Raw genomic sequence first — 71,911 nt, 5'->3', positions numbered from 1 at the left:
GTGTGACGAGGAGGGAGCAGGGGAGTGCACAGCTACATAGAAATGGCGCTCTGCTCCCCTCTCCGTAGCGCCAGCACAGATTGTAGCCACCGTGCGCCATGCACACACCTTTACGCCATAGGTTTTGTACTGGAAGAGTGCCCTTCCAGGACACACTACTATGCTTAGACACTTTAAAGCTTTTCCTACTTCCATAACGCATGCAAAGTCGGAAAATAAAGGAGAACTGGAAAAGCGTCTCCCTTTAATGCCTCCTTTAGAATGGCGTTAACTTTTGGATCTAAACCCTGTCTACTATTGTTTGTAGATCTGGTTTGTGTCAAAACACATGGGTGGTTGCTTGGAAGCGCCCATGAACCACCCATGCAAGGCCCTCTTAGCACTAAGTAACGCAAAGTAGTGCTTCGTGTTACTTCTAGGGTATTTTCTAGCGTAAAATACGTTTTGCATTGGAAAGTAAATTAGGAAAAAATATTTTGTGCTGCTTAGTGTCACTTTTGTGACGTAAACAAAGCGCAAAATGTTTGTAAATCTACCCCGAGGTCTCTAACATTTGACAACACTAAATAAGTGCTTAATTTGTAAATAAAAAGGTGCCGGAGCCCAAAGCCCTCCTCTTAAACTCGCGGCTGCAGCAATTAAATGTTTGAACACGGAATACTGAGGCGGCGTAATCCTGAAGCCATCTCGGGCCTCTTCAATCCTTATAAAGGCCCTCCCTGCCCCTTAATCTCACTTTTGCAGCTTTCTATGTTCTCAATTTGTGACGCTTTTTCGTTTTCTCTTCCTCCGTCTTTCCCATATGTGTCTTTTGCTCGCAGCAAGTGCTTGAGGCAGAAGAATAAGCGCCGGCCCTCAAAAATAAGTGCCGGTGCTCAGCACCGGAAACAACAAGCACAAATTAAGCACTGCACTAAATAGAATTTAAATTAGATTTCAGGTGGATTTTTGAGGTTTCTTCCCTAAGGATGTGCAGATAGTGTGTTTTCCCGCTGACCTCTCAAACCCAGAATGTGCGGTGGGGTTGCATGAAACGTGCGGTTTTCAGTAGGCACGTCGAGCAAGAGGATAATTATAGAACAGATATGTTCGACGGGACATTCCAGCTGTAATGGGCCGCGCCTGGGATGAAAGATGCTTTAATGATAGAAGAAGGCAGAGCACCGCCGAGGAGTCCTTCACATGAAAGGTAAGTGCCAGGTTTTTAGGATGAAACAAAGTGCACGCAGAGGGCCCTCGAAGCCTTTCATCTTCCATCTGCCGATGCCCACGCCTCACTTGTGTTGCACTTGGCCCCGGGAGGAGTGGGGGTGACGACGCTGTGCCTACTGCCTGCTTCAGCTTCAGCAGCCCAGGGGCTAGAACTGGGGAGCAGCTGAGGGGTGAGGGTAGACCTACCTTCATCAGCACGTCAGGGCGCGGAGAAGTGTCCCCGGCCTCAGGGGCCAAGTCACAAAGCCATCTGTGCGCGTATGTCCAGCTTAGATGTGTAACTGGAAGCCAGGTGCCTCGAGGCTGCATCAGAAGGCGCCTCTAGTGGGGTGATTGGAGGGGGGGGTGCTGTCTGTCTCCTGCCCCCTTGGGCGCTAAGCACCGGGCAGGTGGGTGCCTGAAGTTTCTCAGGTTTCTGGGTGCACCCCATTTGTGGACATCCTTTCAGTGTCCAGGCCTTGGTCTTGCACCCCATGATAAGAAGAAGACTGAAACCAACCACTGCGCACTGTCTGGGGTCCCTCTGCCTATGGACTAAGAATAGAAGTAACCCCTGGGAATACCTTTGTCCTGGTGGGTGACTCCCAGGAAGCCCCTCGTGTGGTTTTCTCTCTTATGCCCTGGGTCAAAGATTGTTGAGGAAAAATAAGTGCTGGTGCACAGTAATGAGTAACGGTGTGTAACACCTGCAACCACCGGCTCAAATTAAGCTCTGCTACCAGGAGACGCGAAGCAGGGGGTCTTCACCCTAGCATTTGAAACATGTTCTAGGTATGGAGCTTCAGATGTATACATTTTGTCACAAGTTCCCTGACAGTTTGAGAGGGGGGCACTTGTTACATGTTATTTTGCGGCACACGGACAACATATTGCACTAGAAGACCAACCCTCCATCATCTTTCAAGCAGTGTCTCAGCCCATAAAGTATCTGGCGTGGTTTTAGGACTGCCACTAAACATGGCATGAGTGGAGGGGTGAGGAGAATAGAACAAAGAGAAGAGAAGAGAAAAAGGTCCCAGGCTGGTGATAAGGGACATTGTAGGAAGCTGGCCTGGTGCGTGGTGGGTACCTAAGGGTACTTACACCTTATTCCAGGTATCCCCTCCTAGCAAAGTGTAGGCAGTGTCTAGAAGCCAGGCTCTCTAGAGGTAGCTGTGGATGAGCAGCTAAGGCTTATCTAGGAGGCACGCAGAGCTCATGCAATGCCACTGTAGTCACACAGCACTCACACACGTGAAAGAAAACACTCAGTTGCACAAAAATAAAGGTACTTTATTTTTGGCACCAAATACCACAAAATACTAGCGAGGCAACCCTCCAACAGGAGGTAAGTAATACACTAAATATATACACTAGTAATCAGAAATAGGCACAGAAAAAGGTTAGAAAACAGTGCAAATAGCAATAAGCAATAGTGACCCTAGGGGGAGCCCAAACCATATACTAAAAACATGGAATGCGAACACAGGACTCTCACCTAGGTAAGTGAAATGTGTAGAGGGGAGCTGGGAGTACTAGAAAACCACAAAGGTAAATACCACAGTGCCCCAAAACCACCCAAAAGGAAGGAAAAGAAGAAATTGCAACACCCAGACAAGACTGCAAGAAACCAGCAGAGGGTTCCTGAAGAGGAAGACCTGTGGAAGAAGGGGACCAAGTGCAGAAGTCACAGAAGAGGGTAGGGGGAGCAGGAGCTACTACCCACCCAGCTGTGGTTGCAGGAGTTTGTTCGACGGTAGGACGAAGGCGGTCAGGAATGCAGCCTGGAGCAGGTGAAGAGTTCCTGGAGGATGCAGTTGACGTCCCACGCCGGGTGGATTATTGCAGTCGGTCAATGATGTGGAAAACCCACCAACAAGCCTTGACAAAGGCAGAAGTCACGGTGAAGCAAAAGTGGAGCTGCCAGGGACCAGCAAGGTCCAGGAGGACTCAACCCTTGGGGGAAGTCTTAGGGAGACCATCAGCAAGGCAGAGGGTCCACAGAAGAAGAGGCAGCCCCCACAGGAGACCCACTGGAAGAGGAACAAGGAAGTCCACAGTGGAGTCCACGCAGCACAACTGGAGAAGGGTCCCACCCTGCAGGAGAAGCATGCAGAGGGCTGCGCGTCGCTGGAAGGAGTGCTGTGGTCTAGGGCTACACGGAGCCTGAAATTCCCTTAGAGGAGATGCCAACAAGCCTTGGTAGCTGCAGGAGACGCAGTGCACGTGGGTACTGTCCTGCTTGGGAAGGCAAGGGCTTACCTCCACCAAAGTTGGACAGCTGGCAGAGAGGACCAAGAGGACTACTCCGGACGCAGCCGGTCGTTTTTGCAGTTGGTGCCTGCAGATGCAGGGGAGAGACTCCTTCACTCCAAGGGATATTTCTTCTTCCTTCTCGTGCCGACTGAAGACTTGCCACCCTCAGACAATGCACAGCTGGGGAAATGTTGCAGAAGCTGGAAGGAGCTGTGGAAACAGAGTTGCAAGCAGAGTCTTTGTCGTGAATGCATATTGTCGGTTCCTGGAGGGTCCAGTCGTGGTTTAAGTGGCTAGAAGTCGAAGTAGGGGTTGCAGAGGAGTCCTGCTGGAATCTTGCAAGCTGAATCTGAGGACCCACCCAAGAGAGAAGATCCTAAATAACTCTGAGAGGGGGATTGTTCACCTAGCCAGGTGACCACCTATCAGGAGGGGACTCTGACGTCACCTGCCTGACCTGGCCACTCAGATGATCCCAGGGGTGGTTCCTGCAAGCCTTGGATTCAAGATGGCAGAACCCAGGGACCCTCTGGAGGAGCTCTGGGCACCACCCCTGGGGAGGTGATGGACAGGGGAATGGTCACTGCCCTTTCTATTGTCCAGTTTTGCGCCAGAGCAGGGACATGGGGTCCCTGAACCGGTGTAGACTGGTTTATGCACGAAGAGCACTAAATGTGCCCTTCAAAGCATTTCCAGTGGCTTGGGGAGGCTACCCCTCCCAAGCCATGTAACACCTATTTCCAAAGGGAGAGGGTGTTACCCCACTCTCCTAAAGAGAATCCTTTGTTCTGCCTTCCTGGGCTTCAGCTGTTCAAGCTGCAGGAGGGCAGAAACCTGCATGAGGGGTGGCAGCAGCTTGGGCTGCCCGGAAAAGCCCAGAAGGCTGGTAGGAGCACTGCTGGGGGTCCTCTAAGGAGCCCCCAGAGTGCATGAAATCATACCTCAAAAACTGGCAACAGTATTGGGGTATGATTCTGACATGTTTGATACCAAACATGCCTAGATTCGTAGTTACCAATATGTAGCAGGACATAGGTAGTGACCTAGGTGTAGTACACACATAAAATGGCGTCCCTGCACTCTCAAAGTCCAGGAAAATGGGCCTGGAGTTCATGGGGGCACCTCTTTTAGTGCAGGGGTGCTCTCACACACAGTTACTTGCACCCTGCCCTCTGGGCTAGGAGGGCCTACCATAGGGGTGACTTACAGTGACCTGGTGCAGTGACCTGTAGTGAAAAGGGTGCATGTATGGCAGGCCTGCAGATGCACTTTGCATGGGCTCCCCATGGGTGGCATAATACATGCTGCAGCCCATGGGGATCCACTGGTACCCCAATGTCCTGGGTTCCATATACTAGGGACTTACATGGGGGCACCAGTATGCCAAATGTGGGGTGTAAGTAACCAAGTTACCAAGTTTGAATGGAGAGAGCATAATCACTGGGGTCCTGGTTAGCAGGATCCCAGCGAACACAGTCAAACACACTGACAACAGGCAGAAAATGGGATTACCCATGCCAAGAAAGAGGGGACGTTCCTACAGACATTCAGTAGGGCAGGAGAAGGGGGCGTGCGGAGGGGAGAGGAAGGACAGAAGAGAAGGGGAGAAAAAAGAAGAACGAGAAAAGAAAGGGAAGGAGGGGGAGAAGAACAACGAGTGCTTCAGTAGAGGAGGCAGAGAATAAGATAGGTGGAGAGAGAAGTAAAAGAAAAGGAGAGATGACAGGGAGAGTATTGGGGGAAGAAGGGAGGGGATGGGGTTGGGGTTGGGGTGTGTGTAGAAAGGAAGTGAGGTACCAACATCCAACTGATGCTGCTCTTCGGTTCAGTGATACGAGCTGCTGGATATTCTAGAAGTCTTCCTGAAGGAAAGACATCCATGTCTGCAGGAATGCTGCTGACTGATCTTGTAGATTGTAGATTACATGTTCATGGGCTGCCGTCTGCACCATTGCCACGTCCAGTCCTCTGGCGAGGGTGGGGATTCGCTAATGACGACGAATACTAATTTTGGTGGTTGCAAGGGCAGTGTGCAGGAGGCAGTGTTATGGGCAGGATAGATCCATGGAGTCTCACCCGTCAAGTTAGGAGAACTAGAGAGTGGGGAAGGAGCATCCTAAATGTCATGGAGGCCCCCTGGGAGGTCCTGACTGCCATTCAGAAGGGCTGGATCAAGTGGCATTCACAGAAGATGTGTGTGAGGTTGCAGCGGGTGGCCAGGCATCGCCAGCAATTTGCATGAGACAGTAAGCCCGCCCTGTGCAGCTTCACTGGGGACTAGTGCCATTCCTAGAGTGTCTACAAGAGGCAGAATTTCAGACGGGCTTCCCACGTACCCCTGTCCAGAGCCTCCATGATACCTGTCCAGTCCTCCTCTTCAATTTCTATCTGCTGTGGCGATTGCCACTTAATGCGGAGTTTGTTGAGGAGAGGCTGCGAGAAAAGGTGGCGTGTAATGACTTTGTAGAGACCCGAGATGACACCCATTAATCTACCCCAGTTTCTAAGATAGAACAGCATGGGCGAGGTCTGAGGGTTCCACGGCCACGCAGCACCGCAGGCAATGCTTCAGCTGTCGGTGCTGCCACGCCTGCTGGGGCAGGAGGCCGAATACCTCTCACAGTTGCCCGAATGACTTCCGGTCATCGTCATCCAGGACCTGATCCAGGCTGGGGATACCCGCTGCACGCCACTGTTCCCAGTTGAGGGTCTCCCCACCAATGCACAGGCAGTCGCTGCCCATAAGGGGGCCTGCGTGTGGAGCCAGGGGTCCACACCAAGAAGGCGATGTGCCCTGAGCCAGGCTTTGTGCATGGCCTGGAGCATCAGGTTATCACGGCTAGGCTGGAGGGGGCTTCCCTTGTACAGAGGGTTGTGGCCATACTGGCTGTATGTTCAGGAATGACCCATTGTGGTTGGTTCAGTGCATCGGGGAGCATGTACACCAGTTGCAGGAGGAGGAGGTCCAAGGCATAGTGTTCCGATGGGAGTCCCAAGCCACCAAACGAACGGTGTGCCATGAGCTTAGCAGATGTCAGACAGGGCAGGAGGAGCCCCACACAAAGGAGGATAGTCAAGGGCACCAGGATGGGAGCGTGATCAGCACATATGTAAACTATGGCAGTACGACCTTCCTCACTGCCTGCACCCTGCCCCATGGATAGCCCCAAATGCGACCATTCTCAAAGCCCAGTTTCATGCGAGCAATAAGGGGGGGGTCTTAGTTGTCCACCGCCATTCAATCTAGGCCCCGATTGACGTGAATACCCAGATACTTGAGGCGGGACGGCATCCAGCAGAATGAGTAGCCATGAATGGCCGCTTGCATGGTGATGGTTGATCGGGGCAAGGCGTCGCTCTTGTCCCAATTCCTCCGATACCCGAGAGAGTCAGAAAATCGCTGATGAACTCCAATGAAGCCGGAAGGGAGCGGCGCAGGTCCGTCAGGGTAAGCCGGGTATTGTTCACACACAAGTAAAGATTGGACTGCCCTACCCCAACATCCACACTACCTTCAGAGGGACATCCCAGTGAGAAGAGATGATTGGCAGATGGTGGGTGCCAGGGGTTCCATCGCCGGTAGGAACAAAAGTGGCGAGAGCGGGCAGCCCTTCCGCGAACCCCCTCGTATCAGGAGAGGATCAGGCAATCATAAAACAAGCGAACCTTTCCAATGAATTGGTTTCCCAGTCAACCTCTGCAAGGCTGCAAAGAGGTACCTCCATTCAATGCGATCAGACGCCTTTTCGGCCTTGAGAGTTTGAGCCAAAGCCTCGTCCTGCATGTCCCTGGCCCCGCAGAGGGTGTGGAACAGAGTGTGGAGATGGTTTCTGGAGGTGCGTCCTGGTACGAATCCCACCTGGGTATGGTGTATCAGGGATGGGATGACCTTGTGGAGACGTGTTACTAGGACACTTGCGAGGATTTTGACTTCCCCGCTCAGATGGGATATGGGTCTGTAGCTGCCACACAGTAGGGGATCCGTCCCCGGTTTAGGTAGGAACTATCACTTCTCTGTTGGAGATAGAGCCCAGGGAGCCGGCCTGGCCAGCCTCCTGAAAGGCAGCGTGTAGCTAGTCCACAACATCCTCCCCAGCCCACTTTTAAAATTCCACGGGGAAACAATCTTCCCCGGAGGCTTTATGATAATGGAACTTGGAGCCTGTGCCACCTGGGACTTTCAGATCTCACCGTCTAATAGGGCCTGGCCCTAACCTGACAGACGAGGGAGTCATACGCCGTCCAGAAAGGCCTCCACCTGATAGGCACTGGCCACCGATTCTGGGGTGTATAGCTCTCAGTAAAATGCCACATACCTGTTAATATCTTGTGGACGGGTGAGGACCTCGTTGCTCGAGGAATCAATGGGAGGGAAAGCTTGCGCTGTCTTCAGCTGGCGCAGTTGAGCCGCCAAGAGCCATCCAGCCTTCTCCCCCTGTTCGTAATGACATCCTTCGGCTGCTGCAGAACATATTCAGTCTTGGACGTGTACAGTTTCTTGAGAGCCATTCAGGCTTGTTCCAGATGCCATTGCACGGGAAATGAGGGACGGACGGTGTAATGGTGGATCAGAGATGCAGTGTCATCCTCCAGTTCTTTCTGGCGAGCCACCTTCTGTTTGTTAGTGGCGCATCCCGCATCAGTTGTCCCCCAGATGGTTGCTTTCACTGCTTCTCATAGTACCCTATGGCATGTCATTGAGCCCTTGTTGTTCGTTAAATATATGTAGACGTGTGCCGTCAGTTGAGATTTACCCTGGGGGGTGCATTAGCGTTCCAAGGTCTGGCTCCAGGATCTGCGGCCCGGAGAGGCAAGGCCCATGTCCACAGATATCAGGACTGGAGCATGGTCAGAGAGCGTAGCTTCCAGAATCCGAGAATCCTAGATCCAGACCAACCCAAACACCTCCTTACATGGTACCCTCATCTACAGGCCACCCGGACCCCGACCTGAGTTCTGCGAAGACATCGCCAACCTCGTCGCCCCCCAAGCACTCACCTCCTCTGACTACATCCTACTTGGGACCTCAATTTCCACCTTGATACCCTCAAGGACCCCAACACCTCAAACTTCCTGGACAGCCTCACAACTCTCGGCCTCAAACAACTTGTCAACATCCCCACAGACAGAGACAGACACATTCTCGGCCCTGTTTTTTCAGCAGGGGACAACATCACCATTTACCACCACACCTCCGAACACCATTGGACCAACCACAAGTGCATCCACTTTACCTACACAAAGAACACCACACGCCACCACACCGCCCGTTCCATAGGCAGACGCTGGGGCAAAGTCACATATGCACAGCTCACCTGCGCTCTCAACCACTCCCTCCCACTGCAACCTGCATCGCTGGCTCTCAAACTGTGCTGACAATGTAGCCCCCCCACCCCCAAGGAAATCAGTAGGGAATCAACTAAGCAAAACACCCAAGTGGTTTACACCAGACCTAAAGGAATCTAAGCTCACCTGCAGATGATTGGAACATAAACGAAAGTTCAGCAAATCCACCAAAGACCGCACCGCCTACAAAAATGCAGTCACCATGCTCCACCAGAACATCAGAGCAGCCAAAAAAGCTGCCTTTCAAGCATGCCTCATCACTAGCATTCACAGCAGCAAAGAGCTCTTTGCTATCGTCAAAGAGTTCTCAAACTCCGAGGCGGACACCTCATTCATCCCTCCCTCCGAAGATCTCTGCAACGACCTTGCCACCTTCTTTCACCGCAAGATTCAGGAAATCTACAAAGACTTCAGGAACCAAAACCCGCCAGCACTGTCCACCGCACTCCACCAGATACTGAACTCCTGGACCCCCATCACCATAAAGGACACCCAAAGACTGATGAACTCCATCCTCTCAGGAGCATCCTTGGATCCATGCCATCTTCAAGTATTCAACCTGGCCAGCGCCACCATAGCTCCAGAACCATCAACCTGTCCTTCAAGTCGGCCACATTCCCCTCAGACTGGAAACACCCCGAAAATAGCCCGCTACTCAAGAAACCCAATGCCGACCCAAGGGAGCTGAAGAAATACAGACCCATCGCTCTGCTCCCTTTCCCAGCCAAGGTAACAAAGAAAGCCATCAACTAGCAACTCACTGAGTTCCCTGAGACACACCATATCCTAGACCCTTCCCAGTCCGAATTCAGAAGCAACCACAGCACGGAAACCCTGCTCTTAGCAGCCACCTACGACATATGCATCATACTGGACCGCAGAGGCGTGGCTGCATTTATCCTCCTCGACCCCTCCGCCGCATTTGACACCATCACTCCGCCATCTGCGACAGACTACACGACGCCGGCATCCGAGACAAAGCCCTGAACTGGATCAGGTCCTTCCTCACCGGAAGAACACAGATGGTCAGACTACCACTGTTCACATCAGAACATAAAGACACTTATTGCGGAGTGCCTCAAGGATCGTCACTCAGCCCTACGCTTTTCAATGTCTACATGGCCCGCTCGCTAAGATCACCAACAAACATGAGCTAAACATAGTCTCCTATGCCGATGATACCCAACTGATCCTCTCCCTGCCTGAGGACTCTGTACAAGCCTAGAGGAATTTCCACAACGGTATGCGAGCAGTTGCCCCCTGGATGGAGACCAGCTGCCTCAGCTTAACGCGGACAAGACCGATCCTCATGATCGGTTCCCTCCCATCTACCTGGAATGACTCCTGGTAGCCCACTGCTCTGGGTAAGGCCCCCACGGATCATGCACACATCCTGGGCATCATCCTGGACTCCTCTCTATCGATGACCCGCCAAGTTAACGCCGTCACCTCATCTAGCTTCCACACCTTCCGTCTCCTGCAGAAGATTTTCAAATGGAATCCCCTGACACAAGGAAGACTGTCATCCATGCACTCATCACCAGCACACTGGACTACGGCAACGCACTCTATGCCTGCATTACCAAGAAACTTCAATCAAGGCTACAAAGAGTCCAGAATGCAGCAGCCAGACTCATCCTGGACACCCCGTCACAGCCGAATCTCCTCCCACCTCAGAGACCTACACTGGCTCCCAATCAGCAATTGCATCACATACAAACTCCTGATCTACACCTACAAAGCACTGCACAACATAGGACCGGCATACCTCAACCGCCGCTTCACCTTCTACCTACCCAACAGATGTCTCCGTTCCTCTCAGCTCGCCCTTGCAGCAGTCCCCAAGATCCGGAAAAGTACAGCAGGAGGAAGATCCTTCTCCTACCTAGCAGCCCGGACGTGAAACACACTTCCCCTCAAGCTCAGGCAGGCTGCATCACTGAAGCAGTTCAGGAAGGACCGCAAGACCTGTCTCGTCTGAGCAGCACAACTACATTCAGCACCTTAAGACCCTATGGGTGATTAGCCGTGCTTTACAAATGGATGATTGATAGATTGATTGAGCATGAGCCACCACACTTTGAGAGATGAGGATGTAATCCAGCTGTGAATGGATGCCATACACCAATGAAAGGATGGTGTACTACCTGTCCACAAGATGGGCCATCAGTCCGTGGTCCGAGATCAAGTCCCCCACTAGTTCTTTAACTTAGCTGATGCCCACGGCTAAGGGGCCGGTCCTGTCATGCACTGTGTCCCGGGCAAGATTCTATTCGTCCCTGATCCGGTACTGGGAGGCTCCAACCTCTATGAGGAGGCGGTTGAGTTGGAGAAAAAATAAATGTTTAGAGCCGGTAGGTGCATATACAGACCCCACACACAGCGTTCTATTCCCGCCTCTCAGCTTCTCAAAAACATACCTGCAGTCCGAGTCAGACCATGTTTTGACGACAGTGACGGACAATGTTTTACGGAGCAGGATGGCTACAGAACACCTCCTGGCCATCCCACCACCCGTAGCTGACGATTCTGGGCAGCTGCCTTGGATCACTCTCGCCACCCAGTCCGTCACAGTTTATCAGACTTGAGGCTGTCAAGGTGGGTCTCTTACAGTAGGACCATATCTGCTCGTTTCGATTGTAGATAGGAGAGCACCTTTTTTGCTTTTTACATAATTTGTCAGACCGTTGACTTTCCACAGGAGAATGTGGAGAGGGGTGGGGGGCAGGAGAGGCAGAGCCAGCCATTGCCGCCGTGTGGAAGTGTGGCAGAAAGCAGGGGAAGAGAGAAAGAAAGAGAGGGGGAGCAGCAAACAGAAAGGTTGAGGAAAAGAAGTAGAAGGGAGGGGCAGGTTAGGTGTCGGGATGGGGATCCTTCATACCCCGTCCGGGGTGGACTGTGGAGTGTGCAGAGAGAAAAGCAAAAATAAAATAGGATAAAGTAAATGAAAATAGTGGTCTGGGAGGGGAAGCAGAGGGCCAGTAACAGTAACTACCCAGCACTAAGTCCGAGTAAGGCCCCAAGGACCTAGGCCTGTTGACCGTGGTTCCAAGCATGTAGAAAAGATGAAGAGATGAGGACACCCAGGGAGTGGGTGGGGGGGTGGTGTTCGAGGCCAGGGAAATGACAGGAGAAACCCCTGAGGGGCCACTAGGGTTGCGCGGGCCAGGGAGGTCTGGACACTACTTGCAGCCCCATTTGTGACAGTACGGAACATATTGTGGTGCGGTTCAGAAGGCAATAAGGAGAGCATAGGAAACAAAAATAGAAATAGAGATGGAAACACAGCAAATTACAGGGCACCCGGGGTTATTCAGGCCTCTCTGAGGGGCTAACTCAGGGCTCAGGGAGTCCCCCAGGGATAAGAGTGCAAAGCCAGGCAGTGGTGTGCAGGCCCGGCCTCCCAAACATACTGAACAAGTGCTTTCAATATAGGAAGGGGGGTCAAGGTGATCATTGCTGCACCTTCATCTTGAGTTATATATGTAGTTTATGACATTATTGGTGCTCGGGTCTTGAGGATAAGTGTAACAATATGAACGGTTGAAGCGCCCGTAAGGCACATAGCGTAGGAAAGTTCAACAACACATTGCAAAACACTAACAAGCATGCCAACCTAGCGGTGGAGGCGGGGGAGGGGAGCCGTGGGGGCACATTAGGCTAGTAGCACAGTGATATAGCACTCAACAAGGTGTTGCTCTTCCCCCAGAAGTGGAGCGACCTAAAGCAGTGAGCAGCATATAATGACCATATATCATATACAAGCATACAGCTGGATACTCAGCTGTCCGACAAGGGGTGGGCACAGTTCTAGTGATCCTGCACCAAGGCACAGGCGTGGACAGGGTGTAGTAGGCCACAGTGGTTTAAACAGGCAGTGGGGCCGGACTTCAGAGGGGATCGTGATTTGTCCCTGTCCTGGTTCTGAGTGAGGTGTGCCACTGCCTGGAGCACCTGATCCCTGTCACAGTGGGATCGTGCTGCTTTCCCGCATTTGTTGTGCTACCACCTGCCCAAGGGGACATCCAGTGCTTGGGATGATTCTGGGGGGGGGGATTTGATAATTTGGGGCGAGTGTCCCTCCAGAAAGAGGCGCAGGTCCCCTGGGTCATAGAAGTCCTTTGAGTTGCTGTCCTTGGTGATCCACATCCAGGCTGGTTCAAACAGCCCTTACCTTTTTAACTGGGCCTGAGGGACAAGAATGCTTTGCAGTGATCATTCTCTCGTGAAACGTCTGCAGCGATGCGAATTGCGTGCCCCTCGTGCCTGTAGGAGCCATGAGAGTGGGCCGCAGTGAGCAGCTGCTGGGCCTTCTCGTGTTGCAGGAAACAGGTGATGATGGGACTGGGCTGTGCTTGACTGTCTTGGCGCACCAGACCCATGCGGCGTGCTCGCTGGAGCTCCAGAGGGGATCAAAGGTAAGGCATGTGAGGGTGGGGAGGGGTGTCCCAGAGGAAGCCTTTGACATCTGGCCCATCCATGCGTTCCGGAAAGCTGACGAAGCGGACATTGACTCTGCGGTTTCTGTCTTCTAGGTCGATGCGTAGGAATAAGAGTTCCTTGTCCCGCTCTGATGGTCTTGAGGTGGTCTTCCACCGCCATGAAGCAGTGTTCCAGGCCTGCCACACGGTTCTGGAATCACACGCTGTCCAAACGGATGGATTTGGTCTCGGCCATCAATGTGGAGATGTTGGAGTCCATCCCTTCCAGTCAGCAACCCACTGATGTGACTTCCAGGAGGGACCGGCAACCTGAGCTGACCCAGCGGAGACCTCAGGCTGGCCCGTCACCAGCTTTCTCTGTGGAATGGCCATTGAGTGGGGCTGGTGGAGAGCTTGAGAGAAGAGAAGTTGCCTTGCAGCATCTCCAGTCTTGATGCCCGGGGCCTAAGTTGTGCACAGTGTCACTCAAAGTCCGCTGCCTGTGCACAAGGCTGGAGGGGCAATACCGGGATGTGTTGAGGGGGCACACACAATGCATGCCAGCGAGAGGAGCAAGGAGGGACTACACAGGGCTACACAGTGGTGGACTAGAGTGGATCCCGATCCCTCCCTGCACACCAAGCTGTCTTCAGGCCTGGGGTTGGTGTGAGAGGGCGGGCAGTGTCCTGTCTTCAGACGGCCAAGGGGTACAAGAGCACCACAAACCACCTCCAGTGCACATCAGCCAGCACGTGTTGCATTGCATGGGGGGGGAGGGGGAGCCCGCTGGCATTGGAGTCATCCCCATCCCCCAACGGGGTCTCTGCAGAGGGCTGTGACCAGGTCACTCACAAGCAGTCTCACCAGATTAATCTTTAAATTAATTCTGTTGATTTTCATGAGAAGAACACAGAGCAGCAAATAGTGTTTACAAAAACATCACAAGATACAGAATAATAATGTACAAGATATAGTTAGCACTGTTAGGGCTCAGGGTCCATATTTTTTACAGCGGTGATCCAAAGGTCGCATATATAACTTATCGATACAGGTATTTTGACCATGTTGCATCCAGCACTTCCACAAAGAGTTGGGGCATATTCCATGCACCCCCTGAGGGTGCCCTCTGAAGTGGGGTATCATTGACCCTCGGACATCCCCCCTGCATGGGTGCAGTTACTAGGGGATCTCTGTACCCTTTGTAAAGCAGGCCGGATGCTCCTGCCCTATAAAAGATGGAGTACCTGCCTCAAAGAATGGCTCCACCTTTGAGTAATGTACGGCTCTCAGAGCATCTGCATGTCTGCAGGTGCTCTGTGGGCAGGACATTATCTGTAGGATGGTGCTCTGTCCCTGTTTACGCCCTGTATACCTAGTTAAAGGTCCACTGCAGCACAGACTGGGAAAAGGCTCCCACTTGTTGGGGGAAAACTGGAATAAAGAGAGACAAGACTTCTCTGGCAAGGCTAAAGTAAGTGTAATCATTATGGTCGGGAAAACAGTCCCCTCCGTAGAGCTGAAAAGCTGATCTCAAATGACTGCTTGCAAGCAGCCCTTTACATATTCACCACAATGCTGACTTCATACATAACAAGTCACAGAATAAAAGTTAATAATACACTTTCACGTAAACAAAACATCACCTGCTATCTTAAACATGTGACTTCTCGTCTAGGTCCCCCTTATTGTAATCCTAGTAGAGCTTTGATAAAACATTAACCTTCTTTTCCCAGGTTTGTAAGTATGTACTACTCTGCTCCCAATACTTCTTATCTGACTCTATGCTCTTGACTAAAGTTACCTTTGACCAATATTTTCTAACTTCTCTGTTGTCAATGACAATTAAATATGTACTTTGTAATCTGTGATCGTAAACTCTCCAAGGCTTACTAAACATGTTTTCCCTTTTAACTGAAACTTTCTGAGTTTATGTTCTGCTTTCTGGTGCTCTCTCCCCTACTTTTTGTCCTTGCAGCTGTACTGCTCTTTAATGAAGTATAGTTCTACAACACTCTCTACTGATATCTGTGGTGGTGAGATTTCCTTGCATTTTATTCCTTCCTTAACACATTCCATTATGCATCTCCAAGCGCTGGGCCTAATAGGACTTAGGAAAAAAAAAAGCTTTTGTGTGAAAAATTCCTCGTTTCCAAATGTATACTACTGGAAGGTCCTCAAAGTCAGCAGGCAAGGAAACAGGAGAGCGAGACCAAGAAATTCGGCATGCACGCATCCCCAGAGGTAGACACAGATATGCAGGCATGGAAGACACAAGGTGCAGATGACACTGCTAATACTAGAGCACATAAGTGCTGAGATGTCCTAAGTCACAAACATGCATGCAACCAAGCCTGGTAGAAAGCTAGGTCAACTCCAACACCACAATCACATCATAAATAAACACATTTACCATGATGACAAGGAAAGGGTTTTGGAAGGATATTTGACTCATAGTACAAGGAATTAACCCCAGTTTGCTCAAGAATGAACTGGAGATGTTTTTCCGGATCACTGAACCAATCACTGAACCAAACAGAGGGTCCAGAGGCCTCTCCTCCAAAAGACTGCTACTACACTTGTAACATTGCAGGAGAACACTTTCATCGAAGAACTTTGATAGAAACAATGTGTAATGGAAGCTAAGTGTATATGTCACACAGCCCGTGCCACTGGCTCCACAAGGTTATGGTCTTCACAGTGTTATCAACTACAGCAGTGCAGATCATTCCTCCAGGTGTTACAACACACTTCTGCACTGCGAAAAGGAACCCAAAAGTGAACGTAGAGCACAGAAACCGCACTGATTATTAGTGCTAGGGGTAAGACCGCATGCTATGTTACATACATTTGTATAGCACGTGTTCTTTGAGCTCTTTCACCTTCATACCTTTATCTTGAGGATTCAGTCACAGACCAGAATCTGGTTTATAGATGTTTACATTGGATCATCTGTGGTGTTCACATGCTTAATGTGCCACTTTCATGCATGGGTTTGGTCCAGTGCGTTGCAGTAGTTAGTGGTGTTTGGTGTGTATAGCTGGAGGTCTTTGCCAGTTCAGGTAGATGCCATCTTGGAGGATTGCAATATGGTCTATGTTTGAGTTAATGACCATGGAGTCCTGTTAAGTGCCCAGTGTACTCTTGTAGCCAGATAGGAGCTTTTATAACCACTGGGCTGTTGTGTGGGTGTTAGGCTTAGTGTGTTGAACATTGGTGTGTATATTATTTTGTTAAGAGCTTGTAAGATTTGTGTGACCCCATTATATGGACCTGTGTTGGACAAGTGTTTGCTCTGTTGTGTTCTCTTGGTGCATGTGATTCTTATCATGGTTAGTTTCAGAGTTTGAGGCCCCAAGAGGAGCAGAGGTCGTGTGATGTCGTACTCCTCGTTTTCTCCATCTTATTGACCTGGTACGTTTCATGCGCAAGAGACTCCTCGAGAATCTGCCGACGACATGACTTTGAATGCTGTAAAAGGGGTACACATAAACCAGTGTTACTCTTTGTGTGTGTGACTACCGTCTCCTTCACATGTGTAACAAACAGTTGGTACTAACTGATCATAGCAATGGTGTACAGGTCATTGTACCACACGCGAGCGGGGAGACTGCCTGCCAGGTTCTCACTGTTTAAGTCTGTTGTGACTGGACACATTTGTGTGTGTGGGGTAAGTGTGTGTACAATACCCTGTGAAATTTACGTTTGAATAAAACCCTCTCTCCAAATGTCTGGTGCCACCTTTAAATCAATGGCCAGTAGGCTGTGCCTGGGGTTGCCCCAGCTGCTGCTGGCTCTATATATAAGCTGCCCCTTTTGACTTATTCCATATTGGAAGAGGTCTGCACACACAGGCAGAGGAAGGCTGGGGACCAGAGTCAGACAATGTGGCTATCTCCCACTGCGGGACTCAGAATAATGTGGGAATGAGGAGAAGGCTGCCCTGATGCCACCTAGACCGGGACAAGAGATTCCAATATACTGCCTGACATGTAGAGAATCTGTCTTTCATTAGAGCAGAGCTTAGGTGGAACCATCCAGTGCATGGCAGTTTGGATGGAGACTGCCAAGACCAAAAAACTGCAACTGCTGCCCAGCGCAACCTCTGCTCCCCTGATGCAACATTGAACCCACTGCAAGGGCCCATGTGCTTCCGCCCATTCTTTGTTGCTGCACCTGTGCTCCCCCCTCCTCGGAGGCATGACCCAAGTGCAAGGGCCCATGTGCTTCCGCCCATTCTTTGTTGCTGCACCTGTGCTGCCCCTACTCGGAGGCATGATCCAAGTTCAAGGGCCTATGTGCTTCCGTCCATTCTTTGTTGCTGCTCCTGTGCTGCACCTGCTCGAGGGCATGACCTCACTGCAAGGGCCCATGTGCTTCTGTCCATTCTTTGTTGCTGCACCAGTGCTGCCCCTCCTCGGAGGCATGACCCGAGCGCAAGGGCCCATGTGCATCCGCCCATTCTTTGTTGCTGCACCTGTGCTGCCCCTCCTCGGAGGCATGATCCAAGTTCAAGGGCCTATGTGCTTCCGTCCATTCTTTGTTGCTGCTCCTGTGCTGCACCTGCTCGAGGGCATGACCTCACTGCAAGGGCCCATGTGCTTCTGTCCATTCTTTGTTGCTGCACCAGTGCTACCCCTCCTCGGAGGCATGACCCGAGCGCAAGGGCCCATGTGCATCCGTCCATTCTTTGTTGCTGCACCTGTGCTGCCCCTCCTCGGAGGCATGATCCCAGTTCAAGGGCCTATGTGCTTCCGTCCATTCTTTGTTGCTGCACCTGTGCTGCCCCTCCTCAGAGGCATGGCCCAAGTGCAAGGGCCCATGTGCTTCCGCCCATTCTTTGTTGCTGCACCTGTGCTGCCCCTCCTCGGAGGGATGGCCCAAGTGCAAGAGCGCATGTGTTTCCGCCCATTCTTTGTTGCTGCACCTGTGCTGCCCCTCCTCGGAGGGATGGCCCAAGTGCAAGGGCCCATGTGCTTCCGTCCATTCTTTGTTGCTGCACCTGTGCTCCCCCTCCTCGGAGGCATGACCCCACTGCAAGGGCCCATGTGCTTGGTCCATTCTTTGTTGCTGCACGTGTGCTCCCCTCCTCAGAGGCATGACCCAAGTGCAAGCGCGCATGTGCTTCCTTCCTTTATTGTTGCACCTGTGCTCTCCCTGCTCACAACAAGCACAAGTGCCCACCTGCTTCCTTCTTTTATTGGTAATTGCTGCACCTCTGCTGCCCTGCGCACAGTGAGGACCCAGGTGCACAGGCCCATGTGCTTCCTTCCGCTCTTTATTATTATTTTTTGTTTAATCTGTTTGCTGATGCTTGTCATTTCTCATATTGTTTACATACATTTTACGTAATGATGTTTCGAGTACACGTGAAGATTGTAGTGCAAACAAATGACATGGAGCTTTGTATAACATTAAGCACAGATCAGGTATGACACGTTAGCGAATAATGGACAACATGTTATGATGTGTGGAGGTATAATAATGGTATAACACATGACATCAATCATGAAACTATATCACAGCACACAGAATTAGATCTCTTCCTCATTACAGGGTCAGGAATGGCTAATTAATATTGATATGTTAAATCTGGTAAACATGTAAACTATGCCGCACCCAGCCTATGTAAGCGATAAACAGTTGTTTAGTTACTACTTCATAACATGACGAGAAACCCCAGAAAAGTTGTTGCTTAGCAAGAGGGGGTGCTCTTTAAGGTCAGTGTATGAAACATTGTGACCTCTTAGGCCTGTAAATTGTGGGTGAAGGAATCCCTGCGAGTTATGTGCATGCCAGTGTCTGAACCATTCAGTACGATGCTGGCCTTTGGATGTGGCAATTGTGTTGGAGTTAGGGGGAAGAGAGCGATCTAGGTCGAGCTGCAGTACACTGTTGAAGCACCCTCCCAAAGGCGAAGGCAGACCGCCCCAGCCTGAGTATGTCAGATAATGCTTGGTCCGTGTTGGAGGCTTCTATGCTCTCCATCGCAACTCTCCAGCCATCTAATTTACCCGTTATTAGGACGTAACGACCGTATGGGTCAACCCTGGTATCGTGTGCCTGAAAAGGAACACCAGTCCCGATCCGTCCCAATCCGCCCCTGTGAGTATGTTAAGACGTTTGTGGAGTAAACCTTCCACCACCACCACCTTTAGAATTTATTGGCTTCTGAAGCTATCCAGTGTGATTCTTGCAAGTAAGCATTGTGGGTATTGCGACGACGGAGGTAGGAGTACACGGCATATCTGCATGATGGTGTATGAATACCTCAAACATTTCACATAATCACATTGGTGCCAGACATGGTGCTGATTGGGGGGATGGTGGAGTTCAGGTGCATTACAGAAAGGTAGCACCAGAGCCGATGTATTGTGAATTTCGGTTGGATGTGGACAACAAAACCAAACAAGGAGCAAACTCAAAAGAACTGTGAAAATCAACTACCATTAGGGCAGAGCTGCAAAATGCACCCGTCCAAACTTTTTAAATCTACACTTGTAGAAGAATGAATCAAAATTCAGAATTAGTTCTGTAGCGGGGATGCCGGCAGGTGAGAGCTCTTAACATAATGTGAGTTAAGTAACACCATTGCAGGAGCAAGTGCGGCGACTACAACTTAAGGCGATGCCGTGTAGTGGTTGCCATAAGTGCGTGTATCCAGTAGATGCTCCAAGGTGTATGGGATACATGGTATTTGAGAGGCGATCATGAGTGATGAACACTTGTTGATGCCTGGTTCTTATAGCATGGCTAGGGAGAAAAGTAAGTGTGAGGGAGTAGCAGCTTGCAAACCTCAGCGTCAAATGAGTTTGTCAGCAGTTTGTGGTGTGACATCTGGTGACACCGCTGCATCAGGACTAGTAGGCCAAATGGCAGTGGCACAGGGGGAGGGCCCGCTTGCTTGTGTTGGAGTCACAAGTCTTACGCAGCAGCACAAGCAGCTCTCATGTGGTGTCTAGTCGTGGTCTGTGCTTTGGGGGCCGCCAATCAAGTGAGCACAGTGCGTTGACCCTTCCGCTCTTTATTGCGGAAACTGTGCCGCTTCTGCTTGGAGTAATGGCCCTAGTGCAAAATCCCATGTGCTTCCTTCCTTTCTTTCTTTATTGCTACACCTGAGCTCCCCCTCTTAGCAGTGATGACCAAGTGCAAGATCCCATGTGCTCCCTTCCTTTCTTTATTGCTACACCTGTGCTCCTCCTGCTAACAGCGATCACTCAAGTGCAGGGGCCCAGGAGCTTCCTTCCTGTCTTTGTTGCTGCACCTGTGCTCTCCCTGCTCACAGCGATGACCCAAGTGCAGCGGCCCATGTGATTCCTTGTTTTCTTTGTTGCTGCACCTGTGCTCCCCCTGCTTGCAGCAGTGACCCAAGTGCAAGGGCACATGTGCTTCCTTCCTTCCTTTGTTGCTACATTGGTGCTCCCAACTTCTTTAAAAAATATATATATTTTTTTTATTGACACTTTGACATATCACAACTGTGTTTCGCCGATGCGTACAAAAAGTGCAAAGAAGTACCCGCTTGTGTCCCCTTCCCCAACCCATCTGCCGCTCTACCACAGTATTAAATTGATTGATATTATTGGCCGAAAAAACAAGAGTGTTAGACATCCAGCCCTGCTACTACGCCACAGCATCCTAAAGATATATTCAGTTCAGATCACGGAGCACCACCACACCCACACAGATCACCCAGTAGCAAACCTGCCCGAGTCATTCAGTGCATCAACCACCATCGTATCATGTACAGGGGCATAGTATCAGGGGGGCTTCAGCAATTCAGCAAGCATAACAGCCAGTGCTTGTAGGCCATCCTTCAGTTTGGTATCCCTCCTACATTGATGCTTGCTGCACTCCTCAGCCACCAGCCACATCTTTCACCCAAATACGTCCGTCCGGTGGACATGGGGCCAGCCAGTGAACTGTGATTCGTCTCTTAACCAGGCCCAACCCCCCACACCAGTAATGTCCTACTCAGTTTTTTTTTTTTTTTTTTTTTTTTTTTTTTAAACAGACTCGGAGTTCACCCAATAAACATTGTGTGGCATCCATAGATGTCGTCTAGCTTGTCGCTAAATTCAATCGATCTACTACTGTCTGCCAGAAAAAATCTGCAGCTTCCAACAGACATCTAGGAAAGGTCGAAGTGTGTCCTGGGTATATTACATGCACAGTAACTGGGGTCAAGTATACCTGGTGTACAACATTATATTTGATCAGCTTGAATCTTGAATTTTCAGTGGATTTTTGTATGGACGAAGGCACCATCTCCCACTTCTTCAGTGATGTTGTCACCCAGTGTAGTTTACGATTTCTCTTGCACATGCAATGGGCTATTTGAAATGTCCTCACGAAGCGCCCGGTACAGGAAGTTGATTAAGGCCCTCATTTCAACCTCAGCAGTCTGTTCCACCGGGCCAAAGACTGCCAGTGTAAGCGGTCTTCCGCCAACCATATTATGACTGCTGGCAACCCTCCGCCCTATTTTGGACAGAGAGCCACCAGCAGCCATACTGGCGGTCGGCGGTGAAGTGGAGGCTGCTCCACCGCCACATCATCAGAACATCGCCCACCGTAATACGACCCAGTATTCAGCGTGGCGGTGTTCTGGTGACGGGGTGCTGGCAGCGGAGCAGCCCCCATGGATCCCGTTCCCTCCCAGAGGATGTTCACCGGAATAGGTAAGGTGATCGTCCTTTAGGGGAGGGGAGTGAGGGGGGGGTGTTGTGTGGTGTGTGCGTGCATGGGGGTGAGCGTGTGTGTGTGTGTAGAGGGGTTGTGTGAGTGCGTGTATGCATGCGGCGGTGTAATGTGTGTATGGGAAATGTAACGTGTATGTGTGCATGTGCGCGTGTATTTGTGTGAGTGGTGTGAGCGTGCGTGTAGGGGGGTGTAGGGGGTATGTGTGTGGGTTTCCATGGGGGTGGGGGGAGGGTCCTACCACCTTTGGGGGGTGGTGGGGGTCGTGGGTGTTGGGGGAGGACTCAGGGGAGGGGGGTGGGGCAGGGGTTGACCCCAATCAGTGCCAGGGAACGAATTCCCTGGCACTGATGTTACATACCGCCATGGATTTTGTGGCAGTAGAAAACTCCACGAAATCCATGGCGGTATGCGGGGTCCTGATACCACCGGCGGTCTAGTGACCGCGGCCGGGCTGGAGACCGTTACAGCCGTGGCAGGCTGTGCGGGACATTGGCGGTTTGGCATATGCCAAACCGCCAATGTCAAAATGGGGCGGTAATGACTGCGGGCCTGTTTTCGGTCTTACCGCCCTTATTCCACCATCCGCCAGGGTTGTAATGAGGGCCTAAGTGTCTTCCCCCGCCATATATGACATAGTGCCCAAAGTGTTAAGACTCCAAAGGGACCTCAGGGAAAGAGGTCCATTTATCCTGAGCAGTGGCAGCCATTTTTGCGAATTGCAAGAATTCCCTCGTACCCAGCTGAAACGTCTCCACTACCTCTTATAGTGATACATTTTTTATTTGGGTACAGATCCCAGAGTGTGTTATAACCACCTGCCCGCCATTTATCCATCGCCATCAGTTGCGTTATTTGGAGGAATGGCTTCTGGGACCACATGGGTAGGCCTGGGGCAAATAGCGCACACCTAATCACGTGTGTATGACCGCCCATTCCCATACCCTACATACCTGAACGATCACATAAGGGACAGAAGTTGGTACTCTCTCCCTAGCATCAAAAGTTCTGGAAGTGGGGGTTGCACCATGTGAACCACAAAGGAGACGCTTCTTCCAATTGTGCTCCTCGTCGAACCAGTGCACTGCATGTTGCAACTGGGCCACTAAATAATAGAGTTCCAAATCTGGCAGTTCAGTCCTCCACGTTCCAGGGTCTTTTTAGTGTGGCTAGTCTTCCTCGTTTCCTGAAGGAAGTCAGTTTGTCAAGCTCCAGAAAATAATGTTTACAAAGAGTGCACCTTGGAACACATAAAGACATCGCAGTAGGACCCCCATCTTGACAAGCGCCACCTTGCTCATTAGTGACAAGGGGAAAGGAATTCCAGGATTTAGCCGATGGTCGCAGGCCATTCAGGACCCATCCCATATTCAGGAATATGAACCTGTCTGCATATCTGTCTCATCTATTACCAAGATATTATGTACCATTGATCTCCCACTGAATGACAAGCTTTGGAAGCTGATTGGGCAGAGTATCACCCAGCAGTCCAACCATGAACAACCTGGATTTGGCTATGTTGATGCGGAGCCCCGACATCTCCCCAAACTCCTCCAGCAAAAAATACACGAACAGAGTATCTCAGTTGATGCAAGTGAATCAGTGCGTCATCCGCGTATAATGATACCACTTGTGGGCGTGCCAGTAATGGGCACACCCCAGCCACGCATCTCCGAGCATAGCTTGCAAGCCAAGGGCTCTATTGCCAGCACAAACAGTAATGTGAATAATGGGCCCCCCGTCGAGTTCTGTGCTGAAGGTAACATTGGGTGGGCACCATCCTACCAACCCACACCAGTGCCACCAGTTCACGATAAAGCAGCTGTACTCGCTTGATGAACACCTCTCTTTTGGAAAATGGCCCTCTCTGAAGGGTCACCCCAAACTTTTGGCCTTCCTCCTCCTTTTTTTCTGACCTCATTTCTGTTAGCTTTAGGACTCTGGCCACTTTACCACTACTAACCAGTGCTAAAGTGCATGTGGTCTCTCCCTAAAAACATGGTAACATTGGTTCATACCCAATTGGCATATTCAGTTTACTTGTAAGTCCCTAATAAAGTGCACTGGAGGTGTTCAGGGCCTGTAAATGAAATACTACAAGTGGGCCTGCAGCACTGATTGTGCCACCCACATAAGTAGCCCCTTAACCATATCTCAGGATCGCCATTGCAAGCGTAGCTTCCACTTTGACTTGGCATTTAAAACTACTTGCTAAGCCTTAAACTCCCCCTTTTCAGCATATAAGTCACCCCTAAAGTAGGCCCTAGGTAACCCATAGGGAAGGGTGCTATGTTTATAAAAGGCAGGACATGCACTTGTGTGCTACATGTCTTGGTAGTGAAATCACCAGCATTAGAACTGCCCTCCTATACTTTTTAAGTGGTAGATTCTGCTCTGGATGGAGTAGCCCTGTCATGTTTGGTATGGTCAGAATGGTAATAGAAAATCCTGCTTTCTGGTGAAGTTGGATTTAATATTACTTTTTTTAGAAATGCCACTTTTAGAAAGTGGGCATTTCTCTGCACTTACTACCATCTGTGCCTTACAGCCTGTCTCTAAACCACGTCTGGCCTGTGCTGGTTGATAGCTACCCTTATGCATTCCACCCAGACAGCCATATACAAAGGACACTCAGTCACATCTCCATTTATCTGCATACTGAATGGGTCTCCCTGGGCAGGAAGGGTGGAGGGGCTCTCTCTTACACTTCAAAGGCCAGTGGTCTTCCCTCACACGAAGGACTGATCCCCCCTTCCCCACAGGGATCCTTGCAGACAGGACTGGGCTGAAAGGGGAACTTGTGCACTTCAAAACCACTCTTTAAAGTTTTGGCCACCTCAAAGGCACTTTTGGGTATATATATACTGGGTCACTGACCCCACCAAATCGAACACTTCTGGATCTACACCTGGACTCTGTCAGAGAGACAGCCTGACTGCCCAAAGGGCTCATTGGGACTGCTTTGCTGAGAAGGACTGCTGCTCTGCTTGATGCCCTGACTCTGCCGGAAGAACTCTGCCTTCACCACAAGTGCTCTTCAAGGGCTTGGATTGAGCTTGCCACCTGTTGTCTCGGCCACAAAGACTTCATCCCCAGAGAAGAAGATCCCCTTGCATCGGAAAATGAATTCAACGCCTGCAGAAATCGATGCAGCGCCTGCCTCGCGGGGAAAAAAATCAACGCATCGCCTACTGGATCGACACAGCGCCTGCTCCTTCTACCAGAGCATCAAGGATTTTCAACGCATTGTCCCTGGTGGACAAAATATCTCCACATCACAGTGAGGAATAAGGCTGCACTCCTAGAAATCGACGCCATCACCTTGCAGCGTGGAAAGAAACAGCGCATCGTCTGTGCCACACTGGAAAATCCAATGCAGTGCCTTAGTTTTCAACGCATCTCCTCTGTAGCCCCGTGCGTTATTTGTGACGCATCTCAGATACTGTGTGTTACAAGGACAGAACCACTGAGTTCTTAAGGATTGATACTTATTTAAACCTTTAAAATGTGATATCTCGACTTGTACATATTGGATTTCCGTTGTTTTGATATTTTTTTTAGTCAGATAGATATTATCTATTTACCCAACCTGGTGTGGAGTACAGAGTTTTCACTGTTACTGTATGAGTTATTGCACATATACTTTACTCGTTGCCTTCCAAATTAAGCCTGCCTGCTCTGTGCCAAGCTACCAGAGGGTGAGCACAGGATGATTTGGATTGAGTTGTGACTCACCTTGACTAGGATTGTGATCCCTACTTGGACAAGGATGTACACTTCTGCCAATTTCTAACCCTCTCCTATTCCGAATTTGGGTAAGACGTGCCATAAGTATTCCTCCTAAGCAAATCAAATGCTTGCTCTATGTCAAGCAGTGCTAGTGCATAAGGTTCCTTTCATAATTCTGGCGCATGTAGAACGAGGGGTAGCCTTCGCCATTTGCACAGTGTGTTCCTATGATGAATGAAACTGCATTGGTCTTGGTGGACTGATTCCCATATATGGGCCAGTAATCTAGTTGCCAGAAGTTTGCCGAGTATCTTTGCATCTACGTTGATCATGGATAACAGACGGTAGGAGGAAACCTTGTTAGCATCTTTGCCAGGCTTAGGAACTATGATTATGATTGCTTCCCTCATCAAGTCTAGCAGTCTCCCCCTTTGCAGGGCATCCTGATACACCGACAGTAAGCGCCAACAAGGCTATTAGCTTTTTTTGGGGGGTAAAATTCAGTGGGTAGGACGTCTCCCCCTGGGGCTTTGTATATATGAAAAGTAGGGATCACAGCCACAATCTCCTCCTTAGAGAGTGTTGCATCCAGGACATTCCTGTGTTCTACTGGCAATCTGGCTGTCTCCAACTTTGCAAGGTAGGCCCCCACACTAGTCGGACTGGGGGGACGCAGTTGCACATAGCTCTTTTGTAAGCGGGTGGCAAAGACCTCCGCTGTACACTGCTGCAAAGTGTCTTTAACCCCGCTATCTGCTACTTTTGGGTTTCATTACTGATGAACCTAGCCAACATCCTATTAGCCCTGTACCTCTCTGCTTAAAGGCATGTCTGTGTGTAGTGTGTAGAACTTGTCAAGCCCATCTCATGTACCAATAGCTCACTTTGTGTCTTTCAATTCACCCACTTTTTGTGGGAAACTCACTAGCTCCTCCTCCAAGTTCCTCAGTTTTTTCTCAAGCACATCCAACATTTGCATAAGTTGCATCTTCACACCACAAGTCTCCTTCATACATTCCCTTCTCAAAACTACCTTCATAAAATCCCATTCAGTTGCACAAGTAGTAGCACTCTCCCAGTTTTCCTCAAAGTAGTGATCTACGGTCTCATTATTGGACTGTGCAAAACTGAGGTTAGCCCACATTTTCCATAGAAGAATCCTCCAGATCCTCCTCATAGTCCTACAAGAGAACAGCAAGAGTGAGTGATCTGAAAGATATCGTGCTTGATATGAGATATTTACTGTACCTAAGGCTAAGGACCTAGTCCTGCTGTACGTCTTTGATGCTGGGGTGCAACAAGACTAGCACTGCCTTAGTGGATTGCGCTCCCTCCAAACATCCTGGAGGCCCAAACCCTGCATCACTGCCTTGATAGCGCCTGTCGTACCAGGTTTTGCATCTGCCATAGGAGGGTCACAATCTAGTTCTCCTTTAAGCACACAATTTAGATCCCCGGCCATCATCACTTTAGTGTCAAGGTGACCCGTGGCAGCCCTGATGAGTGTCTCAAAAATGTTGTATCATCCATGTTAGAGGCATAAATGGTAATGATACTTAATGCCCTTGAATCCAATATACCAGGCACATCCACGTATCGACCATCTGGGTCTATTAACACCCTCAAGGCCGTAAAGGGCACGCTGGGACCCAGCCAGGTTAACACCTCTCTAGCATAGCAGGAGTACGAAGCCTCAAATAGGTGTCCTCTCCATTGCTTCCGTACGTGCCCAATACAGTCACCCCATATATGTGTCTCCTCCAGGAGACATGTGACAACATTATACCTCTTCAGAGATATCTGGACACACCTTCTCTTATTTGGCTGCCTAATGCCTTGCACATTCCAGGTCACACACTCCCAGTCGAGATCCATCTAGCCACGTATGATATGTACAATTCCAGCAGGATACCCCCGGTGACTCATAGCACTTCCTGTTGACTCCACAAAACCAGTCAATGATAAAGCTATGCAAGGTAGAGCCTCTATTCCCCTCCCAGGAACCACATCCCTCAAAGAACCAGGAACTCGTTCCCCCACGCCCAGGAAGTGTTTTCAAACAACTGAAACCCAGCAATACCAGGCTTCAGCTCAGAGCCCACCGCTCCAACCCCAAAGAGGCAACGGCCTCAACTGCTATATTGCATTCCGCTGAGGATTCAACATCGCACGGGCTTAGCAAGAGCATAGACTCTCGATCTGCACGTGTGTGGTTGTGACCCTCCAGACTCCCAACTGACCTCAGGGAGGCCGCCGGTCCCCACTGCAAACAAACAAAACATTAAACGGATCATGGAGAACAATGACTCCAGTCATCATAAGGAGTAAGACGCAGTGTCCATCAATGAGATCAAATCTCTCAAGTCATCCCACCCTCCAATTTAAAGGGACAGTTAGTTCCTCCATACTAAGCAATTCAAACTGATAGTGAGTTTGCCGGATTATACATTACTTGTATTTCCGCCACCAGGCCCCACTGGTGCAAAAGAGGTGATATAGGACCCAAGTCTTGCTGTATATACGACCCATATAGCAGCCAGTCAGCCTTTGGGTATTCAAAGCACAAGTCGCAGATCTGTAGTCCAGGCTCTCAGGTGTGGTGCAAAGGCCAGTGCTACCCCTACTTGCAGCAGTGACCCAAGCTCAGGACCCGTGTGAATGAATGACAAATTTTATTGCCCAATTACTTAAAATCATTGCAATGTCCCACATTTATACACTCACATTAAGTTAAAAAAATAAAATGTGAAAAAAACGTATGAAGACATACATATTTAGACTATGTCTTGGCATAGTGACAATACCTTACCCTGCAGTTTGTTCTTTGATCATGTATAATTGGTAGTAGTGCAAATCACTTTGAATACATTACTAGCTAACACACCAGTTCTCTAAAGTGGCGATGTACTTGTTGTAGGACGGTGGCTCAGTTTATGGTGTACACCTGTGGTGTGGCACCTTATACTGAGTCCAGGCAACCCTTAGTGATAGTAAATAGGTGTCTAGATAGCAAAAGCTCTCTAGGGGTAGCTGAGGCGAGTAGCTGAAGCGAAGCTTATCTAGGAGAAATGTAAAGCACTTGCAGTACCACAGTAGTCAAGACAGTAATTCACTCACAAGAAAGAACCACAACTGTTGCAAAAATAAAGGATTCTTTATTAAAGTACTACTACTAGACTAGCATTTGTATATCTCCCTTTTGAGATATCTACACACAATGTATCCTCAAAATTACCAACAGAAATAGCATAAAATGCACACTGCCCTATGGGAGGGGCAAACCATTTACCAAATAAGTGGAAAGCAAAATAGTGAACCCAACCAAGGTAAGTGCGGTAGTTAGCTAGGGGCTTGGGGTATATGAAACAGGGGTGTGGAATTCCTATAGCCCGAGGCCCAAGACATACTGTTTGAGATCAAGGACAACAAGATTTCATATTTAATTTGTCCTTGGGACAAGTAGGCCCAACCACCTGCAGCACAAACCCATTGGCTGCCAGTTTACAGCACCACATTATGGAACAAGGAAAGGAATTCTCTACAGTTGAGGTAATATTTGTGCCATAGTTACGTTTGTTCGAACATTTATTTAAGACTCATTAATACAGAGGCCACCATTATTAGACTGAGCACTCCAGATAAATGTACATTTGGACTGCACTACTTACTGTAGTTCCAGTAAAAAAAAAGAAAATACGAGCACACATTTCCAAAGTTTAACAATATGAGGCTATATATACTACTCCAAAAATGTTCTCTGATGAAATGCAAATACGTGCAGAAGCTTGAAAGCAAGATTGATCAGTCTTTGCTTTCTAAACAAAATGTTCACAAAAAATGCAACTAGTAAAAAAAAATGTTTTGCTAATCTACTGTGAAATTTTAGGTACCATTTGTTTGAAGCATCATTTAGTAAAATGTGTTGATGCATGCTAGTATTTCCAAACATATTCATAATGGAAAATCAGTGTAACTAGTTTCAACAAGATGATGGGGAGCATCAGAATAAACAAGCATTGGCAAAGTCAATAGGTCCAACATTGGCAGTCAGTCTTATGTTTTTTTCAGTGTGTGTCTTGTTTTTACATGGCTTTTGTATAACGTTATTGTCGTGGGAGCTGCTTAGCCCTCACCCTTGTAACAAACATTGGCAAAAATAGTTTTTGGTCTCAGAACACACAATAACAGAGTAATTCCTGGCACTGAGCAAAATTACTTTGAGGGATAGCAATCTGCTCATTCATAAGGAGCATATCAGCACACAAAGTGAAGCCAGCCGACAGATGGATATATATATATATATATATATATATATATATATATATATATATATATATATATAGAGAGAGAGAGAGAGAATGTTAATAAAAACAAAAGGTCTTTGTTAACGCCAGACCTAATTTGGGCCCAGTTCCTTAAACAACGTCACAAAAGTGCACCTATGGTATATGTTTTTACATTAACGCAGATTAACCTTTTTGTGAACTCACAAGAATTTATAGAAGTAAACCAGGAATTGTACTCCTAGAAATTATTTGTGAGCTGTATTTTAGAACGAGCAAAAATGCATGTGTAAACCACTTCTTTCCCAACCACGGAAGAAGCTTTACTTCTACCCTTGTCAGGAGTAAATTTCCAAACATGTAAGTTAGTAGGTTTGCACAGACTCACAAGGCCATTTTCCTTGGAATTATTGCTTACCGCTACCTTCAGCCCCAGTATGTAGATCTGTGGCAAGGTGACAAAATGAGGAAATTGCTAGTATTAAAGCCATACTATAGTATTAGATCTGGCATAATCAAAGAGACTATTATCAGAGGTTTAACATTGTGAAAATACTGCCATAATTTGTCACCGCATTACATGGCACCAAAAGGACATGCAGATATTTTATTAAATTCCACACCCTTTATGAAAACACCAGAGGTGAGTACGGAAAGTGTCCCTAGCGACCAGGTGCAAGGTAGTAACCCACTTAGTCATCCCATTGACTAACATAGGGAGTAATGGTTGGAGTTCATTTGATTCAGGACCCTTCCCAGTGGACCCCGAGGAAACCATCAGAGAAGAGGAAGGTTGGAGAGTGCCCCCACCTAAGGATACCCAGAATACAGGAGTACCTGCACCAGGGGACCCATATGCAGAGGGGAGAAGGAACTCTTATCTGAAGCCATTGGAAGCCTTGGATTATCCAGCTGCTGTCACGACCTGTGAATCAGGCTGGTGGAACCCAGGGACGGATTTCGGATGTGGGGGACCTGAACCCTTGGAGGAGCACTAGGTGGTGCAGGTGGCAATTTATACCCTCCTAGAGGTAAAGTTCCTGCAAGTGGGTGGAGGAAGAAGTACAGTTGCGGGGTCCAGGAGCTGCAGAAGATCCCAGGAGTCACCTAAGTGCTGTCCCTCAACGGTCGCTGGATTACAGGAGGGTCAGTGACCAGCCAGGTCACCAACAAGCACTGGCAAATGCAAGCAGGAGCTTAAGAGGTATTTGCAGAGTTTTGGGGACCAGCAAGGTTCAGGAGACTCTACCCTTGGGGGGGTGGGGTCAGGGCTGGTCCTCAGCATGCCGGAAGGTCAGCAGAAGTTGTTGTAGCCCCCACAAGTGACCCAGAGTCGATGGACACTGAGTCACAAGGAGGCCTCAGCAGCACAACAAAACAGAAGTCCCACGTAGCAGAAGTTGCAGGACAGGGACTTATTTTTGAATTGCAGAGTGCTAGAGGCCGGGGCTGAAGATATGGAGGAAGGGTCAATAAACCTTGGCAAGTGTAACAGTTGCGGTGCAGAGGGAATCCAGTCCAGTGGTGGGAGCAGGGGCCCACTGTCTTCCAAGTTGGTCAGAAGGCAAGCAGGACCCAGAGGAAGTCACAGATTTACCACCTGTGAAGCAGAGCCTCTTGATGTCCGTGGAACAGCAGACCCCAACAGGTGGGTCAACATTGTCATGGGGTGCCTGCAGATCCATGGGAGTGACTCCTAAACTCCAAGGGAGATTCTTTCATGCTTCCAGGTTCAAACTGAGTCCTTGTGACCCAGAAGGATGCACAGCCTGGTATGTTGCAGAATTCTTGCAGGATCCAGAGAAACATTGTTGCAGTGGTTGCCTTCCCACCAGACGTAGACGTGTTTTGGTTCCAAAGCAGACCAGCAGCAGTTCCGGAGGCCAGGAGCAGAAGATGTCTTGCAGAGAGTTTATTGGAGAGTCTTGCTTGATGAATCTGACTATCCACCCATGGGGGAGCCCCTCTGTAATTCTAAAAGGGGGTTGGTCACTCTTTGAAGTGACCCACCCATCAGAGGGGGTCAGGGGCATCATCTACCTGACCTAACCAGTCAGATGCTCCCAGGGGCCTCTGCCTATCTTGTTTCCAAGATGGCAGAATCAAGTGGCCACCTGGCTCTGTGCACCTCCCTAGGGGACTAGCTGGACATGGGGGTGGTCACTCCCCTGTCCTTTGTGTAGTTTTGCTCCAGAACGGGAACCGGGGGTTCATGAACTGGTGCAAACCGTATTATGCAAGGAGGCAAATGTGCACTTTAAAGCAGTCTGGTGGTGCTCCGAGGCCACCCCACCCCAGCCCGTAGACACCTAATACACAGTGGAAGCTTATCACACCTCTGTCTTGCAGGAAATATTTTGTTCTGCCTCTCCCGCTTGAGCCAGGCTCGCCAACAGGAGGGCAGAACAGTGTCTGGGTCCTGCAGCAGTGTGGACTGGCAGCTAGACCCCGTATGGCTCCACAGGCAGAATTGGGGGATCCTCTAAGGAACTCCTAAAGTACATTATATCATGCAACCAGCACTGGAATCAGTGTAGTTGCATGATTCCAACATGTTTGATACCAAACATGCCAAGGTTCGGAGAAGCCATTATGTAGTTGGACCACTTGTGTTGACCAGTGTCCACTAGATACCTTAAGATGGCTTACCCGCACTAGCAGAGTCCAGGAAATGGGGCATGGGGTCTCTAGGGGCACCCTGCTCATGCTGGGGTACCCTCACACTAAGGGACTTGCACCCTGCCCTTGGGCTGAAGGGCCTACCAGAGAGGTGAATGACAGTGTCTAAGTGCAGTGACCAGGATAGAAGGCAAGCCTTACACCTGTGGGGAAAGGGTGCACGCACCATTTCACGGAGGCCTGCAGTCACAGTTTGCATGGGCCCCAATGGGTGGCACAATACATGCTGCAACCCATGGGAGACACCTGGTGTACCAATGCCCTGGGTACCTAGTTACCATATACTAGAGACTTACATGGGTGCACCAGTATGCCAATTGTGGGTGTAAAACGTTTACCAGCAACCAAATTTAGAGGAGAGGGCACAAACACTAGGGTCCCGGTTAGCAGGATCCAAATGCACTACAGTCTAAACACACTGACGTCAGGGGAAAAGTGTGTGTGGGGGGGACTATGCTAGAAAGATGGCACTTTCCTACACTTGTTATAACTAGAGCGCTTGGAAGGGAGCTTATGTTTAACCCGTTAAGCTTCCTGTATCTCGCAACCCACCTACACCTGTTTCTACAGAGACTTATCGTTAGATCTTAATATAATTAAAGCTTTTAAAGAAGCCTATGTTGAATGCCTGAGTATTTCTGTATCTCCCAAACTCACTCACGCCAGTTACACTGTAACTTATCATTTGGTCTTACAACTTTAGTTTCTGTGACAGTTATTTTTTTACATGAATTCCTGGCTAAAAAGACTATCCTCTAAAGTGACCTAGTGCTATTATACCTAATTCTTTTTATTTTTAACAAAAACTTGTATATAACACATGGAGGCTCTTATGCCTCCCAGACACATTCACACCTAATATACTCTACCCTGTAGCTCGAGTTCTTGATCTAGTTGTGTAATTCTAATGTCATTTAAAGTGCTAAGTCTAAGTGCAGGTATATATGAAAATTGTTAAAAGAAGCTATATTTGTGAATGCACAGATTTTTTTTAAAGCATTTAACGCCCAGCCATCCGCCCCTCCTATCTGGGCATTAAACTCTCAATGCGTCCTAAGGGCCTGTATACTAAGTAGGTATACATTTCTGCAGTCATTTAAAGTGTTAAATCTAAGTGCAGATATGCCAGAAAATAGTTCAAATAAACTGTGTTTGCAGATACACGAATATTTTTAAAAGTATTTGACCCCCAACCACTCTCCCATCTAGTTGGAAGATACTCAATGTGTCGTAACGCATCATATATTGAGTAGTTAGACCAGCGGTGTGTGGTAGTCAGTGGTGAAATATCACAAAACAAATATGCTTTAGTCACTGGAAAGTGATCAGCTGCCTCTGCTGGTTGACTGCAGGAAGTATGTCTTCCATCTCTTTGTTACTCTTAGATCCCTTTAATTCACTCAGCTGAGATTGTCCTGCTGTTATGTATTTGGCCAGCTGTGGAGGAGAGGTTCTGGAGATAAGTGCTGATATTTCTTCTGTGCATGTTTGTACCTCTTTTGATAAGAACATTGGTTTTAACAACTTCATTCATTGTTGTAGCAAAGATGGACAACAGCATACCAGGTGCATCAGGCACTGTAATGTGTACTTGCAGATTCTGCAGTTAACTGTGTGTGCTAGCGATTTCTACCCTGGGTTCAGCTCTTTTGTTGGCAGGGGCACCGACCTAGCCTGTAAGATCTCTTTTAGACAATTCCTTCCTAGGGCTTGGTTCAAATATGACTGTATATTGTTTGCCACATAGGATGCAATTAGACCTGGCTGCCCTGTATTGCCCTTGTATCTGTTCATGTCCTCTTTGTGCAGTAGCCAATGGATTTGTTTATTTATGGCGTTCTTCACGGCAATGTGATTGGTGTTTTCCCGTGACCAGTTTTCGGTTGGCAGGTTTAGTGTCACCACTGTCTTTTGCAAGGAGCTGTCCCAGGGGTTATCCTTTCTTGGTGTTTTCCCGTGACCAGTTTTCGGTTGGCAGGTTTAGTGTCACCACTGTCTTTTGCAAGGAGCTGTCCCAGTGGTTATCCTTTCCTTCATATATATATAGCTTTGAGTACATCCTTCATAGTTCCTACTGGAGCTTTAAGAACCTGATAATAGTGTTTTGCCTGGGTCCCGAACATTCGTATTTTTGCTGGAGAAGACCATCTCCAGCTGTTTCAGACTATTACGTGTGTATTTTAGTAATCTGAAGATGTGTTTTTAAGCCAGGCACTGGGATTCTTTCAGCATTGCATCCATTTGGCCTGGGAACACTTGTTGTGCGTACCCTGCTGTCACCAATAATTTGGCCTTTATAACCCACCTGATTGGCACTGTAGTTCGTCTACATAGTTTGTCATGGAGCTTGCATAGCGCGTATATAGTTGATTGTAACTTTAGCCTCTGCCTTGAGCTGGTGAGTGGAGGACTTCCCCTGTGTCACTGAGCCATGCCCCGAGGTAGTTGTAAGTTCTTGTGAGTGCAGTAGTCTGGGTGAGAAGTTTCCATCTAATTATACTTTGGGCTTGTTTGGGTTGGCCACTAAGTCCTTGCTTTCATCGTAGATATGTAGGGCGTCCAACCCCCTTTGTAGACCTTTCTTGGTATGGTTGAATATTACCAAATTGTTGGCGTACCTCAATAAGTGCACCTTTTGTGGTTCAATCTTCAGGTGACCAAATTTGCTCTTTGGAAGGCCTTGCCCAGGACGGCCGCGGATAGGTTAAAAAGCATAGGGGCTAAGACGCAGCTCTGTTTTAATCCACAGTCAGTGTGTGGTTTTTGGGAGACCATGCCCCCTCCCAACTTTATTCTTACCCAGGTGCTGCTATACAGTGAGATGATGGAATTCAAAACGTTGTCGGGGATCTTCCAGGTTTTCAACTTCTCCCATAACTTGTTTCGGGAGACCCCATCAAATGCAGCCAAGTAATCTACAAATCAAGCAAACACTGGCATGTTGTTTTTTTGTGTTTGCTTGCTCTGCAATATAGGATAAAGCCAACTATATTGTTGTTAGAAATGGGGTCTCTAGTTGGCAGTCGGTTTGCACCCTGCCCAAGTAGTCAGGATAAGGGAGATACCCACTAAGATAACCCCTGCACACCCCCTTGGTAGCTTGGCACGAGCCGTCAGGCTTATCTGAGAAGCAGTGTGTAAAGCATTTGCACATAACACACAGTAATGAGTGAAAACACTACAAAAGGATACCACACCAGTTTTATAAAAATAGCTAATATTTATCTGTGTAAAACAAGACAAAAACGATAAAAATCTGACATACAGTATTAAAGATATGAATTTAGCAATATTTAACTTAAAAATACAGTTCCTCGAAGTCGATAGCTCCACTTGGGGCTATCACGGCGTTGTGATCAACAAAACCAACAGTTAAGGCCGGCTGCGGCGTCTTGGGCCAGCTATGGTGTCGAAGCCCCACAAACAGTACCTTGGATTTGCAAGGTGTTGTGATCCTCACGGTGAGCTCCGGAGAGCGGTGTCGCAGTGTCGGTTCCGGAGTCGGTGTGGGAGTCGTCAGGCCCTTGAAGTCACACACGTTGCAGATCGAACTCCGAGCTGATGAAGTCAGGTGCGCTGGCGTGAATGGTGTCGGGGCTGCGGTGCAAAGTGGGACTATGCGACATGTGGTTCCCACAGGTCATGGTCCAGCCAGTGGCTCAGTGACTGCGTCCAGCAGCGTCGGTGAGACCAGGGCTGCAGTGTGAAGCGGAGCTGTGCGGTGTCACCAGGTCACATTGCAGGCAGCGTCATCGTTGTCACTGCTGAAGCGCTGTCGTCGGTAGGCCCAGGGTGGCTGTGCAGCGTCTACAGGTCGCGGTGCAGACAGGGATGTCTGTTGACGACACTGGAGTTGATGGTCCTGTGTTGGTGGACCGGGGCTGCGGTGCGGGACGGGACGGTGCTTTGTGCTCCTCAAGAGCAGTGGCAGCGGCGCCGGTTTCAGCAGGCGTGGCGTTGTTGGGGATGCCCAGGCTGCGGTGTGAGCAGGTAAATGCCGGAGTGCCGGGTCCACAGGTCATGGTGTAAGAAGCGGCTCATTGAAGTTGTCTGATGACAACACCGGTGAGACCAGGGTCGCGGTGCAAAGCGGGGCAGTGCGGCATCGGCTGGTTACTGTGCAGGCTAGCGGCTTTGTTGATGGCGTCACAGTGGTTTTTCTTCTTTTACAGCACAGAGCACACAGTTCCCAGTACTTCAGGTCGAGGAAACTGAAGTCTTTGGTATCCCTGAGACTTCCAACAGGAGGCAAGCTCTACTCCAAGCTCTAGGAGAACTTTCTCAAGCAGAATACGCAGCAAAGTTCACCCTTTGCTCTCTTTTAAGGTAGAAGCAGCAACTGCAGGCCAGTCCTGCAAAGCAACACAGCAAAGGAACAGTACTCCTCCTCCAGCTCTTCTCGTTGGCAGAGGTTCCTTTTTGATTCCATGAAGATTCTAAAAGTCTGGGGTTTTGGGTCCAATACTTATACCCCTTTCTGCCTTTGAAGTTGGCAAACTTCAAAGCAAAGTCTCAAGTTTTTGCAAGATCCATCCTTGCCCAGGCCCAGCCCCAGACACACACCAGGGGGTTGGAGTCTGCATTGTGTGAGGGCAGGCACAGTCCTTTCAGGTGTGAGTGACAACTCCCTCCCACTCCTCTCCTAGCACAGATGGCTCATCAGTATATGCGGGCTACACCCCAGTCTCCTTTGTGCCACTGTCTAGAGAGAGGTGCAAACAGCCCAACTGTCAAACTGCCCCAGGTAGGGAATCCACAAATAGGCAGAGTCACAGAATGGTTTAAGCAAGAAAATGCTTACTTTCTAAAAGTGGCATATTCAAACTAACAATCTAAAAACCAAATGCACTAACAGATGTATTTTTAATTGAGTTCAGAGACCCTGAGCTCCATATTTCTATGTGCTCTCAAAGGGAATCTGCACTTTGTTAACCTATGAGAGAGATGGGCTTTGCACAGTTAAAACCGAATTTGACATGTAAAACCACACATGTACATGTCCCACCTTTAACATGCACTGCACCCTGTCCATGGGGGTACCTAGGGCCTAGCTTAGGGGTGCCTTATATGTATAAAAAGGGAATGTTTAGGCTTGGCAAGCGTGTACACTTGCCATGTAGAATTGGCAGTTAAAAATTTCACACACAGACACTGCAGTGGCAGGTCTGATACATGTTTACAGGGCTACTAATGTGGGTGGCACAACCAGTGCTGCATACCCACTAGTAACATATGATTTACAGGCCCTGGGCACCTCTAGTGCACTTTACTAGGGAGTTACCAATAAATTAAATATGCCAACCATGGATAAACCAATCACCAATACAATTTACCTGGGAGCATTTGCACGTTAGCACTGATTAGCAGTGTTAAAGTGTGCAGAGACAATAACCCAGCAAAACAGATCTGAAAAAACAGGAGGAAGAAGGCAAAAGGTTTGGGGATAACCCTGCAAAGAGGGCCATTTCCAACAATTTTCGATAGTTGACCCACCTTTGTAGATCCCAGTTTGGCAGAGTGATAGAATCTTTTTCTTTAGTCCATTTGTACATTTTGTTAGTAGCTTGCTCACTTTTGCTTTTCCTTTTATGTCCAGCATCCCAATTAGTCTGTAGTTTTTTGGGTCTGTATTCTTGCTTTTCTTCAATTTTTGGCTGCAGCAAAGAGCCCCGTCATGAGCCCAGGATCGCTGCTGGTAGCTGCTTTCTGCATACATTGGTGAAAAACATCTGCCCCTATCAAATCATTAAGAAACCTAACATAAGTTGTTTGAGGGTATTACTTATAAAGGTATAATTAATTGTTGTACAATTCTTGAACGGAAAGATGCTGGGTACGTTAAGCCCATGTTCCTTGGCCAGAGCCTCTTCAGAAGGGAATTCCTAGGCTTCAAGAAAGTGGTCAGAGGGGATTTCTGCTGGCATAATACCATCATTATTAATCTCATCTGCCGCCAGGTGGTGCAAGTTGAAGTCCCCTTTAATTACTGAGGGTGTGGATGGTTGTGCGCCCAGCACCTCCACTGATGTGGAAGTCACTGTTGTGGTTGTCTCCAGCTTCCAGGCTGTGCGCGTTTGTTGAGGTACACATTGGTTATTAATAGTCACAGCTTTCCTTCTTTGTCTTGTTTGGTTTCCAAAATGGCAGCCTGCAGCATATCCATCTCCAGTTTGATGTATTTAATCGTGAAGTCTAGTGCATGTTTTATTTATATCGAGATGCCACCAGATGGCCTTCCATACATGTGAAATTTCCTCACTGTTTTATGGAAGCCAGTGAAGCCTTCCATGTGTGTATCGTTGGCCACCCAAGCCTCTTGCGGGCAAAGGGCACCCCCCTCCTGCATTTTTTTAATTGCATGTTCTCTATTTAGCACTCTTGAAGTGCCAGCAGCACTCCAAGAGATAAGGTTGATCCTGGACTTTTTACCTCTGAATCTTGTATTTGCTTCAGTTACGTGCTTTGTTACTGCAGTATTACTCAATGGCCCCTGATGGGCCTTCTTTACGCTAGGAGTGTCTGTTGCTTTTGCCCCCATGTTCAAAATTGCGTGGTACTGGCCTTGTTGTGGGAGTTCCTTTGTTAAGGCAGAGGTGCTGTGGGACTTCCTTTGTTAAAACAGAGGTGCTGTGGTATTTCCTCTGGTAAAGCAAAGGTGCTGTGGGACTTCCTCTATTAAGGCAGAGGTGCTACGGGACTTCCTCTGATAAAGCAGAGGTGTTGTGGGATCTCCTCTGTTAAGGCAGAGGTGCTATGGAACTTCCTCTGTTAAAGCAGAGATGCTGTGGGACTTACTCTGTTAAGGCAGAGGTGCTGTGGGACTTCCTCTGTTAAAGCAGAGGTGCTGTGGGACTTCTTCTGTTAAGGCAGAGGTGCTGTGGGACTTCCTCTGTTAAAGCAGAGGTGCTGTGGTGCTGTTAAGGCAGAACTTACTATTCCTCTCTGGTTTGGCTTTTCGTTCGGTCTGTACAGCATGTTCTATTTCTTAGAGCTAGGGAGTGGTTGTGCCCTAGTGGACCCCCTTAGCAGGCCTTGTGCTATCTCTCGATCGTTGTAATGTTCATTTTGCACTCTTGTTAGCCCGGCCAGTGCATGGGGTTAATTTTCCTCCCTTATATTTTTGGACCAATATGCCCCTGTCGTCCAAGCTTCCTCTTTCCTGCAGAACCATTTAGCAAGGCTGGCATTTTTCCATGTTGCTGTAGTATATCATCCCTGAAATGTTCTTCCCTCCTGCTTCAAATTGGATGCTGAGGAGATCTTCACTTGTGATTTTCGATAGCGAGGGGATGTACTGAAAGAGCTTCAGGCTGTTTGCCCTATTAAGAATATCGTGCCTGCACCTTGGCCTGAATTGTGGCCCAAATATTACTTTCTGCGATGTGTAGTTGTTTACAGGGAGGCCGACCTCCTTATTTGCTGGCTGTTGAAGTATAGTTCCTGTCTGGCTGCCCTCCCTTGTTCGATTTTGGGTTGCCTGTGTCCTGATTCCCAGTCTACCACTATTATAAATTGGCTTACACTGTGGAGTTCTTCCTGCTTGTCTAGGTGTTCTGGCGCACGCTACCGCTATCATGTTGGGGCTCGGTTGGATAATCTGATCTGCCTGAGATTGCCCTTGTAAACTGGTCTACCCTAGTATGACGCCCTGTATCGCTGGTTCCTGGGATTCTGAGCATCCAATTGCAGTTTGTTGATTTATCTTTTTCCCAAATATAGGGTACGGATTTGTGTTTGCTGTTTCTTCCTCCTTTGTTGTTTGCTCTTCTGCATACTGAGGCAGGGCCTCGGAGAGTGGTGCCCAACTTCTTCTTGCGTGAAACTTTCTTTGCGTCTTTTGTCTTTTACTTTGACTTTTTTTGTCCACCTTGTCAGCGGTTCAGTTTCTTCATCTGTGGAGTTGTTGTGATCTTCCAGGCTTGTGACTGGTTGCGTATCAATGTTACTGACTATGTTTGTAATTGTTGGGTTGTCATTAGCTGATTCATAGCTTGGTAGCTTTATTTCTATGATGTTTCCACCAACCCTGACGTGGTCTGCACCACTGGTTGAATTCTGGCCTCCTTCTTTTTTCTGCTCAAACTTGCTTTTTCGATCCCTACCTTTAGTACCCTTGCCTGCTTGATATTTCTTAAGTTCCTTATCATTGTTGTAAGTACTTCTGGTTACTTTGCTAGTTTTTTACTATATCTGTGGAATGACAGTCTTTTATTGTGGCTCTTTTCTCAAAGTTGTTGATCGTGGTTGCATATTTGTCATAGCCATACCTGCTGTTTGCATAGTGTCCCTTTGAATCTCCAATTTGTGTAACTGCCAGGTGAGTACTTTTATTGCTGCCTAGAGTAAGATTTATTGATGCCAGTAGCTTATCTTGGTTCTTGGAGAACTCAAGGCTGCATTGGAATCTACCCTCCCAGAGGTTATCCAATGATTTATCTGCCTCATAAATCATGGTGGTCTGACTTGATTCCTGCTGGTATAACGCTGTCAGTGGCGCCTAGGTCAAGGACCCGTAAGTTCACTGGGGCAGTGCCCAGCTGTTCCTCCTCCTCGTCTTTGGCGTGTGCCTCTGCCATTGTCACCTCTGTCCTTTCCTGATGTGGGCTTTTGATGTCTAGTACTGCTAAGGCAGGTTTGTAGCGTTCACCGCTTCCTGGGCAACCCATTGAAGCAGAGGACAACTCTATGATGCCAGATGCTTCATCCTGCCTAGAAATTGGGGGAGAGTGTCCTTTTGATACGTCACTCTGTGTGGCCGTTCTCACCAGAGCCCACTGGTAGAGTGGGCTTACCTTTTAATTTCCTGGGGAAGTACTCAGTCATAGTTTTTAATCTTCTGTTCTTGTTTACCCTCCGTTCCCCCTCCCCCGACCTATAGGCCATAGTCCCACCCTGATGTGCTTAGTTCTTCCCGGATTCCCGAACCCCACAGGGAGCGCGTTCTCCATTTTTGGAAGGTCCGTGGTGTGCGCCATGCCTATGGCCCCTTTCTCCTTCACTTCCTCTTGTATCCACTGTTTCAGTTACTTATTTGATTTCTTGTTTGGTATCTCCGTTCCTCTCCCCCCCCCCCCCCCACACACACACAATGCACTTGACTTCCTTTGTAACAAAAAAAGACCTTGTGGGCAACCTTCCAGCCCGCCACAAAGTGAGGGCCTGCCTTGCCAATCTTGAGCACCTGCTTCCTTCTATTAGGTCACGGATATGCCCGCCAACTAATCTCCAGAAAGTTCTTCCAATACTCCAGAGTGACTCATTAGACCCCAACTGGCTGTAAGGGAAGATGTTTTCTTGTTATGATAAATTCAGGCAGGCTATTGTCCAGTCCGACGTGAGGAATGTGTGGGTTTGGGGAGATAATTGGGTGGGGCAGGGGGTTTGTCCTGATTGATGTTAATGTTAAAGCTGATTTAGCTCTTGGAACTGAAACAGAGTGGGAATCTCATTAGTCTGTACTGTGGTGCTGGTCCACCTCGACCCACCCTTTCATGCCCACCATAACTTCCCTGTCCTCCCTCTATGCAGGGGCTTGTACAAGGCACAATGGCTGATGCTGTGGCTATTCTGCAATGGGGCATGCACAATATGCTGGAGTTGCTCTGATGAGGCTCTACCAAGACTTCTGTATGTTTCTTTGGCTGTTCTGTGGCCCTCCGAGGATCACTCTAGTCCTTGGGCCTTATTGCTGCCACTGCCGGAGTTACTGGAAATATGCCTCCCTCACAAGTTGAGTTAAGTAGGAAAGAGCAGTAGTATAAGGTGCGAGGTAGATTTCAGCAGAGGGGATAGGCTGGGGGGTGGAAGCTCACCCTGACCCCCAAGCCGCACCAGAGCCTTGACGGGCTGCATCTGTGAATAAAGGGCTGGACCAAATGCAAGGCTCTACTGCCACTGCTCTCCCCTGCAGCTGCTGACATAAGTACCTGCACCCTCTTCAGCTGACACCAGCTGGGGTCCCCCTGCTCGAGACGCCCCACAAACCTCTCTGCCTCACCATGCGGCCCAGGAGATGTATTCCGGCTCGGCACTGGCCACAGCTCACCGCCGTAGTGCGCCCATCAACTACCCGGCAGCGGCCCTGGAAGCTGACCCCTGGGCCTCGGCAGCTGTAGCGGATCTGAGTGAAGGCAGAGAGGCCGCAGATTTTTTTCAGCCGCTCTAGGGGCACTGCACGCAGGGCCTGATAAGAGTGCCCCCCCATCTTCGTCAGAATCCTGCGCTGTGCCAGTGCCTGCACCCCTATGATGCCTGTCTTTGTTGCTGCACCTGTGCTCCCCCTCTTTGCAGTGATGACCCAAGTGCAAGTGCCCATGTGTTCTTTTCACGTGTTGCTGCACCTGTGTTTCCTCTGCTTGCAGTAATGACAACTGCAAGAGTCAATGTGCTTCCTACCTTTCTGCTGCACAAATACTCCCCTCCTCGCAGCGATAACCCAACAACAAGGTCCCATGTCTCTCCTTCCTTTCTTTGTTGCTGTATTTATGCTTTCCCCCTCCTCGCAGCAATGACCCAAGAGCAAGGACTTACGTGGTTCCTTCCTATCTTTGTTGTGCCACCTGTGCTCCCCCTCCTAGCAGCAGTGACCCAAAAGCAAGGGCCCATGGCCCATGTGCTTCTACCTGCATGCAAGGACCCATCTGCTTCCTTTCTATGTTGCTGCACCTCTGCTCCCAGTGATTACCCAAGTGAAAAGTCCCATGTGGTTCTTTTCTTTACTGCTGCACTAGTTCTCCCCCTCCTCCCAGCGATGACCCAAGTGCAAGGACCCATGTGCTTTCTTCCTTCCTTTCTTTGTTTGTTGCTCCACCTATGCTCTCCCTGCTCACAGTGATGACCAAAGTGCTCGCTTCCTTTATTTATTGCTACACCTGTGCTCCCCTACTTGCAGTAATTACCCAAGTGCAAAGGCCAATATGCTTCCTTCCTTTTTTTCTGCACCTGTGTTCTCCCTGCTCATTGTTTGTTGCTGCACCTGTGCTCCCCCTGCTTACTCTTTGTTGCTGCACCTGTGCTCCCCCTGCTCACTCTTTGTTGCTGCACCTGTGCTCTCCCTGCTCACTCTTTGTTGCTGCACCTGTGCTCTCCCTGCTCACTCTTTGTTGCTGCACCTGTGCTCTCCCTGCTCACTCTTTGTTGCTGCGCCAGTGCCCTCCCTGCTCACTCTTTGTTGCTGAACCTGTGTTCTCCCTGCTCACTCTTTGTTGCTGCACCTGTGCTCTCCCTGCTCATTCTTTGTTGCTGCACCTGTGCTCCCCCTGCTGGCAGTGATGACCCAGATGCAAGGACCCATGTGCTTCCTTCTTTTGGTTGCTGCACCTGAGGTTCACGTGTGAGGCACGCTGATCCAAACGTGAGGACCATTGAGCATGTGCACCTTGTCGCTATCCTCTCTGCAATACTCATGCCAGCGACAGTGGTCGACCGTGAGGACCTGTGGGTCTCCAACAGTCACCTCTGAGTGGGTGCTCCCAGACCAAGCACGAGGGCTCTGTATCTCACCCTCTGCCCGGGGTGGGACAGTGAAGCGTAGGAGTGTGGGGAGTTGGCCTGGTAAATGATGGATCTTGTGAAAGTGCGTTACCTGCAAGTGCTGTTGCAGTCTTTGGAGAAATTAGCCCTTTTCCAGGACGAGCAATAGAAGTTCTTGCCAGGGCCTGTGAGGTGCCACTCCTTTTTTCCTCTATTTTTTTATTTTCCTTACTCTTCCTGCTTTCCACTTGTTTGCTATTTTCTCTCTGGTTATTTCCCTTTCTGTGCTTTCAAGAAAGGCAAAGTGCCTCAAATGTTGTGTGATCAGTTAGGTGTCAAGCCACAAAAGATTTTTTTTTGCTCTTGCTTATGTTGGCGTATTGAAAATACCCTCACTTGGTGAAATGATTCTCACACCTAGTTCTATTTAGTCTCTAGTAAGTGAGATAAGGGCCAGGCTTTGGGGCAACTTTGTCTCCAGGGACCTTAGTATTTTGGTAGCAGTTTTAAGAGAGGTGGCTGAATCAATCAGACATCGTTCCTATCAGACTTGGATAGCACTTAAGTACTGGGGGAGGTGTTGGGTTCTCACCAGACTTGTTTTTATTTGGAGGACACGCCAAGGCTTCTCTGCGAAGGTGGACAACACATTGGGGAATCTGGAATCTCCTGATATTTCGGTACCTAGTCGTGACTGGGACACAGTGAGCCAGGACATGCTTTAATGATCCAGAACCCACAGAAACAATGATGGACGACCTTGTTGCACATGACGTCGAACAGACTGAGGTGCATGGAAGAGAGGACAGAAAGGCAGTGACTCCAGAGACCCTCCCAACCCATCTGGCATCATGTGACATTGGCACATTAGGCACACTGTATGATGACCACCTTGGTACAATTTGTGATCGCTGGATGGTTTGTGTAGCGCCACTCGTGGTTCTTCAAGGAGCTAAGCTGTATGTAGCTTCCTGCCACCTTAGGTATGAGACAGATAATTCTAATACTGGGCCCGATAGCAAAGGGAATGCAGACTGTACGGGGGGCCTGCAGCATGACATTTTCATGTGTACATTTGCGTTTTTTCTTATTAGGTTGGCAGATGGTTGGAGTGCATGAACTGCCCGGTGCGATGCCTGCGCACCTGCCTCCGCAGCACATGTTCAGGTTGGCACCACACTGTGGCGATCCGCCTGGCATCTGCCCAGGGTGACACACACAGGCATGAAGCATTGCATTTGACTCAGTCTCCTGGACTGCTGTGTCTCAGAGAACCAGTGAGGGGCTCTCCCTTCTTTCACAGCTCTGAGGGGCTCTCCCTTATTTCACAGTTCTGTCTCTGGGGTATAGTGAAGGGCTCTCCCTTCTTTCACAGCGCTGTCTCTGGGGTATAGTGAAGGGCTCTCCCTTCTTTCACAGCTCTGTCTTAGAGGATGATTGAAGGGCTCTCCCTTCTTTCACAGCTCTGAAGGGCTCTCCCTTCTTTCACAGTTCTGTCTCTGGGGTATAGTGAAGGACTCTCCCTTCTTTCACTGCTCTGTCTCAGAGGATGAGTGAAGGGCTCGCCCTTCTTTTATCAGCTCTGTATCTGAGGACGAGTGATGGGCTCTACCTTCTTTCATAGCTCTGTCTCAGAGTATGAGTAAAGGGCTGTCCCTTCTTCACAGAGCTGCCTCAGAGAACAGGTGAAGGGCTCTCCCTTCTTTCACAGCTCTGTCTTAGAGGACGAGTGACGGGCTCTCCCTTCTTTCACAGCTCTGAGGGGCTCTTCCTACTTTCACAGCTCTGTCTTTGGTATATACTGAATGGCTCTCCCTTCTTTCACAGCTCTGTCTCAGAGGATGAGTGAAGGACTCGCCCTTCTTTCACAGCACTGTCTCTGAGGATGAGTGAAGGGCTCTCCCTTCTTTCACAGCGCTGTCTCAGAGGATGAGTGAAGGGCTCTCCCTACTTTCACAGCTCTGTCTCAGAGGATGAGTGAAGGGCTCTCCCTTCTTTCACAGCTCTGAGGGGCACTCACTTCTTTCGCAGATCTGTCTCTGGGTTATAGTGAAGGGCTCTCCCTTCTTTCACTGCTCTGTCTCAGAGGACGAGTGAAGGGCTCACCCTTCTTTTATCAGCTCTGTATCTGAGGACGAGTGAAGGGCTCCCCCTTCTTTCAAAGCGCTGTCTCAGAGGACAAGTGATGGGCTCTCCCTTCTTTCACAGCTCTGAGGGGCTCTTCCTACTTTCACTGCTCTGTCTCTGGGGTATAGTGAAGGGCTCTCCCTTCTTTCACTGCTCTGTCTCAGAGGACGAGTGAAGGGCTCGCCCTTCTTTTATCAGCTCTGTATCTGAGGACGAGTGAAGGGCTCCCCCTTCTTTCAAAGCGCTGTCTCAGAGGACAAGTGATGGGCTCTCCCTTCTTTCACAGCTCTGAGGGGCTCTTCCTACTTTCACTGCTCTGTCTCTGGGGTATAGTGAAGGGCTCTCCCTTCTTTCACTGCTCTGTCTCAGAGGACGAGTGAAGGGCTCGCCCTTCTTTTATCAGCTCTGTATCTGAGGACGAGTGAAGGGCTCTCCCTTCTTTCAAAGCGCTGTCTCAGAGGACAAGTGATGGGCTCTCCCTTCTTTCACAGCTCTGAGGGGCTCTTCCTACTTTCACTGCTTTGTCTCTGGGGTATAGTGAAGGGCTCTCCCTTCTTTCACTGCTCTGTCTTAGAGGACGAGTGAAGGGCTCTCCCTTCTTTTATCAGCTCTGTATCTGAGGACGAGTGAAGGGCTCTACCTTCTTTCATAGCTCTGTCTCAGAGTATGAGCAAAGGGCTTTCCCTTCTACACAGAGCTGCCTCAGAGAACAGGTGAAGGGCTCTCCCTTCTTTCCCAGCTCTGAGGGGCTCTTCCTTCTTTCACAGCGCTGTCTCAGAGGATGAGTGAAGGGCTCTCCCTTTTTTCACAGCTCTGAGGGGCTCTCCCTTCTTTCACAGCTCTGTCTCGGAGGACAAGTGAAGGGCTCTCCCTTCTTTCACAGCTCTGTCTTAGAGGAGGTGTGAAGGGCTCTTCCTTCTTTTATCAGCTCTGTATCTGAGGACGAGTGAAGGGCTCTACCTTCTTTCATAGCTCTGTCTCAGAGTATGAGTAAAGGGCTGTCCCTTCTTCACAGAGCTGCCTCAGAGAACAGGTGAAGGGCTTTCCCTTCTTTCATAGCTCTGCCTTAGAGGATGAGTGATGGGCTCTCCCTTCTTTCACTTCTCTGAAGGGCTTTCCCTTCTTTCACAGTTCTCCCTCTGGGGTATAGTGAAGGGTTCTCCCTTCTTTCACAGCTCAGTCTCAGAGGACAAGTGAAGGGCTCTCCCTTAACAGCACTGCCTGAGGACGAGTGAAGGGTTCACACATCTTTTATCAGCTCTGTATCTGAGGACGAGTGAAGGGCTCTACCTTCTTTCACAGCTCTGAAGGGCCCTCCCTTCTTTCACAGTTCTGTCTCAGAGGACGAGTGAAGGGCTCTCCCTTCTTTCACAGTTCTGAAGGGCTCTCCCTTCTTTCACAGCACTGCCTGAGGACGAGTGAAGGGCTCTCCCTTCTTTCACAGCACTGCCTGAGGACGAGTGAAGGGCTCACCCATCTTTTATCAGCTCTTTCTCAGAGGACGAGTGAAGGGCTCTCCCTTCTTTCACAGCTCTGAAGGGCTCTCCCTTCTTTCACAGTTCTGTCTCAGAGGACGAGTGAAGGGCTCTCCCTTCTTTCACAGCTCTGAAGGGCTCTCCCTTCTTTCACAGCACTGCCTGAGGACGAGTGAAGGGCTCTCCCTTCTTTCACAGCTCTGTCTCAGAGGACGAGTGAAGGGCTCTCCCTTCTTTCACAGCTCTGAAGGGCTCTCCCTTCTTTCACAGCACTGCCTGAGGACGAGTGAAGGGCTCTCCCTTCTTTCACAGCGCTGTCTCAGAGGACGAGTGAAGGGCTCTCCCTTCTTTCACAGCTCTGTCTCAGAGGACGAGTGAAGGGCTCTCCCTTCTTTTACAGCTTTGAAGGGCTCTCCCTTCTTTCAAAGATCTTTCCCGGTCCCCTCTGAAATCTGGACCTTGTCAGAGAAATTTCCCTGATGCTGCGTTCACTGGAACTTCAGGACCCACGGCTGAGCCTGCATATGCCATCCTGCATGTGTCACCAGGAGGACGCAGGAGGCCATGAGGCCCAGCAGCCTCAGAGTTGTTCTCACCGAAATCCAGGACTGAGTCTGAAACATCTGTATCATAGCCTGAATATGCTGGACTCACCGCTTGGGAGGATCAGCCCGAAACTGCAATATGTCCAGAATAGCTCCATTGAAGGGGGACTTCTGAGAGGGAGTCAGGTGTGACTTTGGCATGCGTATCGTGAACCCCAGCGAATGAAGGAGGTCCGCCGTAGTCTGGAGGTGAGAGATGACAGCCTGGGGCGAGCCCATCTTCAACAGCCACTCATTGAGATAGGGGAAGAATGAACCCCCAAACACTGCAATTGAGCTGCAACCGCTGCCATCACCTTGGTGAACACCCAAGGGGGACTGGTATGGCCAAAGGGGAGCCAGGTGAACTGTAAGTGCTCTTGGCCTACCGTGAACTGCAAGTAACGCCTGTGGGCAGGCAGGACAAGAATATAGAGATAAGCAAGTCGAATGCTACCAACCATTCTCCTGGGTCCAGGGCAGATAGATCCTGAGCCAGAGTGAGCATTTTGAACTTCTACTTTTTAAGGATGGGATTGAGAGACCGAAAGTCTAGGATAGGATGGAGGCCCTTGTCCTTTTTGGGTACCAGAAAGTAGCGGGAGTAGCAACCATTTGGGTACCAGAAAGTAGCGGGAGTAGCAACCACGACCAACTTCTGGCGCAGGAACCCTATCTATGGCTCTTTTGGCCATGAGAGCCGTTACTTCCTCGGGGAGAAGGGACAAATGATCCTCTGTCATCTGATCATAGGATGGTGGCATGGGTGGAGGGGTTAGTCTTGAACGGAAGAGGGTAGACCCTTCAGACTATCTGCAAACCCCACCTTTTTGATGTGATGGGTTGCCAGCAGAGTAGGTGATGGAGAATCCTGTCGCCAACTTGCCCATGGTGGGGGAGAGTCTGAATAGGATGGTTTAGAGGCTGCTCCAGGAAGATGATGGCGGATGATCCAAACCACTGGCCTCCTAATCCACAAGGTTGGTGGATCCTGCACCCTGGGCCACACAAAGACAGGGCAGCATGCGGGACACGGTGGCTGGCAGGAAATGGACATGGTTGGAGGCCCCTTCTGTAGCCATAAAATAAGTGAGAGGCAGACTTGGAGGTGTGGGGGTTGCCGCAAAACCCAAGGACCTGGCTGTAGCCCAATAATCCTAGAAGCACTCTAGCACAGATTCTGCCTTGTCTAAGATGGGACGGGTGCCGTCAAAGGGCATGTCAATCAAGATACCTTGGACATTCCCTGAAAAGCCAGACGTGGCTTTTCAGGGCCATTGCCGACGAACCCGCTCTACCTAGCAAGTCGGTGGTTTCTAGTCTGCAGCATATTCTGAACTTGCTGTGTCTCTCCCATCAGCAACAGCCTGATACAGTACAGCCCAGGCCTCCTCTGGGACCTGTGGCAGAGCACTTTTGCAACCTTATCCCACAGTGTGTGAGAATAACAGCCAAAAAGGCATGCATTGTTCATCGACTGCATTACAAGGCTGGTGAAAGAAAACATATTCTTTCCAAGTGCATTCAACCTTTTGGATTCCCTATCCCAGGGAGCGGAAGGGAACGCGCCCCGGGAGGTAGAGGGTTGGATAACCAACCTCTCAGGGGTGGGGTTTTGTGTCAGACAACCTGGGTCCCCTGGAGCTAGACGATGGTGACGGGCACTAGTCCTGTTCACAAGAGCCCCTGTGCTGGGTTTGGACCAGGTATCCAGAGACATCTGTGATGGCCTCATTAAATGGGAACATTGGTCCTGAGTGGAAGCTTTCAGTTGTAGCACCTCTGTCTGGAGATTAGTCCTGACAGTGACCAAGGACAACTCAAGGTCCAGGACTTCTACTGCCCTCCTCACCACCATAGACTACGAAGCTCCCTCCTGCATGGCCACTGTAGGGGGAGAAAGCATGCCAGTGTCTGGAGAAGTATCCAGTCCTCTGGCTTCACCCAAGTCTGTACGCCAGTCCATAAATTGATCTTCATGGAGCTGGTTTTCTAAAGGGTCCCCGCCCCCACCCATTCATCCCCAAAACCTAAGCCATAAGAAAAAGGCACAGGATCTGACCTAGGAGGCAAGGCTCCTGCTGGCATCGGAACCAGCATCATCCGCCATGCCGGAGTCGGGGATTACAGTGGGGATGGCACCGTCCATGGGCGCGGATGGCGCCAGGAGCAACTGGATCAGCATTGAGAATTGTCAGGGTGGTATGACTGTATGGATCCAGAACTAGATGCTTGGATTCCCCTCGGCGCAGAGGTCAAAGCTGCTGATGCGGATGCCAAAGGTGCCCCTTACTACTCTGAATGCCCTGAAGGTGATCCATTGTTGTCAGGCTGCCCAAAAATGGGACGCATGACCTTGTAAAACTCTTTAGGTTGGACAGGGGTTGTTGTGGCTCCCTGAAACTCTGGGAGGCGCAGAGTTGGGCAGGCTCCGCAGAACGAAGTCTAGAACATTGACACTCCCTGGTCTCTTGGCCAACAGGCAAGAAGGAGTCAAAGAACGATTTCTTATTGTGCCTCGACTTACCCAAAAGACTTGAGGTGAGGGTCGACGATGATGGAGGATTCTGTGACTGATTCCCGGGATGTTCCTCTTGACTGAGATCTCAGTGTCCTTAGAGTTGAGTGTTGGGCCACCTTCAGCTTCAGGGAGTGCTTCCTCAAAGCCCTCAGATGCATGGTCTGTTACTCGGAGCACAACTTCGGATTATGGTCGCGCTCCAGGCACCAAAGACACATGTGGTGCGGATCCGACACAGACATAGCCTGAAGAAAGATCCACAGGGCTTGAATCCGGTGTTTCTGGATGACATCCTTGACACACCAGGAGTGGAGCACCGGCCAAATTATTCGGAAGAAAAAAAAAGGCAGTTAAAAAATGACTGCATGGTAGCTTTCTTCGGATCAGCGCTTGCTGGGGCGGAGAGAAAAGACCTGAAACCTATATAGGAACCACAACGTCATATCCAGCACAGACTACGATGGATATGGAGTCGATCAGCACCACCTAAAGGTGCTCAGGGGAGCTGCTCCAAAAATTCTCTGGATCCAGTCTGACACCTGGGGAAATTCAAAGGTATGGATTCTGCATCTGTATTAGATATGGCCCAGGAATGTCCTTGGAGAACGATCCTTTTAAAAACAAGCATTAGGAAAGCCAATAGGTCTAGCCTCTGAGGCGTTTGGCGAAAGCAATGGGTTTTTAGCAGCATGGCTGAAAGTTATGTTTTAAAAAAAAATGGTAGGCTATGACTGGCGCATCATTTTGTAGGCGCTCGACAAAACGTTTGCACGCACCTACAAAGCAAGGCCACCATTTTAAAGAATTTACCAGTTCGATATGGATTAGTACATACAATCTATACAAAGTGAACTTCGATATAGCTTTATATATATGTTCAATGGCATGTGGAGCTACAGATACACATGTTATGCATTGCTTCCGCCATCTAGTGTTGGGCTCGGAGTGTTACAAGTTGTTTTTCTTCGAAGAAGTATTTTCGGAGTCATGGGATTGAGTGACTCCTCCTTTCGGTTATACTGCGCATGGGCACAACTCCATTGTTAGATTGTTTTCTTTCCCCTGCCGTGTTCGGACGTGTTTCCTCTCGCTCTGAGATTTTCGATTCGGAAACATGAGATAACTTTCTTTGACCATTGGTATTGTTTCGATCACGTTTCCATCTATAGTCGAACCGATAGTACTGTTGAAAACCAAATTTCGCCCTTCTGGGCACGAGTGCCCAACTGTGGCCTGTTCAGGCCTACCACGCCGAAGCCTGATGGATTGGACTCCATTGCGATTCTGTCCACGATGCCACGCGATATTTTCATACACAGACCAACACCTGGTATGTAATCTGTGTCTCTCTCCCAATCACCGAAAAGAGGATTGTGAAGCCGGTCGATCGTTCCGATCCAAGAAGACACTACGTGACCGGAGAGCCAGGAGACTGAAAATGGCATCGAAGAGTACCCATGTTATCTACACCCTTGAGGAAGAACAGGCCCAGACGGTAGTTTCCATTCAGCACACCGACTCCGAAGAAGACTCAGAGAAAGATAGCCAACTCTTCACTGCCGGTCAGCACGTGAGTACGATTGCCCTTATGCCCAGTCCTAAAAAATAATCGAAGGCCTTGGGTGCATCACTGCCAGAGAGCCATGGTTCGACCAGCAAGACAATACTCGGCGACCAACCTTCGGGTTCGGCTCTGAAAAAGGCCACACCTACTTTAATACCGAAGTCGAGCAAATCCACCAAAAGCTCAACTTCCAAACCGAATCGGAGTCCACCCTCTCCCGAGTCGAAGCCTTGACGTCCTGCCTCGGAGCCGAAACACCAGGCTGATATTTCGGGCCTGAAAAAATTGCAAACCTCGGAGCCGAAAGTCTTCTTACTCAGAAGAACAAGGTCTTTGGAGCCACCTAAAACAGAGCTCCAAACCATAGGATGAACAGTCCTCAAAATCATCAAAACCATCAGAATACATTTCTGAGGACACTGACATTCTACCTATTTTAGAAATCATGGATGAAAGACAATCAAGGATCCATATCCATAAACGGACGGGGAGGATCATTACTGCACCTCCTCCACAGACTAAAAGAAAGTTGGCTTTCCATTAACATCTCGATACTGCTCCACCACCAGCAAAGATTTTTAAATGGAAGGAGAAGCCATTACCTTTGCATACTTCTCCCCCATTTTCACCACAACTTTCTTTTTCACCACCACCCATTAGCCCACCACCATTACCTTCACCAACTCACTCACAGACTTATTCTCATGGTGATGCGGTTGACCCTTGGGATCTGTATGATCCAGATCCCATACCAGCTTATGACCCAGACTTATATCCTTCAAAACCTTCCCCACCAGAGGATACAACTGCATACATGCAGGTCATCTCTAGGGCAGCTGCGTACCACGGGGTACTCATGCATTGTGAGCCTTTAGAAGAGGATTTCCTTTTTAATACCTTATCCTCCACGCACTCACATTACCAGTGCCTCCCAATGCTACCTGGCATGATCAAGCATGCAGATGAGATATTTAACGAGCCTGTGAAAGCTAGGGTTTTAACACCACGCATAGACAAAAAATATAAGCCTGCACCTACGGATCCTGCTTACATTACACATCAGGTACCTCCAGACTCGGTGGTTGTCAGTGCAGCCAAAAAAAGGGCCAATAGTCAATCGTCAGGGGATGTCCCTCCTCCTGACAAAGAAAGCAGGAAGTTTGATGCTGCTGGCAAGAGGGTAGCTACACAGGCAGCTAACCAATGGCGCATTGCAAATTCACAAGCCTTGCTAGCAAGGTATGATAGAGCTCACTGGGACGAGATGCAGGAGCTATTACAACACCTGCCCAAAGAACATCAGAAAAGGGCTCAACAAATTGTTGAAGAAGGTCAGGCAATAAGTAACAACCAGATAAGGTCTGCTCTGGACGCGGCAGATACAGCAGCTAGGAGCGTAAATACTGCTGTAACCATACGCAGACATGCATGGTGACGTTCTTCTGGATTCAAACCAGAAATACAGCAGGCAGTACTGAATATGCCTTTCGATAAGAAACACCTGTTTGGTCCTGAGGTTGACACCACAATAGAAAAACTCAGGAACGCTCAGACACTGCTAAAGCAGTGGGAGCCTTATATATAATACCTTACAGAGGCTCCTTTCGTAAGCAGCAATTTAGAGGATTCAAGCCACAATCTACGGAGGCTTCTACCTCCCAGTCTAAACAAGGTCATCAGCAGCAGTACCAGAGAGGGGGGTGTAGAGGCTCTTATAGAGGCCAACATGTCAGAGGCAAATTCCACGCCTAAAAATATGTCACTACCCCATCAAAACAGTGACTTCATAAGCGGGCCACAACCCCACACATCTCCTGTGGGGAGCAGCAATTCCACTCCCAATGGCAAAATATCACAGCAGACCAATGGGTACTCCCAATTATCCACAATGGTTATTGCCTAGAATTGATTTCTAGCCCTCCAAATATTCCTCCTCGTTATCACAGGCTGTCCCCAGAACACAACGTTCTGTTACAACAAGAAGTAAAATCGCTACTACTAAAAGAGGCAATAGAATTAGTCCCAAAATCTCAACACGGAACAGGGGTATACTCACTATACCTCCTCTTTCCCAAAAAGGATGGCACTCTCAGACCCATTCTAGATCTCTATATCCTGTCAGAACACTTTCACATGGTAACTCTGCAACACGTCATTCCACTATTACAAAAGCAAGATTACATGACTGCATTAGATCTCAAAGATGTGTATTTCCACATACCCATCCATCCAGCTCACAGAATATACCTAAGGTTTGTTATACCAGGAAAACACTACCAGTTCAAAGTTCTGCCATTCGGCATAGCAGCTCCAAGAGTATTTACAAAATGTCTAGCAGCAGTGGCAGCCTACCTAAGAAGGCAACATATACATGTCTTTCCATATCTAGACAATTGGCTAATAAAATCAAGCAATTTTATACAATGTCAAGAACACACTCCATACACAATAGAAGCCCCACATACTTTAGGGTTCACTCTCAATTGCCATAAACCCCGTCATCAGCCAGCACAGGTGCAGCCTTACCTAGGTGCCACTCCCAATACCCAAAAAAGCCTTAGCTTATCCAAATACACAAAGGATAGAAGCTTTCCAAAATCTCATACCACAAATTCAGCCAAATCAACAATACACTGTAAGATTTATCATGAAACTATTGGGAATGATAGCATCCTGCAAAGCATTATTACTGCATGCAAGACTAGACATGAGAACACTACAACAGTGCCTCGCACAGCAATGGTCTCAAGCACAGGGCAAGTTGCAAGATCTAGTGTTGATGGGCCACCAAACGCACACGTCCCTTCAATGGTGGAATCTCAGCAATTTAATGAAGGGGCGGTCATTTCAAGACCCTGTGCCTCAGACCACAATAACAACAGATGCATCAATGATAGATTGGGGAGCTCATCTCGACAACCTTACCATACAAGGGGAATGGGATTCAAAACAGCGAAATTATCACATAAACCATTTAGAATTATTAGCTGTGTTCCTTGCCCTAAAAGTGTTTCAACCACTTCTCAAACACAAGTCTGTCTTGATAAAAACAGACAATATGACAAACATGTATTATCTAAAGAAACAAGGCGGGACTCATTCATCTCAACTGTCCCTTCTAGTCCAAACAATGTGGAAATGGGCAATTCACAATCACATTCCTCTACTAGCAGAAACATCCCAGGAATACACAATCCCTTATATATAGCACTGGATTGCTTTTTTAAATAAAAAATAATGTGGGAAGCAGGCAGAGGACAAGGCAACATGGATGAGGGAGAGCAGGAGAGAAGATGGAGGTAGGGGGTGGTGAGAGGGACCGGCGAGAGATCACAGTGGGGAAGTCTGTTGACAAGAGACTAGCATGAGCTTGTGAGAATGGGGAAGTACATCGACAACGGAGAGTAAGAAAGGATGAGGAAGCACAGGAACAGATGGTGGGCGTAGATGGGGAAGCACAGAAAAAAACAGTGAGCAGGGACGGAGAAAGCACACAGACAAGGGAGGGGGTTTGGGAAGCAAAAACAGCAACAGAATGGTGCAGGCTGGGAAGAAGGAACAACAGTAACTGAGGGGTGAGGGGAGGTACACATGGGCAAAAAAGCAGACCATGAAGTACACGAGGGAGACACCTAGAAAACACGCAATAGAGTGCTTAACCAAAAAGAAAAAAGCAGCAGCTGAAAAGGAAGCAACCGTAGACCGGGACGGCTCCTCCGTTAGGGCGGAGGAGCGTCACCTCCTTCCCAGCACCCCCACCAGCAGCAGAAGCTGCAAAAGTTTCACAATGAGGTGATAATAAACATAGTTTATTATCCCCTTGTTGTGAAAGGGGTGGGGCCACAGGGGTGACAAGCAATGGGGGGTTAGGCGGGGGAGTGCTCAGCACTCCCCCTCACTGTGCACGTATGTTTGGCCAGCCGCCTCGGACCGGCCAAACACATAAGTAGTAGGGTCTCTCCAGCCCGAGCCTCCACAGGCTCTCAGTGTGCCTGGGAGCGCCCAGCCAGGGCGCTCCCTGCCAATCCTGACGCTGCTTTGAGCAGCGTCAGGATTGGCCGCAGGTTTGTCTGGGAGCTTGTGCCTGCGTGCAGCCAGCAGGGAAGAGGAACGCGGCGCGGTACGACATGGAAAAGATAATTGTTTTTTAAATTTAATTTAAATACATTTTAGACACCCAACCTCTGATGCTATTCCACTGCGGAAGTGATATGCGCGTCCTCTATACGTGCCAGTTCCGTGAACTGACATCAGTTGCTTTTGAGCTTGCAGGGCCTCCAGGTGTGGATCCTCAAAAACAAATTGGTAGGCAGTGGGCAGATTCTTGTACTTGAGATCTTATTAAAGGTAAAGTCCCACCACAGAACAGGGAGTATGTAAAGGACGGTGAATAATGTACATCTGCCCTAAAAGAGTCCCTACAGTAATGAGCATTACTGAAGGTAAGTGAACATGTTCTGCTGATAGAGCTTCTTGCTGCAGATTCCTCACCTTTTGCATAGACATCAGAGGAATACCCAAGGGAGGAAGGGCCGTGGGTGAACTCAAACCAGAAAGTCCTGCAAGACAGAGTGGGCAAAGTGCCCTTCTCAGCAGTCTTGGCTGTCCACACCATAGTGGTTCATAAACACGTGTAGAGACAGCCACGTAACTGCACTGTGCTAATGCAGTGATAGCAGTTTTGACCCTTTAATGCAGAGCAGATATTAATGCAGAGCATGATCCAGCATGAGATGGTATGTGTCTGCACAGCCTTGTCTTTTTTCACTCCAGCAGACCCCACAAAGAGTTGATCGCCCATTCTGTGGTCTTTGGTGCGATCCATATCAAATCTGGGAGCCTCCTTACTGTCCACGCAGAGACGTGGAGCAGCATCACAACGTTTGGGGAAAAGAAGCCCAAGTACACAGCACCAGCTTGTCTGAGATGAAGGTAGAGTGTGATGGATGAACACACAAAGCCTAAAGCTGACTCATACCTTGTGCCAAGGTGATGGCAACGAGGAACACAGTTGTGAGAATCTGTATAGAACAACTGTGGAACAGCTTGAATGGTGTACACATAAGGACGAGGTTCAGGTCCTACTGGGCAATCACCAAAGGAAAAGGGGGAAACATATGTTGCAGCCCTTTCAAAAACGCATCACAACAGGTGATTTAAATAGTGAGGCTGATCAGGCAACCGTAAGAAGGCTGAGAGGGCAGAAAAATAACTTATAACTGTGTTCACAGCAGAGTCTTGCCGGGCGAGAGACAGAACAAACAGTAAAACACTGGACAGCGTTGTCTGTATGAGAACAAACTGGCAAGTGCCGTGCTGTAAGAAAATGTATCTTTCTTTCTGGCCACCCCCAAAGGTTTGGACTAACGCTGCTGGTTTTTCGACTCTAGCAAGGTTCAGTGCACTCTCAATCAGACCTGGTGCTTAGTCTGCCAAAGCGCCCTGGAAGGGAAGTTTTAAACTAACTTAACTTTTCCATTTAAATCAATGGCAAAGCTGAGTCCTCCCTTTTTTAATATATGTAAGTTGCCTTCGAAGGGCAAATGGTGAACACGTGAGAGAGGGGCTGCTTTATTGATTAGGTTGACAGGATGGCACTCGGGAAGGAGAGGGGAATCCTGTTGCCAAATAATTTTTTCAGGATAACAAGATGCCACACATCACAGGAAGTGTTCGTCAGGAGGGAGGGAACCTGGTAGCCTATTGACTACCAACCGCATCTTAACCTAAAGGCATTTTCTTTTTTAGCATACAAGCGTCACCCTTGGCTCCCATTCCTCATTGGACTGGAACAGAGGACGGAAGAAGGACTGCCCTGCTGCACAATAGCTCTATGCAGAGAGAGGCTGCACGGACGTGGACTACACTTGCTGAATCTGGTGGCTAGCAAAGAAGAAGGGGACTGTTCCTGATTTGACCTGCTCGTGGAGAAGTCACCTTTGGAGCCCAACCAAAGCAAGAGGCTCCAAGGTCTATTGGCCGACTCCTGTTCACAGCACAGGGCCCCAGCAGCTGAAGAAACTCCTGGGACAAGTTAGTAGCCCAGATCTTCACATCACTGCAATGCAGCCCCAGAGACCAGGACCTTGCGCTCAAACTTGCACCCAAGTTTGCTGGACCCAGGAGAGTTGTTGGAATGCAATTCTGTCACCCAGAAGGCAAGTTACTGTACAAGGAAGGTTTCCAATGTAACCACAATATTGGGCACCTGGACTTCTGCCAGGGTTGAGAGGACTACAAGGACGCTGACACCTGTGGCCAGAATCGCATCACCAAGCCTGTGGACTAAGGAGTAGCTTCAGTAATGCCCCCAATACCCCTCCCTCTCCCCCCCCAAACTAAGCACAGTACATTCACTACATTTTGAGCATCTTCAGCATCCTGTATCCCTTGCACCAGGACCACTTCCACAGGAGTCTATGGCCAGGTGATATGAGTGCCCGGAACCCACTGAAGACTACTTCTTCGAGGTAATTGTGTCTGTGGTCCTTGCTGGTCCATCTGACTGGCTCAGTACCGAAGTTGGTCACTCAAAGTAATCTCAGTGATTCTTAGAAACTTTCTCAAGAAACAATTTGAGTTAGTGTCAAATGTGACGTCTGGGTAATATTCACAAAATGAGGAATCTGCGGCTAGAAGTCTCTATCGGAATTACAACTCTGCCACTGCAGTAGCACCCGCAGGGAAACCTAAACATGACTCAAGTTTGCACAGGTCTGGACAGCAGGTCTCGACCCACCCTCCACTATAGCCCTATTCACAGGAAAAAAGCTACACTGACTCTACTCCACGCCTACTTCTTATGCCGGGATGTGTCCACTGGTAGCCTCTGCCCCACAGAGCCAACCCTAGGGGCAAACCCTGTAACATAGACAAGGTCTTCACCTAAATGCTATGAGCCAAAACCTGTCTTACTTACAGCGATAGTACCTGCAACACTAGAAGAAGTACCTGTGGGAGTAGCAGGGATTGTATGAACAATAGAGGTAGCATGCTTGCTATGAAAATAAAAAGTTAAAAAACACAGGTAGTAGTAACAAAAATAGTGACAGCAAGGATATTAGTCGCCATAGATGTGAAAGCAGTGTTAATAGCAGCAGTTACATCAGCAGCAGAAGAAGAGATCCATGAGTGGCAGCGTTACTAGCAGTAGAAGTAGTGGCGGCGACAGCAGCAGCAGTCGAGGCAGTAGTAGCAGCAGCAGCCGAGGCAGTAGCAGCAGCACTAGTGGCAGTACTAATAGTAGCAGCAGCAGCACTAGTGGTCCTAGTAGTAGTAGCACTAGAGGCACTAGAAGTAACAGCACTAGAGGCAGAAGTAGTAGCAGCAGCACTAGTGGCTGTAGCAGTACTAGCAGCAGCACTAGTGGTCCTAGTAGTAGCACTAGTGGCACTAGTAGAAGTAGCAGCACTAGTGGCGGTAGTAGTAGCAGCAGCACTAGAGGCAGAAGTAGTAGCAGCACTAGAGGCAGTAGCAGAAGTACTAGTGGCTGTAGTAGTATTAGCAGCAGCAGCACTAGTGGTCCTAGTAGTAGTAGCACTAGTAGAAGTAGCAGCACTAGTGGCAGTAGAAGTAGCAGCACTAGTGGCAGTAGTAGCAGCAGCACTAGAGGCGGTTGTAGCAGCAGCACTAGAGGCGGTAGTTGCAGCACTAGTGGCAGTAGTAGCAGCAGCACTAGTAGCGGTAGTAGCAGCAGCACTAGTGTTGGTACCAACAGAACTAGTGGTGTAGTAGTACTAGCACTAGTGGCACTAGTAGAAGTAGCAGCACTAGTGGCAGTAGTAGTAGCAGCACTAGAGACAGTAGTAGTAGCAGCAGCACTAGAGGCAGTAGTAGCAGCAGCACTAGAGGCAGAAGTAGTAGCAGCACTAGAGGCAGTAGCAGCAGTACTAGTGGCTGTAGTAGTATTAGCAGCAGCAGCACTAGTGGTCCTAGTAGTAGTAGCACTAGTAGAAGTAGCAACACTAGTGGCAGTAGAAGTAGCAGCACTAGTGGCAGTAGTAGCAGCAGCACTAGAGGCGGTAGTAGCAGCAGCACTAGAGGCGGTAGCAGCAGCAGCACTAGTGGCGGTAGTAGCAGCAGCACTAGTGTTGGTACCAACAGAACTAGTGGTGTAGTAGTACTAGCACTAGTGGCACTAGTAGAAGTAGCAGCACTAGTGGTGGTAGTAGCATCAGCAGTAGAGGCAGTAGTAGAAGCAGCACCACTAGTGGTAGCAGCACCACTAGTGGCTGTAGTAGCAGCAGCACTAGTGGTGGCAGCAGCACTAGAGGCTGTACTATCAATAGCACTAGAGTTAGTAGTAGCAGCATTAGTGGTGGTGGTGGTAGTAGTACCACCAGTGGCAGTAGCAGGAGCAGCTCGCGGTGGTAGCGGGGAGGCAGGGGACGGGGTGCGAAATTAATTTAAAAAAGAAAACGTACCTTATTCATCACCAACACCGTCACTGCTCCCCTAATGCAGGAACGCTGCAGGCACAGGCTCCGCGCCTGCCCTGCGGCCAGTGCTGACGCCGCTCAGAGCAGCGTCAGGATTGGCTGGGATCGCCCAGCCAGGGCTCTTGCAGGCAGACTGGGAGCCTGTGCAGCTTTGTTGCCGGGCTGGAGAGAGCCCTGTGCGCATGTGTGTACGGCCGGCCAAAACATGCATGCGCAGTGACATCACTTCCCCTCATTGCTCGTAACAGCCTCTGGCCCGCCCCTTTTACTAAAAAAGAGAAACAGTTTATTATCATTTTTAGTAGGTTTGCAGCAGCTGGTGTGGGGCGGCGCTCCTCCGCCCTAGCGGAGGAGCCACGCCTGGGCGGTAGTAGAAGTAGCAGCACTAGTGGTGGTAGTAGCAAGAGCATCACCAGTAGTATCAGCAGTACTAATGGTAGTAGTAGTGGTACCAGCACAGTGGCAGGAGCAGCACGAGCGGTGGTAGTAGTAACAGCAGCACTAGTGGCTTTCGTAGTAGCAGCACTAGAGGCAGAAGTAGTAATAACAGCAGCACTAGTGATGGTAGTAGCAGCAGCACTAGTGGCGGTAGCAGCAGCACTAGAGGCAGAAGTAGCAGCAGCACCAGAAGTAGCAGCAGTACTAATGGTAGTAATTGTAGCAGCAGTACTAGTGGCAGTAGTGGTAGTAGCAATACTGGTGGCAGTAGTAGAAGCAGCACTAGTGGTGGTAACGGTAGTAGTAGCAGCACTAGTGGCGGTAGTAGCAGCACTAGTCGTGGTAGTAGTTGCAGCAGCACTAGTGGCTTTTGTAGTAGTAGTAGTAGCAGCACTACTGGCAGTAGTAGCAGCACTAGTGCCTGTGGTAGCAGCACCAGTGACAGTAGCAGCACTAGTGGCAGTAGTAGCAGCAGCTCTAGTGGCGGTAGTAGAAGCAGCACTAGAGGCAGAAGTAGTAGCATCAGTAGTAGCTATAGTAGTAGCAGCACTAGAGGCAGTAGTAATAGTAGCAGTACTAGAGGCAGTAGTAACAGCAGCACTAGTAGCTATAGTAGTAGCAGCAGCAGTACTAATGGTAGTAATAGTAGCAACAGTACTAGTGGCAGTAGCAGCATTAGTGGTGGTAGTAGGAGCAGCAGTAGTAGTTGCAGCAGCACTAGTGGTGGTGATAACAGCAATAATAGTGGCAGTAGTAGTAGCACTAATGTAGTAGTGGTAGTAGCCGCGGTAGTAGCAGCAACAGCACTAGTGATGGTGGTAGTAGTAGCAACACTAGTGGCAGTAGTAGCAACAGCACTAGTGATGGTGGTAGTAGTACTACCAGCAGTAGTAGCAGCAGCACTAGGTTTGGTAATAGTAGCAGCACTAGTGGTGTTAGTAGCAGCAGCAGCAGCACTACTTGTGGTAGTAATAGTGGCAGCAGTAGTAGAAGTGTGGAAACTGGCTAAAGAATACATTTTATTGTTTCTCCAGGCCTGATTTCATCCTGTGATACTCAATGGTGAACAGGCCTGAAGAACATATGCAGAAGGTTGGATGGCCTTTACTAAATTAACCCTGACAGACGGCTCGTAATGCAAGGCTTGCTTAAAAGAGACACCTCACGCGACATGCATCGCTTCATTCGCCAAGTAACAGACAGACATCTGGATGTCCACATAGGTCTGAGGGAGGTTATGAAGAAACAGGTTTGTTGACGCCTTGGAAAGTCCCAACCGTCTGAGAAATGTGAACAGGTTGGCGGTACTACACAGCGTATTTTGACTGTGGTGAAAGCGCCACGGTCATACTGCCGGGACCACCACCGCCATGGTGGTCCCGGCGGTCGTAAACCACCAGGGCAACTCTGCCAGCAGTGCTGCCCTGGGGATTTCGACTCCCCTTACCGCCAGCCTTTCCATGGCGAAAGGCTGGCACCATGGAACACCACCATGGAAAGGCTGGCACCATGGAACACCACCATGGAAAGGCTGGCACCATGGAACACCACCATGGAAAGGCTGGCACCATGGAACACCACCATGGAAAGGCTTGGCATGGGCAGTGCAGGGGCCCCCATGCACAGCCCCATTGCGCAATCCACTGCCCGAATTACAGGCAGTGGATTGCGCAACGGGTGCTGCTGCACCTGCCGCACGGCCACATTGCCACCGGCTCCATTAGGAGCCAGCTGCAATGTTACCGCCCAGCGGGGATGTCCAAATGCGGCCGGCGGGTTCCTGGCTGCATAGGCGGCCGACTGGTGGTCCAATATTGGTGGTCGGCCTCGGCCGACCGCCAATGTTGAAATGAGGGCCAAAATGTCCAAGTTGACGAGCAGGGCTAGCCAAAGACAGGCCAAATTAAAAAGGCAATTTAAAATTTGATTAAGTGGTAGTAGTTGTACTAGTAGTAGCACTGGTGGCAATAGAAGTAGCATCAGTACTAGTGACAGTAGTAATAGTAGCAGCACTAGTGGTATTAGCAGCATCACTAGTGTTAGTAGCAGCACAAGTGGTAGTAGCAACATCACTAGTAGTAGTAACAGCAGCCCTAGTGGCAGTAGTAGTAGCAGCACTATTAGCAACAGCACTAGTGGTAGAAGCAACAGCACTAGTGGTAGCAGTAGCACTAGTGGCAGTGGTAGTAGTACCAGCTGCACTAGTGGTGGTAGCAGTAGTAGTAACAGCAGCACTAGTGTCTGTGGTAGTAGCACCAGCAGCACTAGTGTCAGTAGTAGCAGCAGTAGGTCTAGTGGTGGTAGTAGTGGCAGCTTTAGATGCATTACTAGTAGAAGAAGCACTAGAGGCAGTAGCAGTAAGAGCAGCACTGGAGGCAGTAGCAGTAAGAGCAGCACTAGTGGTGTTAGAATCAGCACAAGGGGTGGTAGTAGCAGCAGCAGTAGTGGTGGTAGTAGCAGCATCACTAGAGGCAGTGGTCTCAGCACTAGTGGGGGTCGTACCAGCAGCGGTGGTGGTGGTAGTAGTAGTAGCAGCACTAGTGGAATTAGTAGTAGTTCTAATGTTGCTTTTAGCAGCAGCAGTACTAGAGGCGGTAGTAGCAGCAGCACTAGTGGTAGCACTAATAGCAGCAGCACTAGTGGTAGTAGCAGCAGGACTAGAGGCGGTATTAGTAGTAGCACCAGAGGTGGCAGTAGAACCCCTAGAGGCAGTAATAGTAGCACCAGAGGCAGTAGTAGCAGCAGCACTAGTGATAATAGTAGCAGCAGCACTAGAGGCAGTAGTAGTAGAAGCACTAGTGATAGTAGCAGCAGCACTAGAGGCAGTAGTAGTAGAAGCACTAGTGATAGTAGCAGCAGCACTAGTGGTAGTAGCAGCACAAGGGGTGGTAGTATCAGTACAGGTGGTAGTAGCAGCACTGGTGGTAGTAGCAGCAGCATTGTCTCGCTAGTAGCAGCACTAGCGACAGCTGTAGCAGCAGCACTTGTGGTAGTAGTAGCAGCAATAGTAGCGGTATTCGTAGCAGCACTAGACAGTAGCAGTAGTAGCAGCACTAGTGGTGGTAATAGCAGCAGTAGTGGTAGTAGTAGCAGCACTAGAGGTGGAAGTACTAACAACAGCTGTGGTGGTAGTAGTAGCAGCACTAGAGGTGGTAGTAGCAGCACTAGTGGTAGTAGCAGCAACACTGGAGGTGGTGGTAGCAGCAGCACTACTGGTAGTAGTAGCTGCAGCACCATTAGTAGTACCAGTAGCGCTAAAGGTGGTAGTAGTAGTAGCGGCGGCATTAGTGGTGGTAGTAGTAGCAGCACCACTAGAGGTGGTAGTACTAACAACAGCTGTAGGGGCGGTAGTTGTAGCAGCAGTACCTGTGGTGTAGTAGTAGCAGCAGCATTAGAAGTGGTAGTAGCAGCACTGTAGGCAGTAATAGTAGCAGGAGCACTAGAAGCAGTATTAGCATTACTAGAGGTGGTAGTAGCAGCACTAGTAGCTGCAGCACTAGTGCTGGTAGCAGTAGAAGCAGCACGAGTGGTAGTAGCAACAATGCTAGAGGTGGTAGCAGCGCTAGAGGTGGTAGCAGCAGCACTAGTGGTGTTACTAGCAGCACTAGAGATGGTGGTAGCAGCTTCAGCACTAGTGCAGGTGGTAGTAGCAGCACTAGTGGTAGTAGTAGCACTAGAGGTGGTGGTAGTTACAGCACTAGAGGCAGTAGTAGTAGAAGCACTAGAGGTGATAGTAGAATCATTACTAGCAGTGGTAGTACTTGCGGCAGCACTAGTGGTGGTAGTAGTAGCAGCAGCACTAGAAGCACTATTAGTAGCAGCAGCACCAGTAGTGGTAGCAACAGCACTAATGGTGGTATTAGTTGCCCCAGCACTGGTGGCAGTAGTTGCCCCAGCACTAGTGTCGCTAGTAGTAGCAGCGGCAACAGCACTAATAGTGGTATTAGTAGCAGCACTAGTGGCAGTAGTTGCCCCAGCACTAGTGTAGCAGCAGCAACAGCACTAGAGGCAGTAGTAGCAACAGCACCAGTGGTAGTAGTGGTAGCAGCAGCACTAGTGGTGGTAGTAACCGCACTAGTTGTAGTAGTAGCACCAGTGGCGGTAGTAGTAGCAGCAGCAACAGCACTAGTGGCAGTAGTAGCAGCACTAATGGCAGTAGTATCAGCGCCACTAGTGGTAGTAGCAGCACTAATGGCGGTAGTACAAGAAGCAGAACTAGTAGTAGCAGCAGCACTAGTGGTGATAGTAGCAACATTAGAGGCAGTAGTAGGAGCAGCACTAGTGGTAGTAGCAACCGCACTAGTCAGTAGTAGGAGCATCAGTTGTGGCAGTAGCAGCAGCACTACTAGTAGCAGCACTGGTGGTAGTAGCAGGAGCACTAGAGGCAGTGGTAGCAGCAACAGCACTAGTAGTAGCAGGAGCACTAGAGGAGGTAGTAGCAGCAGCAGCACTAGTGGTAGTAGCAGCACTAGAGGTGGTTGTAGTAGTACCAGCAATAGAGGCATTAGTAGCAGCACTAGTAGTGGTGGTAGCAGGAGCACTAGAGGAGGTAGTAGTAGCAGCACTAGAGGCAGTGGTAGCAGCAGCACTAGAGGCAGTAGTAGCATTAGAACTAGTGGTGGTAGTAGCAATAGCGGCAGTACTACTAGCAGCACTAGTGGAGGAAACATTGTTTACAATGATGTATTTATTACAAAATGCATTTACAACAATCAGTACCACATATATGCCTTTACCACGGATGCTTTTACCCTGAATATACCTTTATCACGCATGCCTTCACTCCGAACATACCTTTACCACGCATGCCTTTACAACAAATTTTGTTCTACAGCCATGAATGATAACAGTATTTGCATGGTAAAGGTTTTAACGATAAGTATTTTTTATTTTTTTATTTTGTAAAGGCATGAATGGCAAAGGTGTATGGGTTGTAAAGGTTTTGCAGGTAAGTACAGGTAAGTATTAAGTGTTTATATATGTAGGGTTTTTAGGTTTTAGGGTGGTATGGGTTTTGGCGTGGGAAGGGCATTTGTAGGTTTTAGGGTGGTTATGGGTTTTGGTTTGTGTAGGAAAATGCCACTGTTGGCATGGTTACCCCCTAACGTTTTGCCTTTTGTTGATGCTAGTTTTGATTGGAAGTGTGCTGGGATCCTGCTAACCAGGCCCCAGCACCAGTGTTCTTTCCTTAAACTGTACCTTTGTTTCCACAATTGGCACAACCCTGGCACACAGTTAAGTCCCTTGTAAAAGGTACCCCTGGTTCCAAGGGCCCTGTGGCCAGGGAAGGTCTCTAAGGGCTGCAGCATGTATTATGCCACCCTGGGGACCCCTCACTCAGCACAGACACACTGCCTCACAGCTTGTGTGTGCTGGTAGGGAGAAAAATACAAAGTCGACATGGCACTCCCCTCAGAGTGCCATGCCCACAACCCACTGCCTGTGATATAGGTAAGTCACCCCTCTAGCAGGTCTTACAGCCCTTAGACAGGATGGACTATACCACAGGTGAGGGCATAGCTGCATGAACCCTATGCCCCTACAGTGTCTAAGCCAATTCTTAGACATTGTAAGTGCAGGGTAGCCATAAAGAGTGTATGGTCTGGGAGTTTGTCAAACACAATTCCATAGCTCCATAATGGCTACACTGAATACTGGGAAGTTTGGTATCAAACTTCTCAGCACAAGAAATCCACACTGATGCCAGTGTGAGATTTATTGAGAAATGCACTCAGAGGGCATCTTAGGGATGCCCCCTGCATGCCAGCCCAACTGCTAGTGCTAGGCTAAACGGTCTCTGCCAGCATGCCACTTCCAGACTAGTTTCTGGTCACATGGGGTGAGTGCCTTGGTGCACTCTGTGACCAGGAACAAAGCCTGTCCTGGGTGGAGGTGCTTCAAACCTCCCCCTGCAGGAACTGTAACACCTGGCAGTTAGCCTCAAAGGCTCAAGCCTGGCGTTACAACGCCCCAGGGCGCTCCAGCTAGTGGAGATGCCCGCCCCCCGGGACTCAGCCCCCACTTTTGGCGGCAGGTCTGGAGGAGATAATGAGAAAAACAAGGAGGAGTCACCTTCCAGCCAGGACAGCCCCTAAGGTGTCTAGAGCTGAGGTGACCCCTTGCTTAGAAAACCTCCATTGTGGCATGGAGGATTTAGCCCAACAGGATTAAGGATGTTCCCCCCTCCCCAAAGGGAGGAGGCACAAGGAGGGTGTAGCCACCCTCAGGGACAGTAGCCATTGACTACTGCCCTCCAGCCCTAAACACACCCCTAAATTTAGTATTCAGGGGCAACCCTGAACCCAGGAATTCAGATTCCTGACAACCTAACAAGAAGAAGGACTGCTGACCTGAAAACCCCGCGGAGAAGAAGGAAGACGACAACTGCTTTGGCCCCCAGCCCTACCGGCATGTCTCCTGATTCAAAGAACCTGCAATAGCGACGCATCCTGCAGGCCCAGCGACCTCTGCCAAATCAGAGGACTGCCCTGCAAACTCCAAAGGACCAAGAAACTCCCCTGGACAGCAGCTCTGTTCAAAGCAACAAGTAGAAACCATCTTTAAAGGGACTCCCACCTCCCTCCAGAAGCGTGAGTCCCCACCACTCTGCACCCGATGCCCCTGGCCCATGTCCAGAGAAACCAATGCCGCATAGAGAACCCTCAGGCAACTCCAACGACGTGTCCACCCTGAGATGACCTCCCTGCACCCCCCACGACGACTGCAGAGGGAATCCAGAGGACCCCCCTGACCGCGACTGCCCGATAACAAAGAACCCGACACCTGGAAGAAGCACTGCACCCGCAGCCCCCAGGCCTGTGAGAAACCAACCTCTGGTGCGCCCGTGACCAGCAGGTGGCCCTCATCCTTGCCCAGTTGCTGGCTGGCCCGAGAAGCGCCCCTGTGCCCTGCCTGCATCGTCAGAGTGACCCACGGGTCCCTCGATTGACTTTAATACAAAACCGGACGCCTTGTTCACACACTGCACCCGGACACCCCTGTGCTGCTGAGGGTTTATTTTGTGTGCCTGTTTGGGGGGACCCCCCCCCCGGGACCCCCCCCCCCCCCCCAGTGCTCTACAAAACCCCCCTGGTCTGCTCCCTGAGGCTGCAGGTACTTACCTGCTAGCCGACTGGAACCGGAGCACCCCTAGTCTGCATAGGCACCTAGGTTATTTGGGCCCCGCTTTGACATCTGCACCTGACCGTCCCTGTGTTGCTGGTGCTGGGTGTTTGGGGTTGACTTGAACCCCCAATGGTGGGCTGCCTATGCCCCATAGACTGAACTTGTAAGTGCTTTACTTACCTGCCAAACTAACTTGTACTTACCTCCCCCAGGAACTGTTGAATTTTGCAGTGTCCACTTTTAAAATAGCTTATTGCCATTTTATGCTAAACTGTGTACATTGCTGTTTCTATTCAAAGTTCTATATTTACCTATGCAAAGTACCTTACAATTTATGTACTTAACTGCAATTTGAATCCTGTAGTTTTAAAATAAATTAAGACAATAATATTTTTCTATATAAAAACCTATTGGCCTGGATTTAAGTCTTTGAGTGTGTGTTCCCATTTATTGCCTGTATGTGTACAACAAACGCTTAATACTACCCTCTGATAAGCCTAACTGCCTGATCACACTACCACAAACTAGAGCATTAGTATTATCTATTATTGCCTCCATCAAGCCTCTTGGGGAACCTCTGGACTCTGTGCACACTCTCATTTCGAGATAGTATATACAGAGCCTGCTTCCTACAGCGTGGTAAGGGCATTTGTCGGTTTTAGGGTGGGTATGGGTTTTGGGGGTGGTAAGGGCATTTTTTATGTTTTAGGGTGGGTATGGGTTTTGGGGCGGCAAGGGCATTTTTTTACGTTTTAGGTTGGGTATGGGTTTTGGGGCGGTAAGATCTTTTTTGGGTTTAGGATTAGTATGAGTTTTGGAGTGGTAAGGGCATTTTTAGGTTTTAGGGTGGTATGGGATTTAGGATGGTATAGGAATTAGGGTTTAGGATGGGTAGGGTTTGTGGGTGGCAATGTGTGTGTGTGTGTGTGTGTGTGTGTGTGTGTGTGTGTGTGAGAGCATATATATATACGAAACCATAGAATTTCACCAGCTATAGTCACTTACCTAAGGTAACTATAACTCTCACCCCCACCATGGACAGTTTTTTCGTCCGAAATCTTACTGTTTGGGAGAGGTGCTAGAGGTGGGGAGAGGTGACACAGGGTGAGAGGTAATACAGACAGGGAGAAGAGATACAGGGGGAGAGGAGATACAGGTGGAGTGGTGATAGGCAGAAAGAGGAAATACAGGCAGGAAGGCAGATTTATCCGAGGCGAAACAAAGCCACCATGGCAAATGAGACAGAATTCAGTCAAGCATTGGCGAAGCCCACAGGTCCCGCCTATGTGAAGCTATTGAGTTTGTCTATCTCTATTAACCATCTTGTGCAGCGGCTGTTCTGCATGGTTTAAAGTAAAATAAAGAAAGTAAAATAAAGAAAGAAAAATAAAGCGCTGTGCCCTACCCATATAGAAGGCTGAAGTGACCTTCAGTAGTAACGAAGGGAAGCTGCGAAGTTCCAGCTTGTCTGAATAGAAAACAGTAAATGATGGAAGACTGAAAGGGCCTTTAATGTGCACACGTCAAGATCGAAGGCGTTGCCACTCGGAAACAAAACAAGACAAATGAGCTCCTGTGCATTTGTTCAAACGGTGAGACCATAAGGAAGGTACACACTGAGGAAATGGGGTGTATTATATGGTATGGTTGTGCGATCTCACTGAGGAATACACTTTCATCCCTTCTGAGAACCAGTCAGGCTTTGTTCGTCAAACCTTAGCTGAACCGTGGGTAGCTGTTGCTTCGAGTAGTCGGCCTTCAACAAGGGAACACGTCTTAGTCATTTAGAGAACACCAAAACAATTGAATAAAAAAAAAAAACTGTCAAATCTGACACCAATTTATAAAAATAAACCATATTTTTATGAATTTATGGACACTAAAACGAAAAAGATCCACATAAAGGTTCTGAAGATACAGATTTTTTTAAAGAAACAATCATGACTTTTTCACTCAGTTGAATTTGTAAATGCTGGTTAAGTTGACGCTTAAAATATTTTCAGCAAAAAATTACATCAAGAGTGAATGGGATTACTAAGGATTACTTTGGGGGCCAACTCCAGCAGGTAGCCAGTCAGAAGGACCACCAAGGTCCAGTGGAACAGTTATCTTCAAGGGTGAGTGCAGTTTCTTAGGACTACTTTGGGCGACCAGCTCCAGCATGTAGCTATTCAAGGGGAGCACCAAGGGCCAGTGGAACAGTTACCTTCACAGGGAAGGCAGTCTCCAGTCCAGTTCCAGTGCTAATGGGCAGTTGCCATCATCTTCTGTGGTGTAGTCCTCATGCAAGGGGTACAGGATATTGAAGATAATCAAGGATGCTGGTCATTCTGGGGCAGCTACTTGGTCCACAATCTTGGTGGGGTGACTTTGGCCACAAGTGTCGATGTCCTTCAAAATCTTCTTTGGTCTAGCAAAAGTCTAAATGACACTCGACTACTAGTCTCCGGTCACAGCCAAACTAGCAGTTCCATGCATCTGGCCATAGCTCTCCTTCTGAGGGATCAGACTGCGCTCTGATGCCTTCCCTAGGACCAACAGACTTGGTTGCAACTTTTGAGCATCAGTACTCAGACTCCCATGGCACACTGCAGCGAGGAGCAACGGGCCGGCAATATGAGCTACCAGCTTGCGCAAGCTGGCTTCCTCAGCTTTTGTGGCCCTGTGCTGCGAACAGGAAGTCAAGCATTTGACCCTCTGGGTTCCTGCTTCTGGCTGGGCTCAGGGGACGACTTCTACACACGCAGGACTCCTCAGGCACAATCCTATCTTCATTAGCCCAAGGAGCAAAAGGTGCAGTCCAACTTAAGTGCAGCCTCTCTGTGCCAGGTCCTTAGTCAGCAGGGTAGTCCTTCTTCAGTCCTTTGCTCCAATCCTTGTTGACATCTGTGTGCCTCTTTTATGCCCAGAATGTGTCCATACAGCAGTTTGTGGTCACTAACCAACTAGGATCCCTCAGGCCTGATGACAACTTCCTGTGAAGTGTGACATCTAACTATCGCAGAGAGCTCTATTCCGCACACTCCCAAGATTTCTGAACCCTTCTTGTGGTGTGTGGAGCTAGGTAGCCCAACGTAGAGATGTGACTACCTGGGGGCTCAATGCTAATAGAAAAACGATTTTGCAAATGTGTTCCCCTCTGTGTCCCCGATGCCAACCTGTCTAGTCAGACAGAATAGCAATCCTGCTCGTGCTGTTCACCATTTGTCCTTCAAAAATAGCTTCCCCCTTTGAAATTTGCCTCTTGGGCTAACACCCTGCACGGCTCCCTGCGAGGAGGAGGCGACACCTCCTCCAGGATCAGACCTCTATTGTTACCTGTCCCGGGAGTTGTTTACCCGTCTCTCCAGCTGGACAGGTGGCTCTTGTGGCTAGCATCTGCAGATGGGGAAATGGGGAAACTGGGAAACTTGGGCAATAGTATGGCGACTTCATAAAAGTTGCATGTAGCAAAAGGTTACATTAAATTCAACTTGGGCGTCAGTTCAGGTGGTTTTGTGTAAGTGGTTGTTTAATACCTTGAAGTACTAACTTTAGTAGTCCCACTTAGAAGTTAGCACAGCTG

At 49.1% G+C, this 71,911-nt stretch overlaps 1 protein-coding gene across 1 annotated transcript; it reads left to right on the top strand.

The window, feature by feature from the left end:
- The first annotated feature begins 61,344 nt into the window (after nucleotides 1-61,344).
- Nucleotides 61,345-61,992, top strand: LOC138262480 (antifreeze protein Maxi-like). The gene has a single exon (XM_069212373.1). The coding sequence runs from the start codon at nucleotides 61,345-61,347 to the stop codon at nucleotides 61,990-61,992; it is 648 nt and encodes a 215-aa protein (XP_069068474.1).
- The last annotated feature ends 9,919 nt before the right edge of the window (nucleotides 61,993-71,911 follow it).

The sequence above is a fragment of the Pleurodeles waltl genome, chromosome 10, assembly GCF_031143425.1.
Source record: "Pleurodeles waltl isolate 20211129_DDA chromosome 10, aPleWal1.hap1.20221129, whole genome shotgun sequence".
Lineage (NCBI taxonomy): Eukaryota > Metazoa > Chordata > Amphibia > Caudata > Salamandridae > Pleurodeles > Pleurodeles waltl.
This window is presented reverse-complemented; position numbering and strand designations above follow the sequence as displayed.

Bases quoted from the DNA above. Each gene is read 5' to 3' on its own strand.
- LOC138262480 (XM_069212373.1), top strand. From the start codon at position 61,345: ATGGTAGTAGCAGCAGCACTAGTGGCGGTAGCAGCAGCACTAGAGGCA.